Below are 71,724 nucleotides of genomic sequence, written 5' to 3'. Positions count from 1 at the left end.
CGTAATCAACATTGTTAGCCTCAAAACGTAATCGATAGCCTCATAGCGTGATAGATATTGTTAGCCTCATAGCCTAAAGGATATCGTTAGCCTTATAGCGTAATGGATATCATTAACCTCAAAGCCTAATGGATAGCATTATAGCCTAATGGATATTGTTAGCCTCATAGCGTAATCGATATCGTTAGCCTCAAAGCCTAATGGATAGCATTATAGCCTAATGGATATTGTTAGCCTCATAGCGTAATCGATATCGATAGCCTCATAGCATAATGGACATCATTAGCCTCATAGCCTAATGAATATCTTGTTAGCCTCATAGCCTAATTGATATCGTTAGCCTCATCAACATTGTTAGCCTCATAGCTTGAACGATATCGGTAGCCTAATAGCAAAATCGATATTGTTAGCCTAATCGCTTAATTGATATTGTTTGCCTCAAAGCATAAAGGATATCGTTAGCCTCATAACCTAATAGATATCGCTAGCCTCATTGAAATCGTTAGCCTCATAGCTTAAACGATATTGGTAGCCTAATAGCGTAATCGATATCGTTATCCTCATCAACATCGGTAGCCTAATAGCTAAATTGATATCGTAAGCCTTATAGCCTAAAGGATATCCTAAGTATTATAACCTAATGGATATTGTTAGCCTTTAGCAAAATGGAAATCATAAGCCTTTTAGCATAATGGATATCGATAACCTCATAGCGTCATCGATATTGTTAGACTCAAAGCGTAATCGATATTGTTTGCCTAATAGCATAATCGATATCATTATTCTTTTAGCATAATGGATATCGGTAGCCTCATAGCCTAATGTATATCGGCAGCCTTTTAGCGTAATCAATATCATTAGACTCATCTCGTAATCGATATCCAATAGCCTTTTAGCATAGTGGATATCATTAGCCTTAAAGCATTATTGATATTGTTAGCCTCATAGCGTAAATTATATCGTTAGCCTAATAGCGTAATCATATCGCAATGGATATCAGCCTCATAGCGTAATCAATACCGTAAGCCTAAAAGTGTAATCGATATCGTTAGCCTCATAGAGTGATGGATATCGTTAGCCTCATCGACATCGTTAGCCTAATAGCATAATGGTTATCGTTAGCCTCATAGCCTAATCGATATTGGTAGCCTCATAGCCTAATTTACATCGGTAGCATCATAGCATAAGGTATATCATTAGCGTCACAGCGTAATGGATATCGTTAGCTTCATAGCGTGATCTATATCGTTAGCCTCAAAGCATAATGGATATCGTTAGCCTCATAGTCTAACGGATATCGGGAGCCTCATTGATATCCATAGCCTCAGAGCCTTGTTGATATCGTTAGCCTCCTAGCCAAATCGATATCATTAGCCTCATTAACATCGTTACCCTAATAGCATAATTGATATCGTAAGCCTCAAAGCCTAATGGTTATCGGTAGCCTTAGCCTAATCACCATCGGTGGCCTCCTAGCTTAATCGATATCCTCATAGCGTAAACGATATCCTCATAAAGTAATCATTTGCCTCATAGCGTAATGGATTTCGTTGGCCTCATAGCGTAATCGATATTGTTAGCCTAATACCGTGATGGATATCAATATTCTCATAGCCTAATAGATATCGTTAGCCTCATAGCCTAATGGACATCGGTAGCCTAATAGCATATTTGATATCGTTAGCTTCATAGCCTAATTGATATCCTTAGCCTCATAGTCTAATCGATATCGTTAGCCTCAAAGCATAATTGATATAGGCCTTTTAGCATAATGGATATCGTTGGCCTCATAGCCTAATCGATATCATTAGCCGCATAGTCGAATGGATATCGTTAGCCTCATAGCTTAATCGATATTGTTAACCTGATAGTGTAATCGATATCGTTAGCCTCATAGTGTAATCGATATCGTTAACCTGATAGCATAATGGATATCGTTAGCCTGATAGCTTAATTGCCATCGGTATCCTCATAGCCTAATAGATATCGTCAGCCTCATCGCCTTATTGACATCGGTAGCCTCATAGCCTAATGGATATCGTTAGCCTAATAGCATAATTGATATCGTTAGCCTCAAAGCATAATTGATATCCTTAGCCTCATAGCATAATGGATATCTTTAGCATCATTGCCGAATAGATATCGTTAGCCTTATTGACATTGTGAGCCTAATAGCATAAATTATATTGTTAGCCGCAAAGCATAATGGATATAGGCCTTTTATCCCAATGGATATCGTAAGCCTTATGTAATGAGACTGCAACTGACTCCATTGATTGCTAAACCGTAATGCTTTAATGAAATGAATACATCTTCTTCCAGCTACTAGTGTGATCATTCATTATACAACAGCGCCCCCTTGTGTCCCGGGGGCCTTATGATATCATTACATCTCCCCTTTTTCTAGGGTGACTTAACTTGAATAAAAAGCAACAGTATTGTGTAAAGTTTAACTTAAACATAGCAGCATTTAAACAATCAAGATGTTCTCTGTAACTTAGGGAATAACATTCATTACAAATGTAACATTCAGTAAGGCAGTATTTAAGTAAGAACGTTCCCGGGTAACCTGTAAAGGAATAACAAAAGTTAAACTGTTCTCAGGTATCTGTAATAAGTTCAGTCTCTCTGTTACAAATGGTGCTTCCACCATTTGCTTCCACTAGGTATGGCCGTGGTTGGGGAGCTGGTTTTGTTACTTTAGCTGGTCTCCACTGCTTGCCCTCCCTTAACCTCCCTGTGTCTCCTGGGCTGAGGGCTAGCAGCATGTGTGATCCTCGTCGTAGTAGTGTTTCCCTCTGTCTTGGTTGACCCTCATTCTATCCTGCTACCCTTCCATAGTTCCCAGTTGGAGAAGTTTTTTTGTTGTGGGCAGTCTTGTCTTTGTTCTGCGGCCCATAAGCAGCTGTGCAGGTGAGGGTAGTCCATCCAGGGGTGTATTTCGATAGTCCAGGAGGGCGAGGTGAGGGTGTTGTTTGTCAGCTTTGGCTTTCTTGAGGAGGTTTTTTGCTATCTGTACTCCCTTTTCAGCTTTCCCTTTGGATTGGGGGTATGCGGGAGATGATGTTGTATGTTTGAATCCGTACTGAATGTCCTGAATTCAGCAGAGGAATACTGTGTGCCATTGTCAGAGCGGACTTCATCGGGTAAGCCATGTCGGGTGAATTGCTGTTTGCAGATGTTGATGACTGCCTGGCTTGTTGTGGTGTTTAGTTTGCTTACCTCGATGAAGTTCGAATAGTAGTCAACCAGGACGAGGTAGTGTTCTCCATCGAGTTCGAAAATATCGGTAGCTACCTTTTGCCATGGCCTTTCCGGTAGGTCATGTCCAATCATGGGCTCCTTTCTATTCTGCCTTCTGCATGTGTTGCATATGGCACATCTTGAGACTGTGTCAGCTATCTGGGCTTGCATCCCCGGCCAGAATATGACATCTCTTGCTAGCCTCTTCGTTTTTTCGATCCCTTGATGGCTGGAGTGCACTTTTTTCAGCATCATTCTTCTCAAGCTGTTTGGTATCACTAGTTTGTTGCAGTCCATCTTCCACTGTCATTTCATTATTGTAGTCCCAGTACACTTTGGCCTCGTCCGGTGTTTCTGAACTTTTACCTGGCCATCCCTGGAGGATGAATTTTTTTACTGCTGTGAGGGTTGGATCCTTCTCGGTTTCTGTGAGTATCTCCTGGAGTCTGGCGGTGCTATGGGTAAGCACATTACTGCACACACTTGTATATCGTCCTTATTTTCATTTTCATCTGTATCCTTTAAATAGTTCCTGCTCAGGGCATCAGCCACGTAAAGTTCCTTTCCTCTTTTGTGTTTCACAGTCATGTTGTATTTCTGGATCCTGAGGAGCATTTTCTGAAGTCTTAGTGGGGTCTCGGCCAAGGGTTTTTTTCATTATGGTTTCCAAAGGTTTGTGATCTGCTTCAACTTCGAACGCCTGTCCAAACAGATACTGGTAGAACTTGTCACAGCCAAACATGATGGCGGCCAACTCCTTTTCTATTTGTGCATATCTTTTTTTTGTTGGTAAAGGCTTTTGATGCGTAAGCTATGGGACACTCATCTTGAAAAAGCACAGCTCCTATCCCACAACTAGAGGCGTCCACGCTCAGTTTGACTGGCTTTGATGCATCATAATATTTATGTACTGGAGCTTCTGTGACCATCTCTTTCAGCTTCTCAAAGCTCTTGTCTTGTTCCTCCATCCAGCTCCATTCTGTGGTCTTCTCTAACAGGATCCGGAGTGGGGCAGTTACAGTGGATAGATGCGGTATGAACTTTGCTAAATATGTTATCATCCCTAAATATGTTTGTAGCTCGGTCTTGTTAGTGGGTTTTTGCATTTTCCTCACTGCCTCCACTTTCTTGGGGTCTGGTTTAATTCCGTCTGCTGTTAGGATGTGCCCCATGCATGTGACTTCTTCGAGTTTTATGTTCTTTTCTCTCACTCGCTCCAACACCCTTTCCAGCCTCTGGTTGTGCTGCTCTTCATTTTCCCCCAATACAAAGATGTCATCAACGATTGCCTCTACTCCCTCCATGTCCTCGAACATCTCAGTCATGGGTCTTTGAAATATTTCTCCAGCTGTGTTTATTCCAAAGGGTAGCCTTTTGTATGCGTAGCGACCGAAAGGGGTGTTAAAAGTGCACAGTGCTGAACTTTATTTGTCCAACTTGACCTGCCAGTACCCACATTGAGCATCTACTGCGCTGAACACTTTTGCTCCAGCCATTGGAGCCATCACTTCCTGATCGTCCTCATGGGGTAGTGTTCCTTTTCAATAGCGGCATTCAAGTCCTTGGGGTCCATGCATATCCGGATTTTCTGGTTTTCTGGTTTCCATACTGTGACCATGCTGCTTACCCACTGCCTGGGTTCTGTTACTTTTTCAATGACGTCCAGGTTTTCCATTCTTCTCAGTTCTGCCTTTACTTTGTCTCTCAAGGCCACGGGGACCTTCCTTGGTGCATGGACGATGGGTTGTGCGTCTGCGCTGATCTTGATGTGCTGCTCTCCTTCCAAACAGCCCAGTCCACCAAACACGTCTGCATACTTCTCCTGTATATCTTGACTTGGCCGTGTATTCACCTCACTGATGCGTTTTATGAGGCCAAGGCGTACGCAGGTTGTTAGTCCTAGTAGTGGTGTTGCACTTTGATTTAACACTTCGACGTGATGGAATCTTCTTTTGTATTCTGTCAACAACAGGCATTTTCCTATTGGCTTTAAGCATTGTCCTCCATACGTCACTAACTTTGCTTTAGACTTCCCAAGTTGTGCACAAATCTCTTTGTGGATTGATTCCGGTAAGATATTGCATTGAGCTCCTGTGTCTATTTTAAATCTTATTTTCCTGTCATTTATTATAAGGTCTACTTCCCAGTCTTCACCATCATTTGCTTTTACCATGTCCAGAAACACTTCTTCTGAATCTGAGTCAGACTGTTCTTCTACGATGTGCACTGGCTTTTTTGTTGCATACGCTTTGGACGTGCACTGACTTTTTTGTTGCATACGCTTTGGACATGCACTTGCTTGAAAAGTGATTCAGCTTTCCACATTTTTTGCATTTTTCTCCATAGGTGGGACATTTTCCTTTCTGGTGGTGTCTGCCACAGTATTTACAGTCCTGTATCATGTTTTGCCTGCGTGACGTGACAGATGACGTTTGGGACTTTCCCGCGCGCTCCCGTTTGACTTCATTGATAGTGCACTCTGCTTGTGCAGTTTGCAATTTGTCCATTTGCGTGCGGCTTGCCTCCGCAGCGCGAAATATAGACACAGCCTTTGGTAGATCTAATTCCATTGTTCTCAACAACTTGGCTCTTAGTTGATCATCCCTTATCATCCCTTAGCGGCCGTATTCACAAAGCATTTTATCTTACCGCTAGGAGTGCTCCTAACTCGCGCTAAAACATTTTACGTAGGAGTTTTTTCTTAAAAGTTATTCACAAAGCCGCTGAGACCTACTCTTACTAAGGATGAATCACTAAGAGTGAACTTAGAGTGACGCGCCGTTGCTATGGATTACGTCGATTCTCGTACACGAGTTTAGAAGCGGTCAGTGCGGTGATTGATTGTTCAGACGAGCCCACTAAATCACCGAAAAACAAGGAAATAGCCTAGGCTAGAAATGAATTCCTATTAAGTAGTTATGGACAGTGCAGTTAGCAGAATACACGCATGATGACAAGTTTTTGCAGACCACGATAATGACGTTGTAGCCTGCACGTTCAAGAGAGAGAGAAAGCAAACAATAAAAATACGTAAATTGCATTAAATCAAGGAGGCAATTAAAAGCACCCTGCAAACTATTATCCAATTAGCATATTTCAGCACTTAAACACTTTAAATAACAGCCCATACCGCCGTTCAAGTCCCCCTATCATGATGGATGATGAAAACGTGAAACGCAAGCGAAAGGCCAATTGGTCCCAGGACCAATTGTTACTACTTGCCCAGTTTGTGCTGGAGCGGAGGGGGGTAATAAAGGGTAGATTCGGGGCTGGAGTGACCAGTAAGAAGAAGCGGGAGGCATGGGAAGAAATATGCGTGAACCTAAATGCTTCCTTCCCTGCTGTGTGTCGCTCTACCGAAGATTGCGAAAAACGTTGGTATGCCCTGCAATCACGGTTGGAGATTGCCGACTATAAAAGAGCTGTCGCGGCTACAGGTAAGTCCATTATTAACTTGCATTCCTTTGGGAAATGCATTTGCATGTCTTAAATTTACAATTAACAAAGGCTACAGTGATATGAAACATGAATGAAACTGAAATTTGATTTGTTGGAGGAGGATCTGCACCAAAGCCGTTGTCCCCGGTCGCATCGATGGCGTACGCCGTCCTAGGCTCGGACACAAGCATAACTGGCCTTGAGGGTGCAGCTGATCCTGCAGTCGAGTTGCTAAAGGAGATTGAGGGGTATGCATGCAATGATTGCAATAGGCTACATGAAAAACCTTTCTGTTTAATATTAACAGAAGAATTACAATGTGCAACTGGTCAACCCACTTCCCAAAAAATTATATATATATATTCCCCACAGGAGAAATGAAGATCAAAGTCCAGCTGCAGCTGCAGCCTCACATCACACAGCTCTACCTCTTCTCCCCCTCCTAGCCCTTCCTCTGCCAGCTCTTCCTCTTCCAGCTGCACCTCCTCTCACAGCTCTTCCTCTTCCAGCTGCACCTCCTCTCACAGCTCTTCCTCTTCCAGCTGCACCTCCTCTCACAGCTCTTCCTCTCCCTGCTCTTCCTCTTCCAACTCTCCCTCTTGGTGCACCCACTGCCTCTCCTCTCCCTCCTGCTGCTGGTGCCAGTTCACTGTTGGAGAAGAAATTGAGGATGGAAATGAGGGTTTTAAAAAGGCAAAGAAAGGTCCTCAAAGCGAAAGAGTAGCTAATAAAAATGAAGACAGAATATTACAGTCTTAAGATAGAAAAATTGAAAGAAAATAAATGTTATGAACTACACAAATGTGTGTTGACTGATTTGTGCCAAGGTGTTTACCTAAAATGTGTATTCACAAAGTGATCCCTAAACGCCAGTCCACTCGGTTCCACACGGCCAAATTCATTGTCATGTTGATCGCCATCATCATCATCGTGGTCATCGTCCTCTTTATCGTCGTCATCATCATCATCATCATCATCATCATCATCATCATCGTCGTCTGGCTGTGGAATGTTCCTCCGCTTGCAGGGGTTGTGTAGAATGGCACATACAGTGATGAAGTGATGATGATGTGCTTGCCCTCTCTGGGGTGAGGCGTATTTCGCCGTGGAGGACATGAAACCGACGTTTCATCTGCCCAATTCCTCTCTCCACAACATTTCGTGTATGTTTGTGTGCTCTAACATATATGGAGGAAAACAGTAAACAATAACAAATATGGATTCAACAAATAAAAGGTGTCAAAGAGCCAATACGATGTGTTTTACGCATAGGACTGAGCGTAATCTGCGTAATCACTTACATGTTATACTTTAACTGTGCTCCCGGTTGTGGATTGAGGTAGGGTGTCAAGAGCCACGTCTTGCAGGGATAGCCACTGTCACCCAGCAAGTGACACCCAACTGGTACATGGTGCCTCTCAAAAAGCTGCCTCAGACCGCTCTCCATTAAAATGCGCGAATCATGGGTAGCTCCAGGCCACTTTCCAACAACATCCAGTCCGTTAAAATTTGCATCAAAAACAACCTGTGTTGATGGAATGCACTTTCTTCCTATTGACGAACACGTCCTCATCTTTTGATGGTGCAATTATTTTTATGTGCGTCCCGTCAATAGCACCGACCACACCGGGCATACCTGCAATTGCCATGAAGTTGGCTTTGATCCTGTGTAATTGTTGAATGTCCAAAGGAAACTGGATAAACTGTTGGATGATATGTGGTCTAGAGAGCGCGTTGATAGTTTGGTTTATGGCACGGCTGACTGATGATTGCGATATTCCTAAATCGTCGGCATTGCAAAGTTGCATTTTCCCTGTTGCTAAATAACAGTGTTGCCAAACATTTTATTTCGGGACTAATCAGATTATTCCTGTTAGTCGGGGATGTTATTGCATCCCGCAGTAACTCCACAACAAGTTTAATACCCTCACGATTTAGCCTATATCTCTTCATTAACTCACAGTCTTCCATTGTCTCCAAAACATTTTGTCTCGCAGTCATTTTACGATTCTTTGTGAATAGGTCTTTGTGAGTTAGGACTCTTGAGGACTTTTAAGCTCTCCTAGACTTAGGTGCTACTTTTAGGCCTAAAATACTTTGTGAATTGCTCTTAGTGAAAAAAGTAAGGAGTCCTAAATATAAGAGTGACACGCCCATTATTTTTAGGAGTTACTCCTAAATTCGCCAGTTAGGACCTACTTTTAGCCCTAAGATCCTTTGTGAATACGGCCCCAGATCTCTGGGCTCTGTAATTACATCACACAGCTTTTTCTATCACTGCTATGCTGACGACAGTCTATTTCTCTCTTTCCCCTCACCTGACAAAGTCCTGATTGCAACACGTATATCTGAATGTCTGGCAGACGTCAGCACTTGGACGACTGCCCATCACCTGAGGCTTAACCTCAACAAGACTGAGTTCCTCCTAATGCCAGGGAAAGATTACCCACACATGGACTTACTGGTCACTGTTGAGAACATCAATGTATCTCCTTCTCCCACTGCCAGAAACCTTGGTGTGGTACTGGGCAATCAGTTATGCTGCACCGCAAACATCACTGCGGTGGCCCGATCCTGCAGATTTGCACTTTACAACATCCGCAGGATCCGGCCCTTCCTTACAAGGGAATTAGCTCAGCTTCTAGTCCAATCATTTGGCACCGCAGTGGTGGAACGAGCTCCATGTCGATGTCAGGACCGCAGAGTCACTCACCAGCTTCCGCAAAAGACTCAAAACTCACCTGTTCAGAGTTCACCTCGACTCTGCATAGCTACCCAGCCCCTTCCGGCCACCATTGTATGTTGTACGTCCTGGCACTTAATGTATGCACTTATTGTACGCACTTAATCTACATTGCACTTATTCATAGTAATTAATTGTGTAGCATCTGCAGTAGCTGCTATCATTGCTGTACACGGGGAATGGGTTAGCCTAGCGATTGTTAGTACTTGCACTTGGTTCTATGAACATGTAACTGTACTGACAGTGATATATTGTTTCACTTCTTATGACAGATGTACTTATTGTAAGTCGCTTTGGATAAAAGCGTCTGCTAAATGCTCTAAATGTAAATGTAATCGATATCGGTAGCCTCATAACGTAATCTATATCGGTAGCATCATAGCATAATCAATATCGTTAGCCTCATAGCGTATTTGGCATCGTTAGCCACATAGCGTAATGGATATCGTCAACCTCTTTGCTTAATGGATATTGTTAGCCTCATAGCCTAACGGATATTGTTAGCCTTTTAGCATAATGGAGATCGTAAGCCTCAAAGCCTAATGGTTATCGGTAGCTTTAGCCTATTCGAGATCGGTAGCCTCATAGAATAATCAAAATCCTCATAGCGTAATTGATATCCTCATAAAGTAATTGTTAGCCTCATAGCGTAATCGATATATGTCTAATAGCTTAATCGATAACTTTAGCCTTATAGCCTAATCGATATCGTTAGCCTCACAGCCAAATGGATATCGTTAGCCTCAAAGCATAATGGATATCATTAGCCTCATAGCTTAATCGCCATTGGTAGCCTCATAGCCGAATAGATATCGTTAGCCTCATTGCCTTATGAACATCGGTAGCCTCATAGCCTCATTGGCATCGTGAGCCTAATAGCATAAATTATATTGTTAGCCTCAAAGCATAATGGATATAGGCCTTTTAGCATAATGGCTATCGTAAGCCATATAGCCTAATGAATATTGTTAGCCTCATAGCGTAATCAATATCCAGAAGGCTTTGTAATATCGAGGTTTCCTGTTCCACGGTCCACCGCTGAGCAAGGTGAAGAGAGAGGCGGAGCCCGGTGAGGAGCCGCCTCCTGTGGCCACGCCCCCCCCAGACAGGGGCCCCGCCTACAGCCACAGGTACACAACAACTCTCTGTTTTAGTCTCTCTCACTCACGGTTTCCTTGGTTCCTTAATTCCTTCCCGGGCACCTTGGTTTCAGCAGCCTTTGCTGGAGGACACCTCATCTGTGGATGAGGACCTAAGAGAGAGCTGCACAACTACTCCCCTTGTCCACATTTTTTGTGTACCAGTCGCGACTCAAACCGGCCAACCTCCGGTTACCGGTCCAACTCCTTAACCAGCAGGCCACTATGTTCCCTCAAGGTTTTCTTCGTGGGTTCCTTGATTCCTTGGCGGGTTCTTGGTTCCTTGTCCTTGGAGGTCTGGAGGTTCAGTGTTACGGTCACATGGTTTCACGATGAACCCTTGGTTTTTGAGTCACATCCCAGGATTGTTTCACTGTGCGCACAGATGATGAAATGTATACTGTTATGTTTTATGATATAAATTCATTTAAACCTACCTGGTTGTGTCATTTTACCAGCACGTGCGGTAAGTTTAATACACATTCATGTTACCCTTATAAGGTAACATCCCCCCTCCCCTATACCCTAACCTTCCCCTCCTCCCTATACCCTAACCTCTCTTATACCCTAACCTCCCCCCTCCTCCCTATACCCTAACCTCTCTTATACCCTAACCTCCCCCCTCCTCCCTATACCCTAACCTCTCTTATACCCTAACCTTCCCCTCCTCCCTATACCCTAACCTCTCTTATACCCTAACCTCCCCCTCCTCCCTATACCCTAACCTCTCTTATACCCTAACCTCCCCCCTCCTCCCTATACCCTAACCTCTTTTATACCCTAACCTCCCCCTCTCTATACCCTAACCTCTCTTATACCCTAACCTCCCCCCTCCTCCCTATACCCTAACCTCTCTTATACCCTAACCTCCCCCCTCCTCCCTATACCCTAACCTCTCTTATACCCTAACCTCCCCCTCCTCCCTATACCCTAACCTCTCTTATACCCTAACCTCCCCCCTCCTCCCTATACCCTAACCTCTCTTATACCCTAACCTCCCCCCTCCTCCCTATACCCTAACCTCTCTCATACCCTAACCTCCCCCCTCCTCCCTATACCCTAACCTCTCTTATACCCTAACCTCCCCCCTCCTCCCTATACCCTAACCTCTCTTATACCCTAACCTCCCCCCTCCTCCCTATAACCTAACCTCTCTTATACCCTAACCTCCCCCCTCCTCCCTATACCCTAACCTCTCTTATACCTTAACCTCCCCCCTCCCCGATACCTTAACCCCCCCCCTCCCTTACATCCTCACTCCTCTATACCCTAACTCCCCCCTCCCTTATACCCTAACCTCCTCCCTCCCCTATACCCTAACCTCCCTTAAACCCTAAACCCTAACTTCCCCCTCCCCTATACCCTAACCTCCCCCCACCACTATACCCTAACCGCCCTTATACCCTATACCCTAACCATCCTTATACCCTATACCCTAACCGCCCTTAAACCCTATACCCTAACCTCCCCCATCTAGCCAGGACAGATCTAGACACTGGACACGCCCACTAGTGATGTCATATGGGGACGACTTTCGAAATGGCTTGTAAGGCTAATCACACTCACACCTGGTGGCATAATAAGTCCCCTTTAAGCCATTGTTTTGCTTCAGCAGAAGACATTGTTATTCAAACAATCACAAAATGCTGTTTATGTCGGCTACACACTGCAGCTTGTGACGTCAGTAGATGGCAATTAGCAGGTTAAGCCAATCATGATGCACCAATTAATACCACAAGAGCAAAGTAACTTAATCAAGATCATATAATAATGTACCGTATTGATTTAAAATATTTCAAACATGTACAGAAGATATCTAGACAAATAATAATATAATATATAATAACATAAAATTTATTCACTTAGCGCATACTCCAAACTCTGTTTGAATTAAGTTTATTGTATACAGAAAAAATTGCAGAAATCACAGAAGGCACAAATATTATCGTATTAAACATCTCTGTTCCCATGTCGTTTCGTGCTACGTCATCCCACAGCGGGAATCGAATGGTACACACCGTCAACATATTAAGACTAAATACGCACCACCACCACCATCCAGTGCAGTCCGCGCTCTGATTTTAGACATAAAACCATGGAATTAAAACCTTGCAGCTGCTCAAATTGCAGAACATTTCCCGTCTTTCCCCCTGCACCTCCAAAAAAATATATTTGGCTATATTTGGATTTCATTCTCCATACATCGAAGCTCATAACAACCTATACAAAAAATATATATATATATTTGGGTACAATGCCATTGCAGGGTTATTTGTAATAAAGTCAGTCGGAATTATACAGAAGGACAGTTTGTAGTAAAGTCACGAGAAAAATACCTTTTTTGATTTTAGTGCCATAGATGCTTTTTAAGCCGAAGGGGGAAACAAACAAAAAGTGTTTCAACAAAAAGTGTTTCAATATACAACCCTGTAGAAAGACGACAGAATCCACAAACTGATCCCTTATTAGTATTTTTTTCGCTTTTTTTTTTTCCAACTGCGTTGCAAAAATAGAATTCAATCATTTTGAATTGACGACATGAAGGCTATCGTGGTCTGGGTCGGGGGGGGGGGGGGGACGATATATCTCTCAGGGTTCAGATCCCAAAGCTTGTGGATGGGGGGTGATGAAGTCTACTAATATCATGGGTTAATAATACGACCGCTGCCCAAAGCATGTGTATTCAACTTGCTATCCAACGATTAACACGTGAGTTAATCGGCGGGTGAATGCCTGAATATTTGTATGAATGGGTGAACGTCTGTATGAATGGTTGAACGTGTGTGTGAACCGTTGTAGGTCTGAAATTAAACGAAGGCGAGGGAGCGTATGGGAGGGGCGTCTGCGTTGACATCGTGGAGAACGTGATAAGAGGGGCGTAAGCGAGGGAGGCGGAGTCCGAGCCTCGTGTGAGCGCCTTCCGTCTCCATAGCGACCCCAAGTCCTGAGTTTAGATTACAAAACAACGACGAGCCCTCTCCGGTACGGATCACCCACGGATCAGAGGCCCCGCCCATTGACATCACGTTATTCCGATCTCCCCTTTTTCCGATAAAAGTGGACTCCGACATCGTACGCTAACCCTAAGTAGCGAGGCCGGCTACACTTCTTAGGCTGCTTCCAGGGGTCCCAGTGTCGGGGGGGTCCGAGGACACTGGGGTACAGTTTGTGTACAGCCTGCCTCCCCCCCCCATCTCCCCCTCAGTGCTGGGGGTGAGGGGGAGAGAAGGAGGGGCTAATAGGGGTAGCTCTCAGGGAACGCCAGCCCCCCCTGGTCCCCTCCGTCTGGGTAGGGCGTGGCCTCGTCGTAGCGGCCCCCACCTGCGAGGCAGGGGTCTTCGTCCCCGGCGGGGGGCGGGGGACGGTGGAGAGGGCCGTCGGCCTCACCCTTGAGGCTGGGCCGCTGGTTGTCGGGGAATGCCATGGAGAAGAGCGCCTCGGGGTTACACACAAACTTGTATACGTACCTCTCGCCCGCCACCTGCCGGGAGCCAATCGGGAGAGAGAGAGAGGGGGTTAGCGGGGGCGGGGCCAAGGTTGTTGATGGTCCAATAGCGTCTCAAGATGGCCGATTGGGAAGTGATAACCTCCTGACCTTTGACCTGCCGCTGATTTGGAGGTTGATGTCATCAGAGTAAGCTCGCACGATATCGGAAAAAAAAAATATCGGATTGCGATATATGTAGTCTATGCGATCCGACAAAAAAATAGAAAATATATATATCCGATATTCGTACCAGCTGTACGAAGATCGCGATTCAGATACGAAAACGATATACATCGTACAGCCGTACTGCGAGTGTATGTTGACGACATTATGCTACATCGGTTAACCCTCGGTTAACTTTTAACCCTGTCAGGCGGTGCTGACGGCGTCGGTTCAGGTCAGAGCGCTGAGGTGGAGCGGGGAGGAGCCAGGAGGATGAAGGGTTGGAACGCGACGTGCCTTTACCTTCTGCATGATGCCCTTCTCGTAGTAGTAGCGCAGCGAGCGGCTCAGCTTGTCGTAGTTCATGGCGGGACGGTTCTTCTGCATGCCCCAGCGGCGCGCCACCTGGGGAGATGAATCACAACGACCGCTGGGGGTAAGGACGGAGGTTTGAGAACGGGGGAATACTGGTGTTCCTGGGGGTGGAGTTACTGTAAGCCTTTAAAACACTCCCTCTAAAATTCCCTTAAATTACCGCAAATTGTAAGGGATGTATGTTTGTACGTCCTGGCACTTGTGCACAAGTGAATACACAATGCTAAGTTTAAGGGATCCCCTATCCAGGTATGGTGATGATTTCACCATTTGATTTCAGCTAACTATGGGATCGATAGCTAACTATGGGTAAACAGCTAACTATGGGATCGCTGGTTAACTATTGTTTAACCAGCTAACTAGGGGAGGATCGGTCATGTTTTTGGCGCTCACCTCCTCAGGCTCGATGAGCTTGAACTCCATGTTCCTTCCGGTCCAGGCGATGAAGTGGGCGTTTCCCGGATTGTCCAATAGGGTGACCAGGAACTGCCAGAGCTGCAGGGAGCCCCGCCTCTGGAAGGGCGGGCCCTCCCCAAAGGCCATCACTTCCTGTTTCACCTTGCCTGGTTTGGGGAGGAGGGACTTTAGAGTAAGAGGGGGCGGGTGCACAGACCCTGGGCAGGACTACGAACTTCAGAAAGGGGCGGAGCTATTGTGTGCTTCCTGTTTTGTCACTGAGGTATTCCACCGAAGTGAGTGGAGGAAGTTTTCATAAAAGGATTTTAAGCGTTTAAACAGTTATTCTTAAGTGTATTTCCACAGTTGTCGTTCTATACTGTGCCTTGAGATATTTGATATTAATCTAAAGTCTGATTTGTGAATGTACATTCAAACACATTCACAAATCTCTCTCTCTCTCTCGCTCGCTCTTGTCAACATTGATTCGTTTACCTTCCAGTCGGTCGGGGACCACACAGGTGTCGTCGTAGCCATACAGGTTGGCCTCTCCGTCGTAGGCAAAGCGGGAAGCTACGGGAGTTAAACACAACATTTTAACGGGGGTTAGGAAGGGTTACAGTGAACGATGATGTCGAGTCGTTTCCCGGTTCGATGCCGGAGCAGAGCGACTCACAGGCGCTTTTACTTTGGTAGAACGACGCCCGCGACTTTCCGAAGGACGAGTGGCAGTTCTGGACGTCTAGGAACACAGAATTAAGAGAGGGTTTAAAAGCTGTAAGTCACTTGTAAGTCCCTAACCCGAGTCACACCCAAAGTGTCAGTCAATTGCAGACTTTAATTGGTTAAAAGGCTGTGTAAGTCTCTTGAAAGTCACTTGTAAATGTCTTGTAAGTGTCTTGTAAGTCACTCACCCAAGTCGAACCCAAAGTCCCTTACAGCCTTTAACTGTTTAAAAGGCTGGAGGTGTCTTGTAAGTCACTTGTAAGTCTCTTATGTAAGTCAGTTGTAATTCACTTGTAAATCCCTTGTAAGCCACTCACCCGAGTCAAACACAAAGTCGCGCGGCTCCTGCTTGATGGAGCGGGGGTGAAAGTGGGGGCCCATGGCGGGGGCCCCCGGCCCCTGCTGCTGTTCGTTGCCGGGGTAACGGGGGTCCATCCTCTCCTGCTTGAACCCCTGCTGGGGGGGTGGGGCCACAGGCTCGGAGAGGTGGCGCTGGTAGAGGGGCCGTCCGTCGCAGGGGGGCGGGCCCCGCTGCTGACCGGGGGCGGGGGGGTACGGCGTCCGGGGGGCGTGGCCCGCCCGGTGGGGGGCGTAGGGGAGGGGCTCCGAGTGCTGCCGCTGGAACCTGTAGGAGGAAGGGGAGGAGTTAAAACGGGAGGAGGAAGGGAACGCTGAGGCCGGTTCGGGAGCTCGAGGACGGACTTTAAGGGACTTGATGTTGAGTGAAATTATTGCTAGCCTGCTGCGACGTCTTGAACAGAAATGCTAACCCAGCAACCTGTCGTCGTTGTTGTTGTTGTTGTGTTATTATAAATGGCTGCAAGATGGCGGCCACCGAGGGAACATAAACAAACAGCGGGAGTTCACCTCTCAGCAGCGTTTAACCGCATCGCGTCGAACCCCGGGGTCAGCCCACCCCGACTCACCTCTGGTCCGACTGGAAGGCGTCGTCGGGGCCGCAGAGAAGTGGGCGGGGCATGGCAAAGCGCTGGCTCTGATTGGCCGACTGAAGCGCGGGGTGGTGTTGCTGCGGGTGGTGCGGGTGGAGGTGCTGGTGGCTGCTGCTGTGTGGCTGACGCTGGTGGGAGGGGCCAGGGGAAGGGGCGTGGCCCGGGGCACAGCCCCGATTGGATGGCGGGCCCTGCCGCTGTAAGGGGCGTGGCGAGGCGGTGGAGTGGGCGGAGCCACACGGCAAGGCAGAGTCCGGAGGGTGTGCGGGTTCGAGTCCCGCTGGTTTGCTTTCGTAGGCACTGAGCAAAAAGGTGGGGAGGTGAGTGAGTGAGTGAGTGAGAGAGTGAGTGAGTGAGTGAGTGAGTGAGTGAGAGAGTGAGTGAGTGAGTGAGTGAGTGAGTGAGAGAGTGAGTGAGTGAGTGAGTGAGAGAGTGAGTGAGTGAGTGAGTGAGTGAGTGAGTGAGTGAGAGAGTGAGTGAGTGAGTGAGTGAGGGAGAGAGACTAAAACAGAGAGTTGTTGTGTACCTGTGGCTGTAGGCGGGGCCCCTGTCTGGGGGGGCGTGGCCACAGGGGGGCGGCTCCTCACCAGGCTCCGCCTCTCTCTTCACCTTGCTCAGCGGTGGACCGTGGAACATCACTGAGGACACAACGAGGCATCGTCATTGGCTGAGGGGGGAGAGGGGGTCACGTGACACTGAACGGCCAATAGGGAGCCGTTTCGATTGAAATGTGTTTCTTCAAGTAAATGTACACTTCTTAGCAATGTATATGTACTTAACATTGCGTAGCATCTTATCCTAGCATGGCGTAGCGTCTTATCCTAGCTATCTGTGCTGTGTACGGGATATGGGTTAATCTAGTGATTGTTAGCGCGTTCTATGAACATCGTTACTGTACCCACAGGGATACATTGTTGTTTCTCTTTCTAAAGACTAATGGACTTATTGTAAGTCGCTGTCCATCAGCCAATGAAAAAACACCAACAGATGAGTCTTTGTCAACCTGACTGGTCAGTGAATGGGGGGATGGGGTGGAAACATACAGCGATATATTCTACCACATTTCAGATACCCCCCCCCCCCCCCCACACTACAGGGGCAAGCAAGAGACCGGCACCACGATGGAGAGAGAGAGACACACACTGGGGGTCAATCACCAATGGCGGTCTTACCATAGAGGCATAGGGGGGCACCGCTTGGAGCACCCCATAGTAGGGGGCCCCCAACCATCCTCAAAGAAATACACAAACGAGTCTACACGCGAAAATGAAATTAAGGGTTAGGAAAAGGGTTTAGGAAATAAAGTTACCCAAGCGGCTCAAATAAAAGAAAAAAGCTAAAAGACGCTGGTAAGTATTTGGCAACGCTGCCAAAGATGACACACTTTTTACGGCTACTGTTGGGGATACAGGCAGGAACAACAACGTCCAAGGCGTTGAACACGCCGCTACAGCAGCCAGCTGAAGACCTCTGAGAAGACGTCAATAAGTAGGACTCTGTGTCAGAAGCGTGTGATGTGGACAACAATCTATCTTTTCTCTCTCATAGACTCTCTCTCACTCTCGTTCTCTCTCTCTCTCATACATAGGTTTGCTTGTAGAATGTTTGAAATGTTCAATCTTAACTGTAATGTCAATTCACTTATAATATCCTGTATCTTGTACATGGGTTTGTTTGCAGAATGATTGAAATGTCAATCTCAAGTGCAATGCAAATTGCCACCTCACTCACACATACAAAGTAAATTATTCATCTTGGCAATTTTTGTGTATATGGCTGTTTGTGATGTTTTGCTAAGTATATCACTGTTGGTGGGGGTTAACCCTAACTACTTGTCTTGCTGGTTATATCGATATTGATTTGATCTTAAAAAAAAAGAATAAACAGTGCTAATTTTCCTGGCATTTTGGCAAAGACAGGTGTTATCTGAAACCTTATTCTCTTTTGGGTTCCGTTGTGACTATCAGTTTGTGTATTGCTACACTTTGTGTGTTCTCTGCTTTCCATATTCATTTTGGATTAAAGAAGTGTATGCAAGGTTTAAAGGGGAAGGTATTTTTTCCTTTACTTCCGCGTAGATTAGCTTTACCTGCCTATCCACCATTCAGTCAGTATTTGTTTTTTCTCCGTTCTCTTTTAAAGATCGGACAGGGTGGGCCCCATACATATCTTTGCCTTGGGCCCCAAATTTGCTAAACCGCCACTGTCAATCACATCCTCGTTCTATAGACAATTTTCTTTCTCACTCCATTGCTACAGGAGAGGGGGGGTGGGCGGGGGGCGTTCACTAGCGTTAAAAACACGACGGTTCGGTCCGAAAACTGCAATTAACGAGGGCTGGCAGCAGCTGGTTATTTATTTATGTGCGTCAGCATTGTTCAGCTGACGCACACTGCTCTCTCTCTCGCTCTCTCTCTCTCTTTCTCTCTCTCTATCTCTCTGTCTCTCTCTCCCCCTCTCTCTAGCTCTAACTCTCTCTAGCTTTAACTCTCTCTCTCTCTCTATCTGTTTCTCTCTCTCTGTCTCTCTCTCTAGCTCTCTTTTCTCTCTCTCTCTCTCTCTCTCTCTCTCTGTCTCTCTCCCTCTCTCGTTTACATTCTTATAACGACCTTCTCGACCAAGCAATGGCGACGAAGGAGGCCTGTAATTGGGTCTGACACTATATCCTGTCCGGTGATGGTGGAGCCAACCCGCTCTGGATCTGGGTTGGGTTTAAGGTCAGGGTTGAGTGTTAAGGGTTGAGTGTTAAGGGTTGAGGGTTAGGGGTAGGGTCAGGGTCAAGGTTAGGGGTTAAGGTTAAAGGGTTAAAGGTCCCATGGCGTGCTACTTCATGGATGCTTTAATATAGATATTAGTGGGCCCCTAACGCATTATTTGAAGACGTTCCCAAAATTCAGCCGTGGTGCAGAGTTACAGCCACTACGAGCCAGTCGCACATTGAGCTTTCCCCAAACGCGCCGTTTCGGTGTCTGTAGCTTTAATGCAAATGAGGAGGAGAGAGGCGGGTCAAGGAGGAGGGTGGGGGTGTGGCCCTGAGCAGCTTGCGACCACGGTACCATGCGCTCTGTTTACAGTGGATGTATCACAATGGTGAGGCGCACATAGCCTTTAGCCGTGTTCTGTAAATATTCTAGAACACTCCGGGTGCTCCGGAGTCCTGGAGCTGTATATCTAAATATCACATTATATGTAGATATCTATATCATATCATATATATTATCGCGGCCAAAAGCTGCTCATAGAACCAAACTTCAGACGATATCATGAATCTCAAACGATCTCTGGTTCTTCCACGTCCACATCAAGGCATGGAGGAGAAAGGGATTGTTGCCCGCGATTGTTGACCGCGATTGTCTCCCGCTGGAGCCTCGCTGCCGAGGGACCACCGCCTCGGCAGCGGGAAGCGGGGCTCAAGCAGGAGACATTCGTGGGCAACAATCCCTGTCTCCTCCATGTCTTGGTTCATGTACTTCAGGGAGTCAAAGCCAAAGTTCCTTTTCCCCCAATCCCTTCTCAACCATGGCTGAGATAACCCCCACTTACGAGCCTTGTTGTGGAAATACCAGAGACGACAGTCCGATGTGTTATGTGCCATAACACCAACAGCAGAACGGTTATCCAAATAACAAAGAAGTGTACAACACTTGCGTTACAGTCCACGAGCTCTATATCTAAATAATATCATATAATAGGCCTACATATCATTTAGTAGATATTATAACGGCCAAAAGATGTGTGCGCCTACAGACGATATTATGAATCACAAACGACTGCGTCGGGTTCTCCGACTGCGTCTGGTTCTTCATCTTCCACATCAATCTGAAGACTGAACCGCTCGCTGCCCGCTGTCGGCAGACGTCAGAGAACCGACGTGTTATGCGCCATAACACATCGGTTCTCTGACGGTTCTCTGACGTTCTCAGAAGTGTACAACATTTGCGTTACAGTACGTGTAATCACACACACACACACATGTGGCGCTCGCACGGTCGTAGCTCATTGGCGGGCCAAATTCTCTGGGCTGACAAGGCAGAGAAAGGGGAGGTGGCATCCCCCCTTATGACGCATACGGGGAAATTTCTAGCTACTTTGGGAGCATAGATATGACTAGGGAAACACATATAAAGGTTAGAAAACCTTAGAAAGTTACATTTTCATGCCATGGGATCTTTAAGTTAAGGGGTGGGGGTAGAGAGGGACTCACGGTTATCCGACTGGAAGTCTGGAACATACTGCTCATCTGGGACCTGGGCTGTGGACACAAGAACCAGTTAGTGTGTGTGTGTGTGTGTGTGTGTGTGTGTGTGTGTGTGTGTGTGTGACAGAGATTCTATGTGTGTGTGTGTCTCTGTGCATGTATACGTGATTCTGTGTGTGTGTGTTAATGTGCATTTAAGTGTGTGTATGGGTTGGGTGTTTCTGTGTGTGCGTACCTTCTGCGATCCACATTTCCTGCAGCTGGCTGAGGTCTTGGAAGAGATCTGATTGACACACACACACACACACACACACACACACACACAAGCCAATCAGTGACCCGCGCTCAGTGATTCATCCGTTCACCCATTCACCTTCTAAGAGGCCCTGGCTGTGAGTCACCCTCACACAAACTGCAGGGTTTGAAACCATGAACACACACTTATTACTTTATTGTGTGTTCCCGGTTTGATATGTAGTGTGTGTGTGTGTGTGTGTGTGTGTGTGTGTGTGTGTGTGTGTGTGTGTGTGTGTGTGATTCTGTGTGTGTGTGTGATTCTATGTGTGGGGGGGTGTGTGTGCGTGCGTGATTCTATGTGTGTGTGGTTCAATAAGTAGGACATCACTTAGCTCCATGCTAACACACAGCTATACTAGCAAAGCATTTTTTCCGTGGTTAACTTTCTTTAGTGACGGTGTCATAGCCCATTAGGTTAATGATTAATTAGAGAGCCATACCTTCCGTGTCCTGCGCCAGCTCCGTGTCCACGAAGCGTCGCTTCCTGTCGGTCGCCGAGCGGCCACTAGGGGGCTCCGAGGGGCACTTCTGAAACGCACAGATATTACATTACAAATGTACAAAATAATAAACCAAACAATAAAAGAATACGTGACAATATAGTACAAGAACGGGGGAGGGGGGTCAATGGGGGGTGTCCATTGTTCATTATGAACCCTAACCCTATTAATTATGACTATTAATATGTATTAACAGAGTATTAATATGCCAATAATATTGTGTGGTGTCACTCACGCTCCGGGGGTCCAGGAACGGAACCTGCTGGTCGTAGAAACCGTCCATCTTGTGGGAGGAGATTCACCTCCTTCTCTCCGATACGGCCCAGGTGGGAGAGAGGAGGAGGAGGAGAGGAGAAAGACCTCCTTCTGTGAACACATTAGGTGACTATTTGGGCTTCGCTTTGTAGATTTGTGTGTGTGTCGGTGTGTGTGTGTGTGTGTGTGTGTGTGTGTGTGTGTGTGTGTGTGTGTGCGTGATTTTGTGTGTGTGTGCGGCTGTGTGTGTGTATTTAGTATTTCCCTTATTACTTTGTAACACACTTCACAGTATGTCATTGTTTGCCTTTCCATATCTCATTCGGATCGTAGGGGCGGAATAACATTTTTAAAAGTTGCATTTCTGCAGCACAGTTAATTATTAAAGTCTCAATCAGATAAATGGGAGCAGTGATGGTTTTAATTCGTGGTTCTAAAACACGCAGGACGGGTTTTAAAACGCGCAGGACAGCCAACCTTCCAAGGTAAGGTTGGCAGTCACTCTGACACCGAATCAACTTAAACGCATCCCCGCAACACAACGGAGACCACATCTCGGTCGTCGTCCCCCCCAACACCCCCCCACACAAACACACACACACACACACACACACACACACAGACACACACACACACACACATTGCTCTGAGCTCCACCTCACTGGCATCAAACTCAACTCGGCTACTCACCCCTCGAATTGCGAAAAAACACTTTTTTTAAAGGCTGCAATCCACGCGTAAAAACAACCCAGAACGCGTAATGAGGCAGCCTGCGTCTGATTGGTCTACAGACAGGAATGCAGGCACCCGTCTTTAGTCGGGACGTCCCGGATTGAATAAACAACCCATCGAACTATCATCATCTTTTTATGTTAATGAAAAGTTGCCGAAACTCCACAACTCGACTCCCCCCCCCCCCCCCCCCCCCCCCCCACACACACACACACACACACACACCCTCTCTCCCTCATTCCCTCTCTCTAAACCTCCCCTCCCCCCCTCCCTCCCTCGGACCCGTGCCAAGTCCACCCTCGCTTTGTGAATGAACTGCAACCCGACACCCCCGCGGTGGGGGGGTGGGGGGCCGGTTCCTCACCCATTCATAAAATAAGACTCGGGACTCGAATACATCACCGTGCACGAGACGGGGAGGCGATCACAACAACAGCACAAAAACAACAGCAACGAACTGTTTTGGTCTCTGCGTGTAAAGGTCCGGTGGCTTTCATTAGCGTAAAATGGCGTTCGAGTTTGAAGTTTCGCCCATTGCGCGATAAATCAGCGCACGTCCACTCGTGCAAAAAAAACCGTTAAAATACACCATATTATACCTTACAACGCGGTAATAACGCACATCTGGAGTAGAAACGTCCGCAGGACTCACGGTTGCGAGTTTGGATCCACGTAGCACGTAATTCCCTCTCTGCGCTCCTCGGTCAGTACTCGGCTGTGGTTTTTTTTTCTCAATGGACCACTGCGTCATCGATCGTGGAGTGCGAGCCGCTGATTGGCTACGGTGCAACGCCAGTCAAACCCTGGGGCCAATCCCGTGGGCGGACGGGCCTTGTCGACCTCTGTCTATTTTTTGTGAATGGTCACGTTTCATTCATGTTATTTTGGACCGCGTTCCCTTAAAGGGGCCGATACAAACACGTCAACAGAGGATCTTTGTCAACAACAGCAACCACAAAACAACATTACAAGTTATCACGATAACAACAAATTAACTTGGTGTATGATTTAATCAAGATAATTCATACAAATTATTTTATTCTTGTCCGTCAACCATCATGCTTTTTTATTTAAATTATTTAATTAATAATAATAATAATAATTATAATGCATTCAAATTGTTATAACTGTGGAGAGAGAGTTAGGCTATTTTAATGAGTTACTTGAATATTTCTATTATAGGTGAAAGTGTTGCAATTCATGAATTAAATATTAAGTCAAACTCAAACTCAGCTTTATTATAAATTTCAAGGAATACAGATGAATCAAAATTGCGTTAATCTCCGACCCATCGTGCAATAAGAACAGAATGATAAAATAAGATAAGTCAGATTTACAAGAAATAAATTCTAAATAGTGCAAAGAAAGCAAAACTAAAATAAAAATAAAGTAAATAAATTGAAATGTGCAATATGAGGAACATTATTTGCAATATGTGCAAAAATAACTGTTTGGTATAGTGATAATATAACTAAGTAGTGGTGTTAAAACTGTTAGTATAGTAGTAATAAGTAAGAGTATAGCCTATACCATATAATACAAATTATTTTTTCGACCTGAACTATTGGTCTACCGATATCTTTCATACTTGATACATATTTGATTTGTAATGGTGTTAAAACTGTTAGCACAGAAGTAATAAGTAAGAGTATAGCGTATACCATATATTATTCAAAAAAAATTAGACCTGAGCTATTGGTGGACCAATATTGTTCATACTTGAGTTATATATTTGATTTGAGTGATGGCGTAAACATGTCTTTTGAGTAAAAGATTGTGCGTCTTTCATCTTTTGTAACACAACTCTCTCTCGCCTCACCTCGGTTCATACGACCGATGCATTATGTATGGTTTGTTTCATCTCTGTACCATTGAAGTCGAGGGGTGTGTGTGTGGGTGTGTGTGTGTGTGTGTGTGTGTGTGTGTGTGTGTGTGTGTGTGTATGTGTGTGTGCGTGTATTTCAGTGCAGTAGTGTGTGTATGCAGTAGTGTGTGCATTTGAGTGTGTGTGTCTGAGTGCAGTAGTGTGTGTATGTAAGTGCGGTTGTGTGTGTGTGCGTGTGTTTACTGTATGTGTGTGTGTGTGTATTTCAGTGCAGTAGTGTGTGTATGCAGTAGTGTGTATATTTGAGTGTGTCTGCGTGTGTGCAGTAGTGTGTTTATTTAAGTGCGGTTGTGTGTGTGTGTGTGTGTATATAGTGTGTGTGTGTGTGCAGAAGTCTGTGTATTTGAGTGTGTGTGTGCAGTATGTGTGTATTTAAGCGTGTATGTGTGTGTGTCTATATGCAGGAGTGTGTATGAATAAGTGTGTGTGTGTTTACTGTTTGTCTGTGTGTGTATGCAGGAGTGTGTGTTTGAGTATGTGTATGTGTGTTTGTGTATGCAGTAGTGTGTGTGGGATTCATTATTCATGCGGGGATCGGGGGGCTGTCTCTCAGCGTCCCTTTGAGGTCTTTGGTCCCTTCAGGGCGGAGGTTCTGTCGGGTCATGTGACTTCATGGCAATCATAAACACACCAACAATCAGACAACACACATCGTAAACGATGCAAAAAACTTTGACTGAAGTTGAGTCCTCCCTCCCTCCCTCTCTAAGTTCTACTTAACCTGACAATGTGTAGAAGAAATAAGATTTTAATTAATGGGATTCTTATTGGCTGTTGAACAATGGTCGACAGAGAGTAAACCAACTCTCTCACCACTGAACCACCAGGACAGTGAATAGAACATTCTTGAAGTTAAACTTCACATGACAGAAATAACAATACATCATTCAAGTCAGTCAGTTTTTACTTATCCTTATCTTGTACTGTTATTGCTATGTGGCTGTTGAGGTACCAAGCCTTAGAATTTTACTCTTGTGTATTTGTACAATAAGATGAATTAAAATAAAACTCTGATTCTGATTCGTCTTCTTTAAACGTTCTTCACTTTTTAAATAACATGCATTATTATTTAATTGAGTAATTGCATTCCCAAGTGCAATGAGTTCAGTTGTTTGGCACCGATGTGATTTTCTCCACCGCGGTAAAATGTTTACAAGCGCACTAAATCAAAACTAGGACACGATTGAAAGAGCGAATGAACGGTCGGGTCATAAATGGTAACGTTCAAGGGCCCTCGTTTACCGGAGATTAACCTGATGCGATCTCCGTTCGAAGCACTTTAACAGTGTCCTTGGTTCAGGGTGTGTGTGTGTGTGTGTGTGTGTGTGTGTGTGTGTGTGTGTGTGTGTGTGTGTGTGTGTGTGTGTGTGTGTGGGTGGGTGTGTTGGGGAGGACGACGACCGAGATGTGATTGGGTCTCCGTTGTGTTGCGGGGATGCGTTTAAGTTGATTCGGTGTCAGAGTGACTGCCAACCTTACCTTGGAAGGTTGGCTGTCCTGCGCGTTTTAAAACCAGTCCTGCGTGTTTTAGAACCACGAATTAAAACCATCACTGCTCCCATTTATCTGATTGAGACTTTAATAATTAACTGTGCTGCAGAAATGCAACTTTTTAAAATGTTTTTCCGCCCCTACGATCCGAATGAGATATGGAAAGGCAAACAATGACATACTGTGAAGTGTGTTACAAAGTAATAAGGGCAATACTAAATACACACACACAGCCGCACGCACACACAAAATCACGCACACACACACACACACACACACACACACACACACACACACACAATACCGCCCCCTGGTGGACGTACACACGATAGCAGGCACTAGTGTTACGTGTGTGGATTAGACTATTGTCTCCACGGCCCCTGTTGCCACTACACACACACACACACACACACACACACACACACACACACACACACACACACACACACACACACACACACACACACACAAAGACACACACACACACACACACACACACACACACACACACACACACAGGTTTCCCATAGCACTTTACAGTTTAGGCGGCCAGCTAAGCAACACACAAAACACACCAATTTTTTTATTGTAAATATTATACAATATTATACCTGTACACGGTTTCAAGAGGTCAAGAAAAAACTAAAGTCTGGTCAGCTTCATAAACAATTTATTTCAACTGAAAAGCTCTTCATATTTGCATAGCAACAAAAACAATTCTGAACACAATTATTTCAAATACCAATGATCAAACGATGAAGTAAAAGTAACAACATAATTTCTCATGTACTGTTGATGGATTGAAACAACAAAAACGCCCACAAGGACTAGACAGCCATTGTCCACGGTTAGATCTTTGACTTTGACTATGGTGGCAGAATCTCAAAGTTAGTTTCGAGCCATTTTATGTATTATATTATACATGTGATACGGTTCTTTACATTGGATGAATTTTATTGTCATGTGTGTCTGGTTACTGAAATGGTAAAACATTTCAGGATGTTATCCATTACAACTAAAACATTAATGGCAACTTGTAGGATAAAACAGTTTGAACATTTCACATAAAGGGCCAGTTATTCAACCAGTTATTCACAAAAACATTTATACACCATTTTCAAAATGTACCCCACAAATACCTACTTTGTTATAGCCATTCAGCTCTGGTAACTTCTGTTTGGATGTTAGATATGTGACATTTAAACAATTAAATGGATCCTAATGTTGATGTTCAGTGGATTATTCCTCTGCCTTCCTCTACGTCCTCCTACGTTTCTTACTTTTTACAACTTTTCTCTTCCTAGCCTCCTCCTCAGGATTACTCTCCGAGTCATTCTCAGAATCCTTCCCTGCAATATAATCAAGCATCGCTCTCTGGCCGGCTTTCCGTTTGCTCTCCCTCACACTCTTGCTCTCCTCCGTCTTGTCCTCTTCAGTCAGTTCAGAGGATGGTTCCCTGTCACTCCAATCACTATCAGTGTCAATGTCATCGGAAGAATCCCTCCTCAAACGGCCCTTCCCTGACGTCTCAGCTGCTGTGGTTGTGTCTGGGGCCATCCCTCGTACAGCACGAATAGAGTTTGTTGCGGTGTTTCTTTTTGTCACGCCGCGTCCTGCTACGCGGTCCAATACCTCCATCTAGTGGCTATTTGACGCCAGTGGTCCTTCTCCTGACACACTAGTCTATTATCACCAATCACCATTCCCTACTTCAGCCGGGGATCTCCTATCAGCCGGCGCCAGTTTGTCGTTACGTCTACCCAGTTAGTATCGATCCTACCAGCATTCATGAACATCTGTTTCGTAGCCTGTCCCCGTGGTAACCGTCTCTCCTCTTCTCTAGTTCTCCCCCTGCCACCGGACCCCTGCCTGTCTGACTACCCACCTGTCGTCGAGTCCTTGCCTGTCTGTCTGCCTGCCTGTCACCGGACCCCTGCCTGCCTGACTACCCGCCTGTTGTAGAGCCCTTGACTGTCTGACTGCCTGCCTGTTACCGGACCCCTGCCTGTCTGACAACCCGCCTGGCTTGTTACGTATTTTAAACACATAAGCTGCCCACACATAGCCACTAGGAAGTAGGATCGAACACATAAGCTGTAATTACCATACATAGCCACTAGGAAGTAGGATCGAACACATAAGCTGTAATTACCATACATAGCCACTAGGAAGTAGGATTGAACACATAAACTGTAATTACCACACATAGCCGCTAGGAAGTAGGATCGAACACATAAGCTGTAATTACCACACATAGCCACTAGGAAGTAGGATTTAACACATAAACTGTAATTACCATACATAGCCACTAGGAAGTAGGATCGAACACATAAGCTGTAATTACCACACATAGCCACTAGGAAGTAGGATCTAACACATATGCTGTAATTACCATACATAGCCACTAGGAAGTAGGATCGAACACATAAACTGTAATTACCACACATAGCCACTAAGAAGTATGATCGAACACATAAGATGTAATTACCATACATAGCCACTAGGAAGTAGGATCGAACACATAATCTGTAATTACCATACATAGCCACTAGGAAGCAGGACCCGACATTTTGAGCTGCAATAACTATTCCAGCCACAGAGGGCAGCACCTTTAGACAGGTGAGGAGGGCGAAACCAATACGTCATATAGGCCACGCCTACTCGGTATTAAAGCAGGGCCTGAAGCCAATGAGATCAGAAACATCCGGCAGTCCATACTAGGGAGTTAGGCAGAGAGGCCTGCTGTTTGTCGCTCACACGCGGGTTCATACAATTCCCCTCCTTTTGCTTCATAGTTACCATACCGAAATACAAATAAAGTGAGTTAAAAGCGATCCGGATTGGAATACTTTCTTCAAGAACGCAACAACCTCCCAATAAATCCCGTTTCCGCCTCCCTGTGTTCAGCACTTGGGACCCCACGTCCTGTTCCATAACACTTTAAGGTCTTCCGCTGGGTCTAACCATGGATCCCCGTATCGTCCCAAACATATTCGTTGCTCCATCGCCGGAGGCGAGCGCTGTACTTGATGTTCTTCAGTGATGGTAAAAAACCCGAAAGACGACAGTTCAAACCGTTCTTGGAGCGGCGTTTTTGGACAAGATCGGGTCGAAAATGATTAACCAGCTGATCAACTGTAAATTTCAGCTGATCGCGCAACTGTTATCTAAACATAGAGGCGTGGCGGAGTTACGTGACCATGACAAAAACTGTTTATGAAAATAATTTCAGGGTGGAACGTGGATGCAAAACATTCCGAAAACGATATGAAAACGATAGCATGAACGGAGATCATTTTCATTGCGGATGTGCGTTTTTACATTTACCCGGGTTAGTGTGGATGGGGCCTGAATTTCATTTGCTTGGTTGCAAAGGCTGTGGAACATCTGCCGAATACTACAGAAAATGCCAACTTTTCATCGGATTGCGCCGGACTCGCCATTTCTGCTGCTTCATTGAATCTGTTTGGTGTGTGCGTTTGTGTGTGTGGCGCGCGTGTCCTGGCTTGTGTGTAAAAACACTGGCTGCGATTGGCTACCATGAAACATGACTCTGCCTTAGCCAATCATAATCGCTTATGTCGTTGCTAACCCACCTGGTTTCCTCACTAGCAGTTTGTGTTTGGAGTCAGGGGTGCTTTCGGATTACGCAGTTTATTCAATCAATTAATAGTAATGCACCGCATTTATCGTACAGTAACGGTAACGGCGTTGTAACGACAGAAACAGTAATTAGTTAGATTACCCCGTTACTGAAAAAATAACGACGTTACCTAAGGCCGTTCTTTAAAACAGCGTTATTACCAACACTGGTAAGCACTAGTGAGCCTAAACAGGCTATAGACCAGAGGGTTTTTTAACTTGTGCCAAGTATACCAATGGTGGTAAACAAGGGTACTCCAGGTGGTATATGGAATTACATATTTGAAAGACACATTACAAATATAGATAAAAAGATAGATAGACAATAACTATATTCTAAATAAAAGTATCACAGGCGGTGGCTGTAATAGTGGAGAGTCAATATAGGGGGTAATCAAGGAGAGTCAATATAGGGGGGCCAGTGCCCCTGTAGAGCTTTATGTGTAGCAACGCCCCTGGTGGCAGTCACACATGTTTAGAATAGCCACCCTCCTCCATACGGCTAGATTGCCGTTAGCTCTTTATAGAACATATAGTATTGACCCTTTTGTAGTACCCTTACAGCGCCCAGTAATAAAGTATCCAGTTTTCGTACCAGCAGGATTGTACTTGATAACGTGTTTGATTTTTACTTTAGTTAGCTCGGCTAGTTTACCTGCACTGGGCTCTTGCTCTGGGGCCTGTACGATTCCCTCGGACTGTTAAAAGTCCATGGAAAGATTGACGGGATCGCATATTCTTTGAGTATGGTTTTGGATTTGGCGGACATCATTTTATGATGTGCTTTTCGAAGTCTTCAGTCTTAAAGCGTTTTGAACACACGCGTACGTTCTTCCATTGCTCCAGCGACGTGTTCTCGTCATAGTTTGGGTCTTTCATCGCAACCAACGTTTTTCCCCTCTCGATGTTCTTCACTGGCAAGCAGTGATGTACAGCTTTTCTTTCTGTACATCCTTGCACTGAACAGGGGAAAGGCATAGTTTCTAAAAGATCCCATGGCATGAAAAAATGTCACTTTCTGAAGTTTTCTAACATTAATATGAGTTCTCCTAGCCTACCCATGCACCCCCAGTAGCTAGAAATTTCGTTGGAGTAAAACGAGCACTACGCATTCTGCTCCGCCTTTGACAAAACAAAGCTCTGATGCGCCGTTTTGGAATTTTCCCCGTATGTCGTCATAAGGAGAGATGCCACCTCCCCTTTCTCTGCCTTGCCAGCCGAGAATTTGGCCCGCAAATGACATACGACCATGCGAGGGCCACATGTGTGTGTGTGTTTGTGTGTTTGTGTGTGAGTGTGTGTGTGTGTGTGTGATTACACACACTGTAACGCAAGTGTGTGTAATCACGCTACCCACTGCAAAAGGACCACCGCCTCGGCGCTGCCCGTTGCCCGCTGGCGAGGCAGTGGTCCCTGGGTAGCGAGGATCCGGCAGGAGACAATCGCGGTCAACAATCCCTTTCTCCTCCATGTCGTGGTTCAGTCTACTTCAGATTGATGTGGACGTGGAAGAACCAGAGACGTCGGAGAACCCGACGCGGTCGTTTGAGATTCATAATATCGTCTGGAGGCTCACACAGGTTTTGGCCGTAATAATATATATTATTTGATATAGATATATGTATAATATGATATTATTTAGATATAGAGCTCCAGGACTCCCTCCGGAGCACCCGGAGTGTTCTAGAATATTTACAGAACGCGGCCAAAGGCTGTGCACGCCTCGCCAGAGTGATAGATATAACAGAGTGGCGACACTTCCATTGGACTCCGTTGTAGCGTTTTTTGCCGCCTACTTCCGGGGTATGGCGCCTCGCATAGTTCCAAAACATCCATTTACGGCGTAGTAGAGCATTCATTTCCATTGCTGGCCGTCAAGTAACTTCCGAGGTAAGTGCATTAAATAGCTACCTCTTTTGAATTGTCAACTGTCTATATTGTATCAGAGGCCCTTTATGACGCATATACTGATATTTATTTGTATATGCACAGCGTAATTATGTATATTTTTATCTTTGTAGACAACTGATTGCCTGCTAGTTTGTTAGCTTGACTTCACCATCTGTGAAGGTATCTCCTGGGGTAAATTGATTAAATTGCTACCTCTTTTGAATTGTCAGCCCTCTATATTATATCATAGGGCCTTTATGATGCATATACTGATCTTTATTTGTGCACAGCGTAATTATATATATTTTTTATCTTGGTAGACGACCAATTTTCAGTCATTGCCTGCTAGTTAGTCAGCTCGATTTCGCCAGCTGTCAAGGTATCACTGCACCAGAAGTTAAGTAGTGAATCTCTGACAACTTTTATTTAGTTAGTTATTGATGTAGGATTACTAGGATCAATAAGGTTGATAAACGACGGGTTTAATCTTCTGAACCTGACGGTGTTAGCTACGGCGTTGGAGTACTGTGTGTCTGATGCTATAGCTAGTAGAAATAAGGTTGCTTTTGTTTAATTATACCCTTGAAAAGGCTGCTGGATTACATATATGAATAGAAATTATTCCACGCAAAAAATATAAGCCATAATGACAAGCTTCAGATGTTATTACACAGACAGTAGTCATTCTTTTTTTTCATAATGTAAGCTTCTGTCCACCCCTTCCCCAACTTGGCAGCAATTTGTTCATGTGTGGGGAAACTCGTTGACCTACAGGCTATTCAAGGTCTTGTCTAACCCTCACTCTCCAGCTCAAGCTGGTGTGTGGTGAGCGGCCTGGCGCAGATTGGCTGCCGTGCATCACCCCAGTGGGTGCTACACACTGGGGTGGTTAGTGAGGTCCCCCCTTCACTGTAAAGCGTCTTTGAGTGTCTAGCAGTGACCTGCTGCTGCAGGTCGCTGCTGCCTGAGGCGATGGCTGCTTGAGCTGGCTGGTGGTGGCGAAGGGTGGTGGTGTCGACTTCTGCTGCTAGTGGTGGCGGCTTGTGCTGGCGACGGCTGTTGGTGGTGGCGACTGCTGTTGGTGGTGGTGGTGGTGGTGGTGGTGGTGGTGGTGGTGGCGTCGGCGGCGACTGCTGCAATTGTTGTCCTTCCTTTCGACCTGATGCACTTTACTATCCTTAACCTCAGCCTGATGTATGTGGAGTATTTTCTTTGTATATTAATAACTTATAATATTCCTCCCTGTTCCTTAACTTTGTTCTTGTTTTACAAGTTAGATATACACGCATACCAGTTTACACATTTGTTATTCTTGTTCCACACGTGACTAACATTGTTCTATTTATTGATACCCCCTGGCTCTACTTTGCTGTTCTTGTTCACACTTACTGTATGTTTGCTTTGTTTCTCTTAGTCCTCGTTCCCACTTTTTTTTGGTTCCACAAACCTCGGCCTGATATATGTGGAGAGGATTTTTTTCTAAACACTCAGCATCTCAAACACTGGGTCCAGCTTTACATGGTGCATCATCCTTTGCAGCGTGCAGATGATAGGCAGTGGAATCAGCATTTGCTGGAGGGTTTTATAACCAGTGGTCCATTTGACTTGTATTGCCTTTTTAATTGTCTCCTTTCCTCACCGTATTTCTCTCTTGTTAACACTTATCTATACAATATTCATCCCTGTTCCTTCACTTTGTTCTTGATTTTCAAGTTGGATACACACACACACATTCTTGTTGTCTCACCCATTGTTTAATAAAAAAAATTATATTTCATTCATCCAAGCGTAATTATTTGTTATTCTTTATATGTGATACTTTGAACATCTTGAATCGTCTTTGATTTCAGAACAGATGTAGTAAGGTAAAAGTTAAGGTTAAGCCACTAAAGTCAGTATCCTAGTGCTACCCATGCTAACACGAACGTGAAGCTTTCCCTCAAATTTAAAAACGGATCTAAGTAGCTTTCAGTTGTCACCCTACCACTCCGAATGTAAAACTGACATTTACAAATATGCAACAATAGTCAGAAAAGTACTTGCATGTGTTTCTTAATTTGTATTTACCATTCAATATTGTAATCGCTGCTGTCAGTCCCATAGAAGAACACGGCAGCGCGGCGTGTTTTGGAACTATACAGGCTTACATGAACCACGTGACCACCTTGCCGGCGAGATCAGGGAGTGTCGCAACTCTTCTCTCTCTATGGCTCTGCCAGCAGCCATTGCGATACATCCACTGTAAACAGAGCGCATGGTACTGTGGCAGCAAGCTGCTCAGGGCCACACCCCCACCCTCCTCCTTGACCCGCCTCTCTCCTCCTCATTTGCATTAAAGCTACAGACACCGAAACGGCGCGTTTGGGGAAAGCTCAATGTGCGACTGGCTCGTAGTGGCTGTAATTCTGCACCACGGCTGAATTTTGGGAACGTCTTCAAATACTGTGTTTGGGGCCCACTAATATTTATATTAAAGCATCCATAAAGTAGCATGCCATGGGACCTTTAAAATGTCACAACACTACAAATGCAGCCTTCTACAACAGTTCAGATCACTGTTGTTGGAAAGCTCCGTCTGAAATGACGCACAGCCTTGTGCCACAGGCCGACCTGCTAATGATGTGTACATTGTTTCTCAAACTGTGGTAAGTGTACCTACGCGTGCTCTGTTTGTGCTTAAGCACAAAAGCATTGTTATAAACGTCTATAGTATGCAATGTTTAGTCACACACACAAAGAATGCAACACTGATTTTTTGCAGAATGAAGACTTTTACAAATATATCGCTAAATGATTTACACACTCAACATTAATAAGTAAAAGTACTTACGTTAGCAACACCACATGACAGCTCTTTCAATGTAGCCAAATCAATATTGTCAGCTGATCATGTCCTCTGCAGCTCAAGATTTTTTAAGAGTTTCTGTTGACAGTGAATAATGTATGTTGCAGGAAGACTGATAGCTCCTCATTGGATGTCTCAATGTCAACTGTTGATATCTGGAGTCTCCCTTATAGCATTGTCCATTCTGCACATACCTCAACTATAGTGTATTCATATGTATACCCCTGTTTATACTTTACATATCCTCTTGTCCATAGTGTTCTGAACTATATTACATTAATTTTCTGATTTGCATTCTGTTATTATATCATATCATATCTCTCCTCATTCCTTATCCTGTATATAACCTCTTGCCATTGGATATTGACACCACTGTCTAGAATAAATGCTAGTTAATATCCCGAATATGAGTCAATGCATCTGTAAGTGCGACTAAGAAGGAGAGGGGGAGAGAGAGTAGTATCAGAAAGGGAGGTAAGAGTTGGATACGGAGGAAGAATGAAAGGTTAGACATGGAGAGTGAGGAAGAATGAAAAGGCTAGAGGTGGAGTGAAGAAGGAAAGGTTGGAGGTGAACAAAGAAATAACTAAAGGTCAGAGGTGGAACAAGGAAAAGGGAAAGGAAATAATAATAATCTAAATAATATAAAACAATCAAAAATTCATACACTCTCTGTGGATAGATCAGACTGCAGGCTTACAGTCTGACAGACTGCATGAAAATAAGCATCAATGGTCCACATCTGCGACCACAACTTCCCTGAAGTTATGGTTGCATGTCAAACAGCGCATTAATATTGATACTTCGGACAAAAAAAGAATCAGAGGAAGCGCATGATTCAAGCCAATGGTTTTATTGTATCTAGCTAACGGCCGTACAGGCTAACAGGCTAGCAGGCTAACAGGAGTCGGTGATGCGCCTGAAGGAGTTGAAGCGAGTGGAGCCGCTCATGCCCATGTCCCTCATGCTGCGGTACTCCCCGGGCCTCATGTACATCATCCTGCCCCTGTAGTTAGGCTGCTCGTACATCAGCCAGTGGCCGTCCATCACGTTGCAGGACTGGCACTCGGACATGTGGTAGCGCTCCATCATGTTGTCGCAGTCGTCCATCATCTCGTGCATCTGGCCACCGAAGTTCTCCTTCTCGTAGATCCTCATCCTGAACTGGCCCCTGTGCTGTTGGGGGGAAAAGGGGGGGGGGGGGGGGGGTGGAGTCGTTTGGTTATCCCGCCAAAATAGATTTAGCTTAGCATTCGGATTTAACATTTAGCAGTAAGAAGAAAAAACAATTGTTATCGGTAAGCACGAACTTCCTAGCTTGTGTCATAGAATGTAGCGTATTAAGCTATTAAAGGCTCATTTGTGTAAATGATTTGGTTAACATGCTATCAGACGCCAGCTACAGATATTAGCCTGTTTGCTCCGTGTCGCGTGCATTCGGCGGTTACCATGGGGATGTTGCGGCAGGACCTGATGCAGTCGCTCATGCCCATGCGCTGGTAGTCGGAGTACTCGCCCCTCTTGACGAAGTACTGGTTGCCCATGAAGTTGGAGCGGTCGTAGACCATGAAGAAGCCGCTCTCCACCCTGCAGGAGTGGCACCTGCTCAGGTAGGAGGTCATGTCGGGGCAGTCACTGCCGGTCTCGTACGACCGGCCCTGGAAGTTCCTGTCCTCGTAGAAGATGATCTGGAGGAGGAGGAAAGGGCCGATGTCGGTCGTCAGGGGAACCGCCCATCGATTATGCTATGAGGCTAACGATATAAATTATACTGTGAGGCTAACGATATGAACGATGCTATGAGGCTAACTATATAAATTATGCTATGAGGCAAACACTATCAATTATGCTATGAGGCTAACAATAGAAATTATGCTGCGAGGCTAGCATTTTCAATCATGCTACGAGGCTAAATATATCAATTATGCTATGAGGCTAACTATATAGATTATGCTACAAGGCTAACGGTATCGATTACGCTATGAGCCTAACAATATCAATTACGCTATGAGGCTAACGATGTAAATTATGCTGCAAGGCTAACGATATCAATTATGCTAAGAGGCTAACTATATCGATTATTCTACAAGGCTAAAGGTATCGATTATGCAATGAGGGGGACCATACCTATGTTCCCCGGGTCCTATGTTCCCCGCTTTGTATGTGACCGGGGAACATAGGACCCTGTCAGCAAATCTTTTTTTCGTAGGATGGTAGGGGCTAGTACCGCCTTTTTCGGCTCTGATTCGCCTGTGATTCGTTCGAATGGCTCTCCTCCGATTGGTTATGGTTAGGGTTAGGTTAAGGGTTAACCCTAACCATAACCCTAACCCCAACCCCAAACCTGACCCTCACCCTTTGCACCTGGGGAACATAGGACCTTGGGAACATAGGGATGACCCCCAATGAGGCTAGCAATATCAATTACACTATGAAGCCAACAATATAAATTATGCTCTGCGGTTAACAACATAAACTATTCAGCGATGCTAGCATTTTCAATCATGCTACGAGGCTAAATATATTAATTATGCTATGAGGATAACAATATAGATTATGCTACAAGGCTAACGTTATTGATCATGCTACGAGGCTAACGCTATGATAGTCCACGTTGTATTCTATTTCTGGTCGTCTCGCATTACGTTGTACAGGAGTGAGTTCCACCCACCTTGCCCATGGTCATGATGGCGGCTTGCTGATCTCAGATGTGATGCCTGCCTGATCGACACTTCGGCCTATTTATACCCGGTGGCCACGCAGGGCCGTCGCCACGCGCATTGTGTCCAGGAAACCTTTGAGTCATCACTCTTTTCAGGGCAGCACTATGGGGATGGCATGCCCTACTGTACCTGTCAATATGAGTGGTTATTATTCCCGTGGCGCGAGTTGACGTTGCACCAGGTCATCAGATTTGAGAGTTGTTTTTGACTCCGCTCCCTAAGGACAGAATAAGTTATTTTACATTTTCATTCAGGGCGTTTATCAGACGCTTTTACCCAAAGTGACTTACAATAAGTCCATTTGTCAGAAGACAGAGAAACAACAATATATCTCTGTTGGTACAGTAAGGATGTTCATAGAACCAAGTGCCAAGCACTAACAATCACTAGGTTAACCCATTCCCCGTAGACAACACAGATAGCTGTCACATAGGATAAGACGCTACACCATGCTAGTACTGTTTTTAAGTGCCAGGACATACAACATAGAATAAGTGTGTACATAAAGTGCAAGGACGTACAAACATACAATAAGTGCTTAAGAGGGGTGTGTTGGGGGCGTAAGGGGTCGGCTATGCAGAGTCCAGGTGAACTCTGAACAGGTGATACTTGGCCAGAGCCGACACCGTGATGATCGTGCTGAAGGCACCCAGTGGTCAAACCAACCACAGGGGAACGACTCAAAGCAAATACACAAAGACGCCTGAAAAGACACGCGGTGGACACGCATCCTGGGACGTGTGTCCTGGCGTTGGGCATCCATGATTCCCACCATGGAGTGATTCTGGACGTCACCTGCCGGATCGGGGGGGCGGGGGGGAACTGACACTGCATGGGGTCAGTTGTCCTGAAATACACAACATGCTCCACAACATACTACACAATGTACAATAGCTATTGAGCTCTGCTGTGGGAGAGAAAGGGGGTTGGGTGAGGGGTGAGTGGGTGAGGGGCGAGGGGTAGGTGGGTAAGGGGTGAGGGATGGGGGGGGGGGGGGGGGGGGGGGGGGGTGATGAGTCAGGGGTTTCAAGGCACAATGCTGGGGAACGTTCTCAGAGGGGGGTGGTCCGTATAAATAGGCGGCATGTGCGACCGTGGAACATCATCATCTGCGTCTGCAGCCACCTCCAGCGTCACCATGGGCAGGGTAAGGCCTTCAGTCACCAGCCTCCTGGCTGTTGAGACACCAGCCTCCTGGCTGTTGAGTCACCAGCCTCCTGGCTGTTGAGTCACCAGCCTCCTGGCTGTTCAGTGACCAGCCTCCTGGCTGTTGAGTCACCAGCCTCCTGGCTGTTCAGTCACCAGCCTCCTGGCTGTTCAGTCACCAGCCTCCTGGCTGTTCAGTCACCAGCCTCCTGGCTGTTCAGTCACCAGCCTCCTGGCTGTTCAGTGACCAGCCTCCTGGCTGTTCAGTGACCAGCCTCCTGGCTGTTCAGTGACCAGCCTCCTGGCTGTTCAGTGACCAGCCTCCTGGCTGTTCAGTGACCAGCCTCCTGGCTGTCCACCAGGGTCAGACACAGGCTCATAGGGTTCTAATGTAAAGGTCACCATGAGCAGGGTAAGGCCTTCAGGCCTGCAGATGTCACGGTGTGTGGCCTGTAGCAATACTTAGCATTGTTGTACTTAGCATCGTTACACTTAGCATTGAAACATCGAGCATTGTAGCATCGTAACACTTAGCATTGAAACACTTAGCATTGTGGCACTTTGCATTGTAACGCTTAGCATCGAAACTCTTACCTTACTCTAAATTAAGCAAATTTAGCTCATTTAGAAACCTCCCTCCCTCCCCCCCATCCTAGATCACCTTCTACGAGGACAAGAACTTCCAGGGCCGCAGCTACGACTGCAGCTCTGACTGCTCCGACTTCTCCAGCCACCTGAGCCGCTGCGGCTCCTGCCGCGTGGAGAGCGGCTGCTTCATGGTGTACGAGCGCCCGGGCTACGCTGGCTCCCAGGTCTTCCTGCGCCGCGGCGAGTACCCCGACTTCCAGCGCATGAGTAGCATGAGCGGCATGATGGGCATGACCAACATGGACAACGTGCGCTCCTGCCGCTTCATCCCCATGGTAACGAGACCGGCTGCACCGACTAATAACTATTGTATTAACACGCTTAAGTTTACTGCTTAATATTCAATGCTAAGCTAAAGCTATTTTAGGCGGGATATTGAAGTGATGTCACCTCTACCCCCCCAACAGCACAGGGGCCAGTTCAGGATGAGGATCTACGAGAAGGAGAACTTCGGCGGGCAGATGCACGAGATGATGGACGACTGCGACAACATGATGGAGCGCTACCGCATGTCCGAGTGCCAGTCCTGCAACGTGATGGACGGCCACTGGCTGATGTACGAGCAGCCTAACTACAGGGGCAGGATGATGTACATGAGGCCCGGGGAGTACCGCAGCATGAGGGACATGGGCATGAGCGGCTCCACTCGCTTCAACTCCTTCAGGCGCATCATGGACATGTGTTAACTGACACTCAAATAAAACATACTTTGAAGTATCTTTGTCTTCAGATTCGATTTGGTGATTGAGAGTGACTTGGTGTGAAGTTTGCGAAGGAAGCTGCTGACATTTATCATCCGTTTATTCTAAGTCTCCTTATAGCTACATTTGGATAATTATTATGATTAAAATAAGTTGCATAGTATGTAGTATGCATTCTGTGCGTTAAATCGACTTTCAGAAAGCAAAAGCTACTAGAAAAGGCGAGTCGAGTATTTTTTTACATTTTACATTCAGGGCGTTAAGCAGAAGATTTTATCCAAAGCGACTTACAGTATGTCCATTTGTCAGTAGAAAGGGAAACAGCAATTTGTTGCAGTCGTGCCTAGCACTTACAATCGCTAGGTTAACCCATCGAAAGGCTTTATAGTAACTAAACAACCTTCGATAGGGTTAGGGTTGTTAGATTAAAGAATATTCTTCCATCCCCATGTGTACTATTCTTCCATCCCCCTAATTAACAAGTCATCACCCTTAACCCTATAGAATCAGGCAGAAAAATGTCTAATTGATACACAATTTTTTAATTGAAATGCAAATTCTATATTAAGAAACATGCTTTTATTAAATATATGTTTGAATTAAAATATATTTATTTATTAAATTGCAATTTAAAAAAAAACAATTTAATTAACAATAGGATCAGAGTGGTTGGGAAAATAGACTTATTTAAAGGGTGCACCTTGGTTCAAGGGAAACACAACTCCTTATGAATCTGTTCTGCTGGTTGAATAAGGGTCACCTATTGCTATTGCTATTTATATCAAACACCTTCGTGGAACGTAAGATATACAGTAGTATTTATTCTTGAAAGCACAGCTAGGGTTTTGCTTGTCTGAGGGTGCTCTATGAAATGGTGAATACTCATATCACAGTGGTGTCGCACGACATGAAAAGCAATCGGTGCATTTAGTTCTGATATGGACCTGAACAGATTGTTGTGTTTCGACTTTACAGATGAATCGATAATTATGAAGAACAAATTGAAATAAAGAAAAATGTAAAAATACATTCCTTCTGCAGATTTGTTTGTGAGTTTTTTTTTTTGATCAATACACCTGTTAATACAAGCTGCTCCAAACTGGTATGAAATAGCTTAATATGCTACATTATATGATAAATATGCTCACTAGAAGCTATTCAGGACTGGTGTTAGCACTACAAATGCCTGGTCCAATGAGCTCCTGATGTTAGCTTTAAACATGTGGTCTACATGAAGCATAGACTAACTCCTTCTGCTCCTACCCGTTGTAGCCTATCAATCTTATGCTGCTCATACCACGTCACTTTACTTTTTTTTGTATTCACTACTCCTGCACCATCCCACCCTATTAACCAAACTATACTGTTCTTACATTGCACTATAGGACAATCATGTTCTAACTGCACCTTAACTGCTATTTTGCACTACTGTTTAGATCTCCAACCACATTTTTTTGTCTCTGTACTTGTACTCAGCACAATGACAATAAAGTTGAATCTGAATCTGAATCTGCAGGTAAAGTCCCTCATGTTGACGAGGGGACCGTCGGAATGCAAAGTCACTGGGACCTGCAGCAGAGTTGCCCTGCACGATCTTATCTGTTGAAGAGACTTCCGATAGATCTGGAAGGAATGAGTCACGCGTGTTTCATCAAACCCCATGACTCATCCGTCAGACCTCACTAAAGGGCCTCACTCAAGCATGTGGATGTAAACCACGATAGGACCTTAGGAGACTTGGTGTGCTTCACACACTGGGGGGCTCTTCTGTGATGCATTGTCACACTTTACATTGTTATACTTAGAAATATAGATAGAAACAAGTGCCAAGCACTAACAATAGCTAGGGTAACCCATACCCTGTATGCAACAAAGAAAGTTTACATTAAGTGCCAGGACGTACATTAAGTGCCAGGACATACAACATTCAATAAGATGAAGAGGGGTGAGGGGGGTAAGGTGGGGGGCCATGCAGAGTCCAGGTGAACTCTGAACAGGTGGGCCTTGAGTCTCTTGTTCAGAGCCAGGGAGCGACACTGCGGTTCTGACGTCGGCAGGGATCTCGCTCCACCACCGCGGGTTCAGAACAGAGCCTTTGATGATGGAAGTCAACACGCGCCGCTGACTCTCTGCCGTACTGTACAGAACCTTCTTGCTCTTCCCGCCATTGAGACCACACAAAGGACCCGGCGGGCCGTCACACTGTACACAATGGTCGATTACCCGATGGCCGCTGGGGATGCGGGAGGCCCTGTTTGATACTGGCCAGTCAGGCCTTTTTAGACAATGGCGACCCAGGTATAAAAGTGACCGGGCCGGGCATGAACGGTACACAGCGCCCCGATATCTTCATCCATCCATCCATCCCTCCAGCCGAGGACACCAACGCAAACATGACCATGGGCAAGGTAAGCTAGCAGCATCTCGTGTACGATGTCCCACGTCAACGTCTGAATGTTTACGGGGGATTATACATCTGGGTGGTAATGGTAGCCACCTAGCATCATTGCTATCATTACCCTCATAGCATAATTGATAGCGTTAGCCTCATAGTGTAATTGATATCGTTAGCCTCACGGCATAATTTATATTGTTAGCCTCAGAATAATGAGGCTATGAGGTTGTGTTGTTCTGACATTGAACTAATGATAATTCGGCGGTTCCCCTGACGACCGACATCGGCCCTTTCCTCCTCCTCCAGATCATCTTCTACGAGGACAGGAACTTCCAGGGCCGGTCGTACGAGACCGGCAGTGACTGCCCCGACATGACCTCCTACCTGAGCAGGTGCCACTCCTGCAGGGTGGAGAGCGGCTTCTTCATGGTCTACGACCGCTCCAACTTCATGGGCAACCAGTACTTCGTCAAGAGGGGCGAGTACTCCGACTACCAGCGCATGGGCATGAGCGACTGCATCAGGTCCTGCCGCAACATCCCCATGGTAACCGCCGAATGCACGCGACACGGAGCAAACAGACTAATATCTGTAGCTGGCGTCTGATAGCATGTTAACCAAATCATTTATACAAATGAGCCTTTAATAGCTTAATACGCTACATTCTATGACACAAGCTAGGAAGTTCGTGCTTACCGATAACAATTGTTTTTTCTTTTTACTGCTAAATGTTAAATCCGAATGCTAAGCTAAATCTATTTTGGCGGGATAATCAAACGACTCCACCCCCCCCTTTTCCCCCCCAACAGCACAGGGGCCAGTTCAGGATGAGGATCTACGAGAAGGAGAACTTCGGTGGCCAGATGCACGAGATGATGGACGACTGCGACAACATGATGGAGCGCTACCGCATGTCCGAGTGCCAGTCCTGCAACGTGATGGACGGCCACTGGCTGATGTACGAGCAGCCTAACTACAGGGGCAGGATGATGTACATGAGGCCCGGGGAGTACCGCAGCATGAGGGACATGGGCATGAGCGGCTCCACTCGCTTCAACTCCTTCAGGCGCATCACCGACTCCTGTTAGCCTGCTAGCCTGTTAGCCTGTACGGCCGTTAGCTAGATACAATAAAACCATTGGCTTGAATCACACGCTTCCTCTGATTATTTTGTCTGAGATATCGATACTAATGCAATGTTTGACAAGGGATCACAACTTTGACATGCGATCACTAGGAAACACAGAGTTCAATCATCATCTCATTGATCAAACCACTGTTTGGCGAATGCTTGTTGGAATAGACGTTAAAATAAAATTATGCTATGAAGCTAACGATACTGATTATGCTATGAGGCTAACGATATTGATTATGCAATGTTTAGAGGTTTAGTCCTGGTGTTTTTTTTTAGTGGATGGCCATGGGGCAAAGTCCTGAATTTCAAATTCGAAATTCAAGAAATTAAATAAAAATGTACCACAATTTAGCCATTCAATGAAATTATCACTGCTACAAATGTACAAGCATTGACCCTACTTCAAACATAGTCTATTTGGTCAATACCATTAAAAGCTTTTCCTAAAAACGAACTGACAAAAACAAATGTTTATTAATAATATATCTATTTTCTATCTAGCTATGTACAGCACTTTGAGCAGTGCAAGTGCTGTGTTTTAAATGTGCTCTATAAATAAGCGTAACTACTTACTGACTTTTACTAAACTTCATGTTGTCCTTGTGTTCTAATGGTGGAGTGAAGTAAATGAATGGGTGAATAAAGGTTGTGATGTTTGTGAGGGTTAAGAGGGTTAATACGGCCTTAAAAACAGGACCCGCCATCGATACTAGATACTTAATCGCAGACTTAAGTGCAAGGATCTTGTTTGGAGTGATGGACTGTTTATTATATTAATATTTATTACATTATATATACATTTAGATATTGTATATTATTTATACAAGGGTTAGTATAACGCAAATTATTATAACGATTATAATGGTTTATAGAATAGAATAGAATAGAAAGCTTTATTGTCATTATACAAAGTACAACGAAATGCAATGAGCAGCTCCTTAAAAGTGCATAGATAGTTATCGAATATATAATATATAATAATATACAAAAGCAACATATAATAAAAATAAATAAATAAAAATAATATGTTCCTGAGTCTATTTGTTCTGGCGCCTGCCAGAGAGCAGCAGGTTGAAGAGATGGTAGCCGGGGTGGGTGGCGTCCTTCAGGATCCCTCCGGCCCTGCTGAGACAGCGGGAGCCCTAGATGGTGCTTAACCCATTTGTGCCGGCTGCTGTGCGGCGCAACATTGTATCTACTAGATACAATGTTGCAACATTGTATCTAGTAGATACAATGTTGCGCCACGCAGCAGCCGGCACAAATGGGTTAAGGAAGGCAGAGGGCAGCCAATGATTTTTTGCGCGACGTTTGCCACCCTCTGCAGTCTCTTCCTGTCGGCCTCCGTGCAGCTGGAGTGTCACACTGACACAGCGCAGGTCAGCAGGCTCTCGATGGTGGAGCGGAAGAAGGTCACCAGCAGCTGTGTGTTTAGATGCTCCCTCCTGAGCACTCTCAGAAAGTGTAGCCGCTGCTGGGCCTTCTTGACCAGCGCTGAGGTGTTGACCGACCAGGAGAGATCAGCAGAGATGTGGACTCCGAGGAATTTGATGGACTGCACTCGCTCCACACCTTCACCGTTGACGTACAGGGGGGCAGGGGCGGCTCTGTTCCGTCGGAAGTCCAGGATGAGTTCCTTGGTCTTGGTGATGTTCAGCGCCAGGTTGTTAGATACACACCACTCACCAAGTTTCAGGACCTCATCTCTGTAGGCCGCCTCGTTTCCCCCTGTTATAAGGCCCACCACCGTTGTGTCATCAGCGAATTTGACAATGATGTTCTCTGGGTGGGTGGGACTGCAGTCGGATGTGTAGAGGGAGTAGAGTAGTGGGCTCAGCACACAGCCCTGGGGAGAGCCAGTGCTGAGAGTGCGGGAGGAGGAGAGGTGAGGACCCAGTTTCACCTGCTGGGGTCGGTTGACCAGAAAGTCTTTTATCCAGGAGCAGGTGGGTGGTGGGAGCCCCAGGTTGATTAACTTGGGAATCAGAATGCCTGGTATTATTGTGTTAAAAGCTGAGCTGAAGTCAATGAAGAGCATCCTGACGTAGCTCCCCCTTTTCTCCAGGAGACTCAGCGCTGAGTGGAGAGCGATGGCTATTGCGTCGTCGGTGGATCTGTTAGTCCGGTATGCAAACTGGTGTGTGTCCAGGGTGGGGGGGAGACAGGCTATGATGTGTCTCAAAACCAGTTTCTCAAAGCACTTGGTGATGACTGGGGTGAGTGCTATGGGGCGGAAGTCATTGAGGCTGGTAGTGGGTGACTTTTTAGGGATTGGGATGATTGTGGCAGATTTCAAGCAGGATGGGATAACGGCTTGTTCCAGAGACTGGTTGAAAATGTCAGTGAAGACCTGTGATAGCTGCTTGGCACATGCCTTGAGCACCTTCCCTGGTACTCCATCTGGCCCTGCAGCCTTCCTGGGGTTAACTGCGCTGAGCACCCGCCTCACGTCCTGTACCTCAAGAGTGAGTGGGGGGGTGGTGGAGGCTGATGGGGGTTGTAGTGGTGGTTGGAGTGATGTGGCTGAGTGCTGTGTTTCAGACTCAAAGCGGGCAAAGAAGCTGTTCAGCTCCTCTGCCAATGCCGCATCTGAGTCCCCGGGTGTCACAGCACAGCCTCTGTAATTGGTGATGGTCTGTATGCTCTGCCACACCTGCCGGGGGTTGTTGAGCTGTTCCTCTATCCTCCTCTTGTATTCTACTTTGGCCCACCTAATGCCTCTCCTCAGGTGGGCGCGAGCGGCGCTGTACAAGGCTCTGTCACCTGATCTGAAGGATGAGCCACGGGCCCGGAGGAGCGTGAGGACCTGGCTTGTCATCCATGGTTTCTGGTTTGGGAACACCCGGATGCACTTTTCCACAGTGACATTCCCAATGCAGTACTTGATGTAAGACAGTACTGTGTCTACGAATGTAGCCAGGTCTTCATGGTAGAAGGCAATGATTATAATCATTGCCTTAATGATCATTGATGATCACCATTATAATCATTGTAATTAATGATTATAATTCAACAATATATTTTCAAAACAGAACCCTGAATCCCGATTCAACATCAATAAACACTAGAAAGACTCAACGGACACAAAACAGTCAACAAGGAACCAAGGAGTGTTTGACAAGGCGTTTTATTCACATAACTCCAGAGCGGAAATGGCAAGCCAACTCGGCTAATAGCGAGCTAACTCGGGCAATAGCTAGCTAACTCGGCTAATAGCGAGCTTATTCAAATAATAAAAATCTAAGTTGGTTAAAATAGTGTGTTAACTCAGCTAATAGCGAGCAAACTCCTCTAATAGCGAGCTAACTCAGCTAATAGTGTGCTAACAGCACGCCAGCTCTGCCTGAAAGCGAGCCAACTCCGCTAAAATCGAACTAACTCGGCCTAAAGGCAAGCCAACTCCGCTAAAGTCGCGAGCTAACTCTGCTAAAAGCGAGCTAACTCGGCTAATCCCTTTAGAAGTCGGTGACCCTGCGGAGGGAGCCGGCAGTGTTGCAGACGGCGCCCCAGTCGCTGGCTTTGCGGTACTCCCCAGGCCGCAGGAAGTACTGGCGGCCGCGGTAGCTGGAGTGCTCGTAGAGCGTCCAGTAGCCCTCCAACACGTGGCAGGACGCCACCTCGCGGCGCGGGAACCGCTCCTGCACCGAGTCCACGTCCTCGCTGAGCTCCAGGGCCTGGCCCTGAAAGTCGGGCCTGTCGTAGATCTTCATCAGGTAGGGCCCCCCGCTGGTCTGCAGGTGGGGGAGGAGGGTGGAGGTGAGGGCGGACACAGGGGGCAGGAGAAACACAATTCGAGACCCACACTTGGATGACACACACAACATTTCGTTCTCAGTTGGGGTGGAGTGTTTGTGGTGTGTGTGGGAGGGGATGTTTTCGAAGCGTGGAAACAGCACCACCTAACAGCACCATCTAAATGAAACAGCACCACCGAACAGCACCATCTAAATGAAACAGCACCACCTAACAGCACCATCTAAATGAAACAGCACCACCGAACAGCACCACCTAAAAGAAACAGCACCACCTAACAGCACCCCCTAAAAGAAATAGCACCACCTAAATGAAACAGCACCACCTAAATGAGTGAGGCTTTAGTGAAGCCAATCATTTAGGTGGTGCTATGAGCTCAGTTAGCTCGCTATAAGCCAGGTACCTCGCTATTAGCCAGGTATGCTCGCTAATAGCAGTTAGCTCGCTTTAAACCAGTGATCTCACTATTAGCCCGGTTAGCTCTCTATCAGCCCAGTTAGCTCTCCATTAGCCCAGTTAGCTCTCTATCAGCCCAGTTAGCTCTCTATTAGCCCAGTTAGCGCTCTATCAGCCCAGTTAGCGCTCTATCAGCCCAGTTAGATCTCTATTAGCCCAGTTAGCTCTCTATTAGCCCAGTTAGCTCACCATTAGCCCAGTTAGCTCTCTATTAGCCCAGTTAGCGCTCTATCAGCCCAGTTAGCTCTCTATTAGCCCAGTTAGCTCTCTATTAGCCCAGTTAGCTCACCATTAGCCCAGTTAGCTCTCTATTAGCCCAGTTAGCTCTCTATCAGCCCAGTTAGCTCTCTATTAGCCCAGTTAGCTCTCTATCAGCCCAGTTAGCTCACCATTAGCCCAGTTAGCTCTCTATCAGCCCAGTTAGCTCTCTATTAGCCCAGTTAGCTCTCTATCAGCCCAGTTAGCTCTCTATCAGCCCAGTTAGCTCTCTATTAGCCCAGTTAGCTCTCTATCAGCCCAGTTAGCTCTCTATCAGCCCAGTTAGCTCTCTATCAGCCCAGTTAGCTCACCATTAGCCCAGTTAGCTCTCTATCAGCCCAGTTAGCTCACCATTAGCCCAGTTAGCTCTCTATCAGCCCAGTTAGCTCACCATTAGCCCAGTTAGCTCTCTATCAGCCCAGTTAGCTCACCATTAGCCCAGTTAGCTCTCTATTAGCCCAGTTAGCTCTCTATCAGCCCAGTTAGCTCTCTATCAGCCCAGTTAGCTCACCATTAGCCCCTTTAGCTTGCTGCTAGCCCGGAGCCCCCGGCCCCCCGCTCCTCCGCCCACCACACTCACATAGGAGAAGGTCCTGCAGGAGCGCACGGTGTCGTTGTAGCCCATCCAGTGCTGGTAGTCGGGGTAGTCGCCGCGGGTCAGCACGTACTGGTAGCCCTGGTAGCTGGGCCTCTCGTACAGCACCCAGCAACCGCTCTCCACCCGCACAGAGCTGCAGCGGCTGAAGTGGGGGTGCACGTCCGCACAGTCCGCCTCGCACTCATAGGAGCGGCCCTGGAAGTTCGGCTCCTCGAAGAACGTGATCTGGGGGGGAGGAGGGGGGGGGCGTGAGGAAGATAACGGGGGGAGGGGGGGGGGGGGGGGGGGGGGGGGGAGAGTACGGTTCCACCCCCATCCCCCCAAGCTAGAGGTTTTTTCCTTGCCGATGCCGATTTCTGAACTTGAGTATCGGTACCGATACCGAGCATATCCTGCACTAAGTCTAGAAAGATAGGTTTTTCATTTAAAAAAAATATTTCAACTTTTTTTTTATCACTTTTAAAATGAGAAAAACACCAGAATCCAGAGTTATACAATGCATTAAAAGACTCTCTCAAGTCTCATCTTACTCATCCTGCACCCAGAGCTAAACAGTAAAAAAAAAAAAAGGGTACAAAGATAAATAAATGTAAACTTTTTTTTATCGCTTTCAAATGAGATAAACAGCTAAATCGAATGTAAAGAAACACAGTCTCCCTCATCTTACTCATCCTGCAATCAGAGCGGAAGAAAAAAAACGTTTTACCTAAAAAATAGTTTACAACTTTATTTTAATCGCTTTTAAAATAAGAAAAACAGCAAAATCCAGTGTAAACAAACACATTAAAGTCTCTCACCTTACTCATCCTGCCCTCCGATGTTCAACAGTGGTATCCTCTACAGCAGAGAGACCACGGTCATTTTATAAACCTCGATTAAACCCCCTGGATTAACGGCACTTTTGTCATTGTGATGAACGCAGCTTTGTTGTTAGCTTTGCTGTTATCACCGTGCCAACTATTCTGATCCCGTCCACGGCGAATAAATAAAAACCCTGATTCATCATTCACGCAGAGTGGCCTGATCTGGCACCGATTAATGCTGCCTCCGACAATATCACAGCGAACACACAAAACACAACAAACCAAACCTGTTGGAATGGCTCTTTGATCAGACGTGATATAGATTATTGCAACTCTATGCAAGGTGTTTTGCAGGAGGAAGGATTCATGGATTTGTGGAATGGATTAAGGCGTGAATTGTGGTGCACTGGTGACATTCATGTTTGTTGCAGACGGAACACTATTTCAAAGCAATTCAATTCAATTGTATTTGTACAGACACACACACACACACACACACACACACACACACACACACACACACACACACACATCAATTGTAATAACAAGTAATTAACTAGAAAATGCATTTCCTGCAGAAAATGCGGTGAGTGCTGTAGTACAAAGTGAGGTTGAACATATTTTTTAATAAAGCCACATAAATTAAGCCATAAGGAAACGTTAAATGGCTTAAATCAAGTGAAGGGACTTTTGAACAAAAGTTCAAAAGTCTAAATGGAGTAAACAATGTAAACATGCACACCATTTAGGAAAAGTAAATGGTTGGAAACAAATAAAGTGACAGCTGAATGAAAAGCGGAAAGCATTGCAGAAAATGCAGAAATGTAAAATGAATTGAACTGAAGAATCTGAAATGTAAAATGTATTGCCCTGCACTGTGTGTGTGTGTGTGTGTGTGTGTGTGTGTGTGTGTGTGTTGTGTGTTTAAGAGAATAGCGAGCCAGTGTGTGATTAAAAGTAGCTCAATAGAGTGGGAAAAACCGCCCAATCTGGCAACACTGCCTGAAAGTCCTCCAAAAGTAGCCCAATCTGGCGGGGCAAACCACCCAATCTGGCAACATTGCTGAACGTCGTCACGCTCCAGCGTAAACGTAAATCAATAAGACCAACTGAAAACGAAGCCGGTGTGGCTACCAGATCGACTCGGCTGCCAGATCAACTCGGGGTCCTGCGCTTACAGATGACGTATCGACACTTGACGTATCGACACAAGCCAACGGACAAAACCCGGAAGGGTTGTTTATAAACGGTGCTCAATCATGGACATAAAAAGAAGGCTCGATCCGTTTTGGTTTTGATTTCATTGAACGCAGCCCGGTCTTTCGCACAAACAAAGCCATTGGAAACACGTCTAAAAGCACTGATGAATGCATATGTAACCCAGTTCCTGTTAGGGACTCTTATTCTGAAGGAGCAGAACGGAAGTGTCTGCGTTCTGGGTCCCTGTGTTGGGGTCCCTGTGTTGGGAGCGCTGGAAATAAAGTGGATCGCCACGTTCAGTGAATGGAGTTCACCCATTCTTCTTTTATATATTACCCAAGTATAGGCAACAATAAAACGCTCGGTTACACATATATTTTTATTTTCACATACGTTAAAGTAATTATCACCTACAAAACTAATCCTATATTGATGAACCCCCCCCCCCCCCCCCAAACCCCTAACGTTTATTAGCTCACGTTAGCCATCAATCTAAAGCCACAAATATTATCTGATCAATCTTTGTGCATTAGATTATTATTCATAGATTAGAAAACAAAAGGAGATCGTTAATACTTGGGGATAACATGGGAATGAATGAAACGCGCATTTAAAAGACAGCGTCTACAGGAAGTGCGTCATTATTGCATCTGGGACCCCGAGTCGATCTGGCAGCCGAGTCGATCTGGTACCCACGCCGGTATGAAACTAAAACTGTGATTCTGAATAAAGTTTAAATGATATCGAAATTCCGTTTGGATATTATTGAAGATACAAGTGTTTAGATTTGTTAAATGGTTTGAACGAAGATAAACGGTTGAAAATTGATTTAGTTACCTCCTGACTCCCATGTTAAAAAAAGATAATATTTTAAAAGTAATATGTCTTAAAAAGTATTAAATATTTAAAAAATCTGAAAAGAAGCGCGCAATTCTGAATATTTTAAAATGTGAATGGAGTCTCTAGGTGAAAAATTAATGAAGGAGATTGGTCCCAATCTCCGGTTTTATCACATAACCGAGTAATTTAACCCAGGGTTTGCGATCCCGTTTTTATCTCCGTATTTACATTGGGGTCGCAGAAATCGACTGACCGCTGTCATTTATTGCGACCCGTCGTGGATTGCGACCTGCGCTGCTTGTGGACTCTGTGATGAACGCGGACAGAGGCGAAGCTAGACCTCTTTTGGGTGGGCTCAAGCCCACCCAAAGCCTGCCTTAGCCCGTCCTATCGTTTCGTCCTCAAATCGAATATTCTACCGTTTCTTTTTTACACAAGCAACGAGAGGATGGATGCTGTACAGTACACTAATGAACAGGCTCAAATGGGCTAGTGAAATCGAGCGCAACATTCCTGCAGCAAACTCTCACCTCTGATTGGTGGGTGGGCGTCTCCTGTTTGACAAATCCGAAATGCAGCTCGAGCGCACATAACATAGTGTGGCGACTACGGGTGTGGGCGTCATGTTCCGGAGCCGCGGGGATTCTGGGAATTGGGTTTGTCAGTTGACAGAAGGGTTTTGTTAATTTATTCTGTTGTTAGGTTAAGTGGGGTTAACGGGTTTGGGGTCTTCATTGGTTGTGTGTTAATTATGTGTAGTTCCATTGTTGTGTAATCGCGACCATTAGTGAGAGTGTTGTGTGTCTTGATCAGGTGTGCCGTGTTCTGTACCGTTCGGTGGTTGTTAATAAAGGCAGTCCGTTGTCGTGTGGTCTATGGGGCACGGAGCTGCATAATTGTTTCAACCTGGGCTCCCGTCTCGTCCTTCCCGTGCTGCTCGCCACAATAGTTTCTGCTGTTTCCTCCATCATAACATGACCAGGTAATAATTCATTTTAAAACCTTGACATAATCTGTTAGATATCTATTAAATGACAGTTGACCGCAAGGCGATTCTATCTATGCCTCTTCTTGAATTGCTTCATGCTGTAGTCGGGCTTGTAATGGTCCGTACTCTGTAGCATGATAAGCTAAAGCATGATAAGCTAACACACCGGCGCCGAAGCGCTGCGGTGCGCAGTTTGCACGTCAAATGCCGCCCCTAGCGCCAATAGGAAGCGTCGCGCTCCAGCACCGTTGGGATTATGTTTTGAAAGAAGCAGATCACATAGTCGGTATAGGCTACCATAACGTTGTACCAGTTGTTTTATGACTACATATATGGCCCTGATGCCCATGATCATCTGTTTGTGCTTACAATGTTAGTCATTTTAATTCATAGTTTCTTTATGCAAATTTCTGCTTTCCATAGATGGACATACGTTCTTTTTTTAAAAGAAGTCAGCCAGCTGAGATAAAATAAATCTAGCAACAAATAATGTGTTAGCCTTTATTTCTTTGTTGTTAGTTGTTATACTGCATTACTTTGTATTTTTTGCTGACAGCATGAAGGGGAGATGAGGAGAGGGAGAAAAAGAGAGGGCAAGATGAAACAGGTGATAACATGATCAGGTAGTCAAGAAGACCATAATAAGCATATTTGTGACCACATTTATTGCATTTGCCCATATTTATCTACTCAATCTTTACAAACTGCTCTGTCCCACTGCACACGGACAGGTTATAGTGTAGGCCTACTTTATTTACCTCAGAGATTTGCCCCTCGGCTTGTTTGCTTTATTTATTTTTTTGAAAGTTTATAACTACTTCCTTACTAAACGTTTGAATGTATGTAAAGAGCGAGATAGGAGCATGGAGAGAGTGTGAATGCAAAGAGGGCAAGAGCAGGATGGAGAGATGGGGGACACACTGAGGGTGGGAGACCTGGAAGAAGCAGGTGAGAAAAAGGCATTGATTGTTATAGGGGCAAACAACCTCACTAACTATATAAAGAAAGCACATTATATCTAAACTTCATTTCATGGATGACTGTCTTTAAATGTTTATGTTACTAAGGAGAAAGAGAAGAGCAGGGAGAGTGTTTGGAAGGTGAGCAGCAGACCAGAGAGGTGCATGAAAAAGCACAGATAGAGGAGCAAGTGGAAGCAACAGTGTCTGCAGATATGGCTTGTAATCTAGGTGATAAGGACACTGGTCCTAAACAACTGAAGCTGCCTCAGTACCCACGAGATCAGTTTGGAATACAAAAGAGAGCCTTTCAGTCTAACTGGTTCCAGAGTTTTACTTGGCTAGAATATTAATTGAGAAGAAATGCTGCATTCTGTTTTGCTTGTAGGGTGTTCGGCAAGAGATTAAAACAGGAGGAATTTGTGAATGGTGGGATCAAAAATTGGAAACATGCACTGAGCATGTTTCAGAAACATGAAACCACACAATGCCACAAAGACAGTGTACTCTGCTGGCATAGCTATAAAGCAAGTAAATCAACAGGCAGTGTTCTACAGCAAATAGAGTCTGCAAGTTCCAGTGAGATAACTGAGAGAAGGGAATACTTGAAACGTATTGTGGAAGTGACACGTATGCTGGGGAAACAGGGTATTCCATTTAGGGGTCACAATGAATCACCTGAGAGCAATAAGAGAGGGAGTTTCTTGGAGTGCATTGGACCTCCTGAAAAAGTTAGACTCTTTCTTGCAAAGCTACATGCCTCCAGCAAACACAACCTATCTTTCATCTGACACTCAGAATCAAATGATACAGTGTTGTTCACAAGAGGTTACAGCAACTATTGTTCGAGAGATGAGGAAATCAAAGATGTATGCCATCATGGCCGATGAGGCCAGGGACGGAAAAACAGAACAGCTGTCACTCTGTGTGAGATATGTTGCAGATGGTGCTCTAAGGGAAAGGCTCCTACCCCTTACAGACTAAAAATATTTTGATGCTGCGTCAATATGCATTGCAATTGAGAATCAATTATTAGTGAATAATATTGATGACTTGAGATGTGTGGCACAGACTTATGATGGAGCAGCTGTCATGGGTGGGGCACTGGGGGGCGTACAAGCCCATTTTCGAAAGAAGCACCCTGAAGCCATGTATGTGCATTGTTATGCACATGAATTAAATCTCGTCTTATGTCACACGTGCAGAGCAGTTTCTGAGGCCAAAGATTTTTTTGACATGCTGGAAAATGTCTACACTTTTTTCAATTCTTCTCTTGTGAACCACCACATTTTTGAAGAAACTCAAAAAAATCTAGGGTTGCAGCAAACTGAACTTGTCCAGTTATCCAACACACGCTGGGCATGTCAACTGCGTTCCGTGATCGCAGTACTTGCCAACTTCCCTGCCATCATTGACTGCCTCTCCACTATTAACACACCCCTTGCTGTGGGAGTGAAGGCAAAACTCTGTAAATTCTCTTCAATCTATTTGCTGTTTGTTTTCCAGTCTCTCCTCTCAGTTACAGAAGGTTTGCATAGATACCTGCAGAAGGAGACCATTGATCTTGCCCAAGCAGTGGCCTACAAAAATGCAGTGACTGATTCTCTTAAGGAGAAACGCAGCGATGCCACTGCTGCTGATCTGCATGCTCAGGCTATGGCCCTATGTGAGGCCAATGACATATCAGTGCCAGAGCCTTCCTCTTTCCAGAAGAGGAAGGCAAAACGGATGGAAGACTTTGTTGTCGAGTCTTCTCGTGGGGCAGGTAGTGAGGTTAGTCATTCCTCAAGGTTAGAAGACCTAAAACAAAAATTATTCTTTCCTTGTTTAGATACAATGTTTTCAGAAATTGATAAAAGGTTTTCTGATGTGAATGAAGAATTGCTGGAAGGAATTATGGCGTGCTGTCCAACGTCTAACAAATTCCTTTCTGAGCCAGATTTGACAGCACTGGCACTTCACTATCGCATTGACCTTAAGTCAGAAGAGGTGGTGATAGCCAGAAATTTTTTGAGGCGCAGAAGAGAGGGTGGTGGTGATGTTGGGAACATGCTTGCAGTATATAACCTGCTAGATGCAGAAATGTTCCCCTCTCAAGGCAACTATTCAGGCTGCAATAACCATACCAGTCAGCAGCTGCAGTTGTGAAAGGTCCTTCAGTGCTTTAAGACGTCTCCATACCTGGCTCAGAAGGACCATGGAGCAAAAGAGACTCCATCACCTAGCAGTGATGTCTGTTGAGAGTGATGTTCTGGAGAAAATAGATCCTGAACGAGTGATTGATAGATTTGCCTCCTTGAAAGTGAGGCGACATAGTTTAGTGCTCCCAAAATAGTGGTCTGTCTCCAATAGTATTAGTCTAGTACAGGTTGTACTTGTTTTTTTTTGTTGTATTTTTGTATGTTGATACAATATTCCAATGTTAATTAAACAATATTTTTTTGAAATTCGCATTTTACTTTGTCTTCAATTTTTTTTATCCATTTTCCATATATACCATATATAGTGTACTTTGAAAACCAATGTGTTTCAGTAACTGTGTAAATACAAAGAAAATGGGCAAATATGGTCATTTCTGAGATTCTGTCGACCAATCAACGGACGTCGTTTTAGCTCGTTTTAGAAAGAAATTGAATATACCTCAAATTTGTTATTACAGTATTACCCTCCCTTCATCCAAACAGTCTTTTTTTCTTTCATCACTTTAGTGGCTCGGAACTGCATTATTTAGCTCACACTGCCATATATTGGCTTAGACATGCAACAGCATAATAACTAAGAAAATAATCGTCACAGAATCTTGGACAGGACAAAAGAAAAATCATGGATAATATAATACTACATTTACAACAGTGTTGTCTATAACTCAGATAAAAAGATTAAGTTATAAACAAGTTATTTAGAGACTAGCCAACATGTGTTTGATCCTTTCCTCTGGGATGAACGATGAACGGCAGTAAAAAAATAAATAACGGTGGGCATAAAAATAAAAACGCTGGGCAAGGCATTATAACAAAAACATAACCCCCACACCGTATTAAATGTGCTTAATAAATACATTTGATTTCATTAGCATTTTAAAGACCCATAGTATGGATAGGGCGTTTAGAAGGCTCCATTACCGTTGCTTCTTTCCCCATAAGACGCTACAGGCAGTAAGACGCTATTAAGAAAGAAAGTATTGCCCGGTGTCAACAAACGAATGCACCCATTCCGAGTGATCGATGACGACACGCTTTAAGCTCGTGCATGCTTCCACACGTGAACGACTTCATGCCTGTCTACGCTTCAAACTCGTGCATGTTGCAGAAAATGTGCAACATTGCCCCCTGGGGTCACACTTTTCGGTGGGTCGCAGAATGTACAACAGGCCGTTGCTCTGAGTAAAAGGCCGTTTCTAGGGACGCAGTTCATACCGCAGAATCGAAAGAATTCCGGGTTTTATATATTTTTATACATATATTTTTGTAATATAAAGATTTTAAATTAATTATTTTCATTACTAAGTATCAAAGTTATTAGTTAGTATTAAATTAGGCGATTTTATTTGTGCAATAACGCGGAGTGCAACGGGGGGGGGGTGGGGGCGTAAGCGAACGCCTCAGTCTCGCGTGACTATTTAGATCTCGCGAGTTCACAGCGTGGAATTCTTCCCAGCTGAGCTCCAGTCTCGCGAGATTACCTCGGGACTGGAGACATGGTCATGGCGGAGCTAACCGCAGTCCTGAGGAGGAACCGACCGGGGACCAAAGCCACGGTAAGGGGAACGTACCCCCGCTAGAGGGACACTCTAGACCCGGTACAATCCGTTGTTTAAACCCCGTGGCGGCCGGGGGTAAACGGGGTTCTGAGGCGTGGATACTGTTGACTTAGCTCTGATGCTAACTGTGATAGCCTGAAGTTACACACGACCTCCCCTTGAGACCCGTTTTTCGAAATGACAACCTATTATTTATCGCGCAAAACTACTCCAAAACGTACTATTGAATCAATAAAACCGTACATGGTCAGTTCTCCTCAGATAAACACGTTAGCTCCAGCTAGCTCTTTAGCCGTGCTGCTGTCATCGGGTGACAGCTGATTCCCCAGACTAGCACAACGCTAGCCTCTGAGGGAAACCGGCTAACTATGGGATCACTAGCTGACTATGGAATCACTAGCTAACTATGGGATCACTAGCTAACTATGGGATCACTAACTAACTATGGGATCACTAGCTGACTATGGGATCACTAACTATGGGATCACTAGCTGACTATGGGATCACTAGCTAACTATGGGATCACTAGCTGACTATGGGATCACTAACTATGGGATCACTAGCTGACTATGGGATCACTTGCTAACTATGGGATCACTAACTGGGATCACTAGCTAACTATGGGATCACTAACTAACTATGGGATCACTAGCTGACTATGGGATCACTAGCTGACCATGGGATCACTAACTAACTATGGGATCACTAGCTGACTATGGGATCACTAACTAACTATGGGATCACTAGCTGACTATGGGATCACTAACTATGGGATCACTAACTAACTATGGGATCACTAACTGACTATGGGATCACTAGCTGACTATGGGATCACTAACTAACTATGAGATCGCTATCTAACTATGGAATCACTAATTAACTATGGGATAACTAACTAACTATGGGATCACTAGCTGACTTTGGGATCACTAGCTGACTATGGGATCATTATCTGACTATGGGATCACTAGTTGTTTAATTAACTAGGTGACCCCCTGGTTGTGGGTTGGGAGGATGCATTCGCTCACTGCTCTGTTGTCCCTGGTTTCAGGACTTCTACAACTGGCCGGAGGAGTCCTTTGAAGACATGGACAGCACCCTGGCTGTGCAGCAGGTAACCAGCACACTAACACCACCCTTAACACCACCCTAACCAGCACCCTAAACTCCACACCCATGCATCCAATAGTGCATGACATGCAACATACATTAACGTTTACATTTAGACTGTTTATCAGATGCTTTTATCCAGAGCGACTTACAATAAGTCCATTGGTCAGGAGAAAAAGAAACAACAATATATCTCTGTCGGTGCAGTAAGGATGTTCATAGAACCAAGTGCCAAGCACTAACCATCACTAGGTTAACCCATTCCCTGTAGACAACACAGATAGCTAGGGTAAGATGCTACTCCATGCTAAGTACTGTTTTTAAGTGACCGGACGTACAAACATACATAAGTGCGTATATTAACTGCCAGGACGTCCAAACACACAATATTAGCTTAAGGCATAACATGCAACATAAAGGGCTGCATTCCAACACCTCTCCCACTATGCTAGCTTCAGTCTCCGTTTGCCTCCCAGTACATACAGCAGAACATTCGGTCGGACTGTGCCAACATCGACAAGATCCTGGAGCCGCCTGAGGGCCAGGACGAGGGGGTCTGGAAGTACGAACATCTCAGGTACGGAAGTACAGCACGAGTACATTGATTGTTGCCAAATATTAAAATTAGTGCTGCCAAGCGATTAAAATATTTAATCCCAAATAATCGCATTAATGTCATAGTTAACTTGCGATTAATCGCACATTTTTTTCTATTCTAAATATCCCTTGATTTCGTACTGCTAGCCTTTTAGTGAGATCAGAGTGTTGAGAAGGACAGTAATAAAATATATTTGGTAAGATGGATATAAGAAGAGAGACCCGTAGTGAATTTAACCCGGTCCACTTGACATCGGGTAGGTGCATGACAGTGGTAGGCCTACCGTTAAACTTCAATAGCCCTGGCTTTTATTTGTTTCAATCACTGAACTTTCAAACAAAACTCTAGCTCAGCAAAGATGGAAAATACTATAACCTTTATTATTTAAACCAGTATGAATATTCCTACCGTACGTAGGCCTATGCACATTACTAGGCTATCGAATAACACATGCACGCACGCATGCGCGTTCGTGCGTGCGTGAACTCTCGTGCAGGCTCGAACAGAGTGACACATAAACACACACACACTTTTAAGGAGGTTTTCACCCGCTCCGTTTCCTTGCTTGCCCCAACAAGTTTGTGCAGCGTGCTTGTTTTGTTTCTGGTGTAGCTAGATCCGGTATGGTGTTGTAGTTTTTCTAACGTGACTTAAAATCTGTTTGCGTTAACGCCGTTAATAACGCGTTAAACTGACAGCACTAATAAAAATTATAATTGTATTGTTTATTTTCGGTCCACATCGGGCTACTGAAGTAATTAAACGGTAGGTAACCCCCACTTGATCTGAGAAAGCTTATTTTTATTCCGTACGTTAATTCATCGATCTATTTATTGATTGTATAAAAGGGCAAAAAGTTGCACTGTTATGAGTGAATGGCCATTTGATTAACTCAAATATATGCAATGCTTTACCAAACAAAACCCCATTCACAAAACTGGTCTATAACCCGTTAACTGATCAATTGACTAGTCCACAACTTACGACACATTAGTATTTACCTTCCGATTCATAAAAGCCTGTATTAATTTGTGATTGTTCCTCATGATTTGGTATTTATTTCACTGTATGAAAATTCCTGAATACTTGCTTGTGCAAATCTGTCCCTGAATCCCAGTAGAAATGCCAAGAGAAGTGCTTCAAATATCTGTGGACTCCTTTGTGAAAACCTGAGGCTTTATCGTAACAAAAGGACAACAAACTGTAACTATGAAACGTTTGTGTTTTCAGGCAGTTCTGCTTGGAGCTTAACGGACTGGCGGTCAAACTACAGGTACACTTCAGTTTGATGTTTGTATGTTGTACCTATGGGCGGCCCGACCATCTAAGATCACCACAGACTGCGGATTATTTAAATTATTGATTATTATTATTGATTATTTATCTTTTTAGGAAAGCCTTTGGCTAAACTGCTATTTTAAACCTTATACTCGTTTATATAGCCTCTCTGTGCCTTAGTTTTAGTTGTTTTCATGTTGTTTCTGCCCTTTGCCCTTCTGCAATGTAGCACTTTGAGATCATTTGTTTGCTGTAATGTGCTTTATAAATAACATTTATTATTATTATGACTAGAGTTTTCGCACGCACTCAACCTGTAGTTGTGATTAAACCCATAGCAATAATGTGGAAAACCCAGTCTATAATGTAACAAATTTCTGAGCGCATAATATATAATATTATGCCTATCATTTTACAACGTATAACATTCGTTCACAACAAATGACTCTTAAAAGCAGTGCCAACATTTAAATATTTTTTAACCATTCAGCGAACAAAAGGCAACAGGCTGATTATCATTTAGGGGGCCACTCAATGACATGCAGAACCGTCATCAGCACGCCCACTGAAGTGGTGTGGGACTTACTACTCATTCACATATAAAGTATATTACATTTCCTACAGAGAAAATACAACCTCGGGGTAGTATATTCAGGAGATTTTCAGATCGTAAGGGCGCACTCACACTAGGCCATCTGTACCGTGCCCAAGTCCGTTTCACACCTGTACTGTGCTCAAGTACGATTGCCCCCCCCACCCCCCGCTGTGCGCTGGCCTTTGCTCACACTAGGCAATCTCAACTGGGCCTGAGTACGGTTCCCTCTTGTTCATACGTCATCACGTCGTTATACGTCACCACCAAGCGTCCGCTGCTTAGTAGAACAACACAGAGAACACAGTTGAGACTTGACTGACTTTGTTGCTAATTTGGAGCCGTTCTACTCAGATACAGCCCTCTCTCACTGAGCGTTTTTACGCTGCCAAATAGGCCGTTTTATGCACGCCTTTTTCGCGGCACGGTCCGCGCGTTTACACTGCCCGAGGTAAATTGCCTGCTTGAGCTAGAACCCCAATTTACCCTCCCGGACCCTGCACACATTGGTGGTTTATTGGGTTTCATTCTGTTGTAAATGTGACGGCTCAGTGGTTCCAGGGTGGGGGCGGTCTTGGGTAGTGGTGTTGCTGCGCTGTCTCCACAGAGACAACGCAGAGACAGCGATAAGACCATGAGCAGTTCTAACTGGAGAGAAAGTGAAATCCGCGAGCTGCTGATCATGTGAGAGAAGGTGATGCAGTCGTATTAAACAAAGTCGTTGAAAGGTGGTGCGATCTACGAGAGAGACGCAGAGGAACTGTCCTCAAAGGCTTTTGTCAGGATAAAAAACAAGTGGTCAGCAAAATAAAAAATATGTTGGGTGTTTTTGCACGTCGCGTTTGTAGCCTGCACTCAGACGTGAACTCATTCTTGCATGCGGGTGTCGTCATTCATAAAAAAATAAAAACATTCGAGAGTATGCAAATTATTCTAAGAGGTCTACACTCGCGCCGGAAGCCCGCGCCGTGACGAGCGGGGGATTTTTGATCAAAAACTCAACTTCCCTATCGCAACAACGTGAACCGCTTGCCGTCATGTTTATTGTTTAATGGGAAAGAAGGGTCGCATGGACTATACGTCATCCAGCTCAGGTTGCGTAGCCGCGCGTGTCGGCTCATTAGCATCTGTACCGTGGCTTGAGCACACCTCTCCGAAGTGTGCTCAGGCCACGGATTTGAACTGTACTCGAGTACGGTTGGCGTGCTCACACTAGCCAAACGATCTAGACTTGAGCACGGTACAGGTGTGAAACAGACTTTGGCACGGTACAGATGGCCTAGTGTGAGTGCGCCCTAATATTACATTTGAGCAACAAAGTGTAAAGACATTTCGGGAGGCTCAAGGAAGAGAGTAAGATTACATTCGAGCAACAAAGTGCAGTCTTGTGGTGGACTCTATAGACATAATTCACCATACTGTGTTATTGACTTGTTTTCGTTCTGCGGTATAGGGAAACTGTCTCTTTAAGAATCACGTGACTTCTGTGTTGATATGGCGGTCGGTGCGTTGTTTGAATTTATTTTTTATATGACAAAATGAACGACCCGCCGTTGCTTGTCGAGGTGAGAAAATGTCTCTTCCCTTATTTTATCGCAATTTCTACAGTCTATACGACAGTACGTCTTACCTGGGCGAGTGTGCCGCTGCGGTGTGTGCGTGTGTTCTTACCTGGGCGTGTGTGTCGATGGCGGAGCAGTTGTGTTTTAAAACATAGCGTCTTACCTGGGCGAGTGTCGCTGCGGTGTGTGCACGTGCGTGTGTGTTCAGACCTGCGCGTGTGTCGATGGCGGAGCCGTTATGTTTAAGGCTGTGTGTCGCTGCGGTGTGTGCGTGTGTGTTCAGACCTGCGCGTGTGTCGATGGCGGAGCCGTTATGTTTAAGGCTGTGTGTCGCTGCGGTGTGTGCGTGTGTGTTCAGACCTGCGCGTGTGGTGATGGCGGAGCCGTTATGTTTAAAAACATGACGTCTTCGCTCGGCGAGTTTGTCGCCGCCTTTGTCTTTCATACGCTGCGTGCGTGTGCGTGCCTTTGTCTTGTCGTACGGTGTCTGTGTGTGTTCGTGCGTGTGTATGCGGTGTGTATGTGCGTGCTTGCGGTGTATGTATGCTTTCGAGTAAGCGAAAGCATACACGAGTAACGTGAGTAACTTGAGTAACTGGTGCGACAGGCCTGCCACTATAGTAGTAAGATGAAAGTCTGTTTCCACAATTCCGACCTTATGATTCTAATCAATGTCCTACCCGATTACACCATGGGTAGAGTTGTTTCGCGACCGATACAGCATCGGAATTTCCTCTGATACTGTATTATAAAACAGCATCGGGTATGGGCGAGCAAGTCTATGCAGTGCTCTGATACGATCACATTACTAGCTCATTTAATACGTTATGCTGCGTTCGTTAACGGTCGGAGGTGGATAGTCGGAATGGGAAACATCTCCGACCAAACATTGATGCTCACGCTTCACTAAAAGAATACAAAATTATTATTCAAATTATAGATTTTAAATGGAAATGATCTAGTTCGGGAAAGAAAATGGTTGATTCTGTAGCGGTAAATAAAATACTCGGTATCGGCAGAGTATTGAAGTTCAGCAATCGGTATCGGGAAGGAAATGAAGGTATTGAAACGTCTCCAGGTGGAATAGAATAACATGGAGGTAGTCATTTTGACCTGCTGTCCTCTGGCCACCAGGGGGAGTGCCACCCAGACACATGCACCCAGATGACCGCCACGGAGCAGTGGATCTTTCTCTGCGCGGCGCACAAGACCCCCAAAGAGGTACCCCTTAGAACCCCTAAAAAAGCCTCACAAATCACACTTTAGATTAATAATGTGTGTGTCTGTGTGAGAGTTTGTGTGTCTGTGTGAGTGTGTGTGTGTATTAGTGCGAGAGGGGGGGTGGTGTCCCTGGGGGCTCAGGTGTGTGTGTTTCTCTGTGTGTTTGCGGTTTTGTTTGTTTGTGTGTGTGTTTCTCCCGCAAAAGAGATACCCCATAGAATCTAATTCACAGTCATCTTGAGTCATTTAAAGTAATTTATCTAAACATTTGCGTAACATTGTACCCCCCCCCTCACCCAGTGTCCAGCCATCGACTACACGAGACATACTCTGGACGGGGCAGCATGCCTCCTGAACAGCAACAAGTACTTTCCTAGCAGGTAATCACAGCCCCGGCTCCTCCTAGCTGAGTGTTGAGTCTCCCCGGCTCCTCCTGACCAGCTGGCTGTCGCCCTGGGGGGCTGACTCCGCCGTCGGGGTGGGAATGGGTGTCTGAATGGGTAAATGTGTGAATGAATGAGTGAATGTGGTCTAAATGTGTGTCTGAATGTGGTCTAAATGCGTGTCTGAATGGGTGAATGCACCCCATTGGCGTTGTGAGTAGGGCTGCAACAACGAATCAAAAAAATCGATTACTAAAAGCGTTGGCAACGAATTTGGTCATCGATTTGTTTAGTCGCTCGATTAATACGTTACTCGTAGGCACGGCACTGTTTACAGCCAGCCGCCGACAGATTGGTTCATGGTTCATGCACGCCCACAGCGAGCTTTAGTGTTTGCGACCACAGCTTGTATTTTGGTCATATCTTAACACTGGACTGTAGGCCTAGATAAAAGTGTTGTACCTCCACTGTCTTTGGGTTAAAAAACTCCTTCAAATCAGTATCCGTCTAGTCCAACCAAAAGCTCTGTCAGCTGCTGCTGCTGCAGACGGTGTGCAGACGGGCTCGGAGTCTGCACCGCGTACATCAACCATTATCGTCATTCAAAGCAGCGGTAGTAATGACACAACCGGACGGTGTAGAAAGTCCCGTCAGTTAAAAATAGTAATCCAGTTTATAAATCCATGTTAAAATCAGCAGCTAGTTATCTTAAAAAAAAAAGAGTCGCAACCAAATGTGTCAAATGTGATGTGTTCAGGTCGGCTCAGTAATATGATTGATGTGCTCAAATGCAACACAAAAAAAAAGAAATTTGAGAGATTTTGGCGAAAACTTGTTTTCCCAGCAATATAAAATAGATAGTAAAGATGGAATTATGACCTGTTTAACGTCCTATCTTGAGCTAACACAGATTGTGCCATCCGTCAACAACACGCAAGCTCTGTGTTCGCCAATCTACCTATCAAGTCTTAAAAACAAAATGGCGTCGACAGGTGAACTACTGATGGTATTGTGTGTATAAAATGTCCTTTTTAATAAACAATCTGCACACTTACAAAGTTCTCAATGCCTCATTTTATATGTTAAGACCCTTGTTATACTACCAAAGTAGTGTCGGGCTACTTCTAGCCTTTTAAGTGGTTTAAAATAGCGATTTAGTTTTTACCATAACCAGTGCCCCCATCGTTCCAAGTTTATAGCGCTTCGATAGAATCGGCTAAAAACAGCCAACGGAAGAATGCGTCTATACGTGCTTTTTTGCTCCCAAACAAACATTTCAACTTGCTATTATCCCACACGTATCCCAGATCCATTCTACACCGGATTTCTCCTTTAACAGTAGTAAAATGATCAGTTCTTCCTCACCAGCGTCTCCATTTTGTTTATTTACATGAGCAAGCGATCCTCGTGCTTTTGCAGGATTTCCGTATCTGATGTGACTGGTGGTCTGCCCCAAGTTGAGACCTCCACTGTCATGTGTTTTGGCCTCGTGATGCTGCAGCAACGCTTGGTGCTACGGCAGGTCTAATGCAGCCCTAAAACCCAACGCTCATTCTTTCGCAGGGTGAGCATCAAGGAGTCTTCAGTGGCCAAGCTGGGCTCTGTGTGTCGGAGAATCTACCGGATATTCTCCCATGCTTACTTCCACCACCGGGAGATCTTCGACACCTACGAGGTACAGATGGGGACCCTAAACTGAATATAGTGTGTGTGTCTGTTTGTACCTTTTGTGTGCACTTATTGCATGTTGTATGTCTTGGCACTTGAATACAGTACTTAGCAATGTGTAGCATCTTGTCCTAGCTATCTTTAGTACTTTGCATTGTGTAGCACCTTGTCCTAGCTATCTTTAGTACTTAGCATGGTGTAGCATCTTATCCTAGCTATCATTAGTACTTAGCATGGTGTAGCATCTTATCCTAACTATCTTTAGTACTTAGCATGGTGTAGCATCTTATCCTAGCTGTCTTTGTTGTGTACGGAATGGGTTAACCTAGTGATGGTTAGTGCTTGGCACTAGAGTTGGCTCAGTCGCTAACGTTTAATGCATTTTTCACAATTAACCAGCTCTCGTTTTGAAGGCAGTGTTAATTTTGGCAGCTAGATTTAGTCTTTGGCTGCACGGGGTTCTGTTTATGGGAACCTAAAACACCCGGGACACCCACCATCATTGCTAAATCAAGTCTATTATTTTGCTGATATGTTAAACATCCAATAATCAAATAAACACCCCATGAGAATGAGAACGAGGGAGGCGCTGAGTCTGAGCCGTTCATTCCATGATTCGATTCACCGCTACCGGAACGAACGAACGAACGATTCGCGAACGACTCCTCTTGGCGAACTGAATGACGCGAACTGAATCGCGGCAACGAATCACTAAATCCAACACTACTTGGCACTTGGTTCTATGAACAACCTCACTGTGCCCAAAGAGATAGTTTGTTTCTTCTAACACATGGACTGATTGTAAGTCGCTCTGGATCAAAGCGTCTGCTAAACCTCCTCAATGTAAATGTACATGTAAAATAACCAGATAACCATGGGATCACTAACTTTACTGAAACGTTCCTCCTTAGAACGAGACGTTCCTGTGCCACCGCTTCACGCGCTTCGTCATGAAGTACAACCTGATGTCCAAGGACAACCTCATCGTGCCCATCATGGAGGAGGAGTCCCAGGCCAACGAGGAAGAGGAGGAGGAGGAGGGGGCCATGCAGGAGGACCCCATTGCCGCCGATGACTGAGACATCGTCGCCCAAGATGACGACACTTCGCCGACACGCACTTGAAATCTGAAACCTCGAAATCGTCGGCGAACGGCGTCGTAACTCATGGGTTCTGTTTATGTCAGGTTGTGGTGCTTACGTCGCCCTTGGAGATTATCGTGGGAATGCCAAAATGATCGACCATCGGGAGAAACGTCGGCCAAAACTAAACGACAATCCTTACGTTGGCACCGACACTACCCTAAACGTAAAAGTTGTTTTGTAACGAACCTTTTGTGCCAGGTCGTCCTCCGATATAAACTAAATACATCTTGGGTATGAAAGGATGACGCTGCTACCGGGAGTTTAGTGGAGGGAATAAATATGAGTTGAGTTTTTCGGTAAAGGTTGAAAAACATTGATAAAGAAATAAATTAGCAGTTTAAATGGCCCACTCAATTAGAATATCCCGATTAATTCATCGATAGTCAGGAAAATATTTTCCGGTAATCTGGGTTGAAACTGGTGTACATTTGTTCTGTCTGCGTGGAACCCGTTAATAAGCATGATGTATGGAGTGGTTATTTTCTATCTGGAGGTACACTGTTGGTGCGTTGCGTTTTGTAATAACTTTATTTTTCTTCGGTTTCATTTCGCATTTGTCGGATCAAATGGATTTCCGCATACTTTTATCTTACATTTGTGTCGAGTTCGGTATTTAAAACCGATCTATTTTGTAACACATACGGTATTTGGGTGTGTCAGGTGTAGGATGAAGCTAGTACCAAGCTAGCTCGACTGTCCGCTAGCAGAGTGTAAATAGGCTACCTTTTAAACCGGCTAATGAAAAGCAGCGCCATGCTAACTTATTGTGCTAGGATTCGTGCAACAGTCCAGAAGCGGCCTTAGGTTTTTAATAACGCAAACATCTCATCAAAGGTCTTTTAATTAGGTGTGATGAATAAATGTACCCGAAATGACACAGAACTATATATTTGATGTTATCGTCATCCCTGGTGGATCTGCATTCACGTTTTTTCTTATTAAAAATATATACTGTTTAACGTATGTCTCGTTCAGTCGTGTGTGATACCCAAGTACAGTATTTAAGTGCCAGGACGTCCAAACACACAGCGTGTACATTAGGTGCCAAGATGTACAACATAATTTGTGCGTGCATTAAAAGCTGTACCGTCAAGACATAAAAGATGGACTCGATGCCAAGTGAAAAACTACAATCAGATAATCTTACTCCTTACACTTTCTTATAAACTGTTTTAATTAGTGGAACGAAACACAGGAACACATGATATATTGTGCATTGGTTACCATCGCCAACTGGCTGTCAGTAACAAACAAGGTGTCGCTCAAAAACACACACACAGCCAATACAGGCTCTTTGGCGCTCTCTTTCGCGTCGCCGTGGAGACGGTTCTTTCGCCAATTGGACGAGCAGATCTCAGGTCCGCTAACACTCGGGGTGATTCTTTGGGAGGAGGGGGTCGAGGACGGCTCACTGTTGGTGGTCTTCGGGGTCCTCCCTCTTGAGACGCCGTCGTTCGGCTCGTTCAAGGTTCGGCCCGTCGTTCGGGCCGAACCTTGTATGATTTAAACCCGGTCAGATCTGGGGAGAGGAGTAACCCGGTCAGATCTGAGGAGAGGAGTCTGTCGGCACATCGGATGGTTGGATCAGAATCAAGAGTCGTTTTTATTCGCCAAATGCTTCAATGGACACACAGGAATTTACCTTGGCATCCAGCTCTTAAAGGAGAAATCCGGTGTAAAATGGATTTGGGATATGTTTTGTATGATAACAAGTTGAAACGTTCGTTTTGGAGCACAAAAACCGCATAAAGACGCTTTCTTCAGTTGGCTGTTTTTAGACGATTCTATCAAAACGCTATAAACTTGGAAAGATGGGGGCACTGGTTATGGTAAAAACTAAATCGCTATTTTAAACCTCTTAAAAGGCTAAAAGTAGCCCGTACACTACTTTGGTAGTATAATAAGGTCTTAACATATAAAACGAGGCATTGATAACTATGAAGTGTACAGATTGTTTATTAAAAAGGACATTTTATACACACACACCGTCGACGCCGTCTTGTTTTTAAAACTCGATAGGTAGATTGACGAAGACAGAGATTGTGACATCCGTCAGCAACACGCAAGCTCTGTGTTCGTCAATCTACTTATCGAGTCTTAAAAACAAGACGGCGTCGACGGGTGAACTACTGATGGTATTGTGTGTATATAAAATACAGGGATGCAAACACATGTACGACAAAAAAAGAGAGCGCTACCCAAAGTCTGAAAAAATATGACGGCGTAATATCCTATTAACATGAGAAGGCCTATGCTATATGACCCTGTCGGAGACCCTCTCCGTAGCTCTCTCTATCCAATATTTAACTATCCGTCGATGCAACGGCAAGGGCTGTGATTGGTCCCCTAACAAAATCATTTCCGGAATCACTTTTCTTTACTTCGAAGGCTCGAGGGGTCTCAGTCAGATTACGTATTATTGACACCTGCACGCGCGCACCGATCGACGAGCACACGGACCACAACCCCAAAAAAAAACTCTTCGGATCTGCACGAACCACACAGGTACCCAAAATCTATGATAAAAAAGCGACTCGCGCCAAAAAGCGCGCCGTTTGCATCTCTGAAAATAGCGGAAACTCTAGGATGTTGTTCTCTACCATTGACAGGCTGCTATATCAAATACCTTTTGACACACTCAGTCAGGCATCTTCTATAAGATGCGAGGAATTTGCAGACTTCTTCAAAAACAAAGTAACCTTCATAAGGGTGGCCATTGGTAAAGTAGTAGCCCCCCAGAATTAAGATTTTTCAGTACTATTACTCAATCTGAGTTTAGCAAAATTATAACTCAGACCGGCTCCTCAACATGTACATTGGACCCAGTCCCTACTAGATTCCTCAAAAAAGTGTATGATAGCTTGGCTCCCTTTATTCTCAAGATAGTAAATACCTCATTAGAAACAGGTATATTTCCGACTGCTTTTAAAACCGCTATTGTGAAGCCTTTACTTAAAAAGTCAAATCTTGACCATACCGTCCTGAGTAATTACAGGCCTATATCAAACCTAGCTTTCCTGAGCATAGTACTTGAAAAAGTTGTCTGTAATCAGCTAAAAACCTTCCTCAGCGAAAATAGTATCAGGTTTTAGATCAAATCACAGCACAGAAACGGCCCTTGTAAAAATAGGCAATGATCTCAGACTTGCCAATGACTTAAACAAAGTCTCAATCCTTATTCTCTTAGATTTGAGTGCGGCGTTCGACACCATTGATCATGACATTCTTATTCACCGCCTAGCAAAGTGGGTTGGTCTCTCTGGAAATGTTTTAAATTGGTTTCAAACCTACATTACTGGCAGAGATTTTTATGTTAGTCTAGGAGATCATGTATCTGTAAAACATGACTTGCCTTTTGGTGTGGCCCAGGGGAGCTGTCTTGGTCCTCTCCTCTTTTCTCTATATATGCTTCCGTTAGGAAAGATTATAAGTCAGCATAATGTAAACTTCCACAGCTATGCAGATGACACCCAACTATGTATCTCTGTGGAACCAACCAACCTAGATGGCCTTTCCTCCCTTACGGCATGCCTAACCTCCATTAATCAGTGGATGAGCAAAAACTTCTTAAAACTAAATGATGAAAAAACAGAGGTACTTTTGGTTGGACCGAAATCAAAGTGAGACACCGTTCTAAGTAAGCTTGGGAACCTGGCACACCAGGTCAAACAAAAAGTAACAAGCCTAGGCGTCATCTTAGATACAGAGCTAAGCTTTAAGCCCCACATTAGTAAAGTTACCCAGACAGCTTATTTTCACCTGAGCAACATTGCCAAAGTGCGCCCCTTTGTAACTCAACAAGACGCAGAAAAATTAATCCATGCATTTATCACCAGTAGGTTAGACTGCTGCAATGCACTATTTACTGGTCTTCCAAAAAAACATATTAAGAAGTTAGAACTCATACAGAACACTGCTGCTAGACTTTTAACAAAGACCAAGAAGAGAGTACATCACCCCTGTGTTGGCTGAACTGCCCTGGCTCCCCTTCTCCTATAGAATTGATTTTAAGGTTATGTTGATTACGTATAAAGCTCTAAATGGCATAGCACCTTCATATATCTCTGAGCTTTTTAAATCCTATAAACCGGAAAGGAACCTTAGATCTTCAAACGCCATTCTTTTAACTGTACCCAAAGTGCTCCACAAGCAAGGCGGAGAAGCTGCCTTTCTCCATTATGCACCAAAGCTATGGAACACCCTACCTCTGTGCATCAAGCAGGCGAGCTCAGTGGATATCTTTAAAAAAGATCTAAAAACATACCTATATATGAGAGCTTTCAGCAACAGAGGACGGGTTGGGTAATTCTTTTTTTTTTTTTCCTTTTAATTTTTCTTTTAGTGTTGTGTTAAATGTTGCTGATTGTGTTGAATCTTTTAAAATGTAAAGCACTTTGAGCTGCATTCTGTGTATGAAAGGTGCTATACAAATCAAGTTTATTATTATTATTATTAAATGTCCTTTTTAATAAACAATCTGTACACTTACAAAGTTATCAATGCCTCTTTTTATATGTTAAGACCCTTATTATACTGACAAAGAAGTGCCTGGCTACCTCTAGCCTTTTAAGTGGTTTAAAATAGCGATTTAGTTTTTACCATAACCAGTGCCCCCATCGTTCCAAGTTTATAGCGTTTTGGTAGAGTCGGCTAAAAACAGCCAACTGAAGAATGCGTCTATACGCGCTTTTTTTCTCCCAAACGAACATTCCAACTCGTTATCATATTAAACATATCCCAGATCCATTTTACACCGGATTTGTCCTTTAACACACAACTAGACAGACGGACAGTGAAACCCACGTAGCTCTAGTAACACATAACTAGACTCATGGTGGGCACACATCCGACAGGACTGGGAGTACATATGATGGTAGTAGTGTAGTATGGACTCTACTTCTCTGTACTCATGGTGGGCAGGCACTCCGATGGGACTCAGTGAGTAGATCTGGTGGAAGGTCTGTTGGACCGGCTGCTCCACAAACTGATACTGCCACCAGAAATACAAAACAACAATGTGTTAACACCTTGTAAGTAACGCACAATATCACTACACAATAACTACGTTCTCCGTCTTTATGGGCGATTTAGAATGTTGAACACACAGTGCAGCATTTCGTTTTTCTTTGATGTATAATACAAATTATATGAGTAATTTAAATTAGTAATTTAAATAAGTTTATTTCAAGCCGATGGTGAATTTAGCAGAACTTTAAACCTCAACGTTACTTTGGTTTGGATAAGATGTACTTAACGTTAACTTTGATGGGGTGTTAGCCACACAGCTAATGGCTAGCATGTTGTTTTCACCTCAGCACTTAGCTTAGCATTAGCATCAAGGACACTGTCGAGCGTATTTTCGTTATCGTTATCATTTAAGCGACTTCATGCCCAAAAACAACCTAATAAA

The 71,724-nt window shown here is 45.0% G+C and overlaps 5 protein-coding genes across 9 annotated transcripts; 2 read left to right on the top strand and 3 right to left on the bottom strand.

Moving 5' to 3' along the window:
- Window positions 1–12,487: 12,487 nt before the first annotated feature.
- On the bottom strand, window positions 12,488–23,364 carry LOC307077357 (ETS translocation variant 5-like). 5 transcript variants are annotated; one of them, XM_079738754.1, is made up of 13 exons: window positions 23,241–23,364; window positions 21,890–22,020; window positions 21,595–21,682; window positions 21,093–21,140; window positions 20,864–20,911; window positions 17,186–17,297; window positions 16,636–16,959; window positions 16,027–16,334; window positions 15,660–15,725; window positions 15,479–15,556; window positions 14,981–15,150; window positions 14,516–14,617; window positions 12,488–14,044 (listed from the first exon to the last, which is right to left on the bottom strand). In XM_079738754.1, exons 2-13 carry the CDS (start codon window positions 21,935–21,937, stop codon window positions 13,799–13,801), a joined length of 1,638 nt encoding a protein of 545 aa, XP_079594880.1. In that variant the 5' UTR covers window positions 21,938–22,020; window positions 23,241–23,364; the 3' UTR covers window positions 12,488–13,798. The 5 variants fall into 5 exon arrangements, with proteins under 5 accessions (XP_079594880.1, XP_079594884.1, XP_079594882.1 ...); XM_079738758.1 differs by having other exon boundaries at window positions 21,595–21,679; XM_079738756.1 differs by having other exon boundaries at window positions 23,294–23,357.
- An 11,927-nt stretch (window positions 23,365–35,291) lies between these two features.
- Window positions 35,292–37,080, bottom strand: LOC307077123 (gamma-crystallin M3-like; the record flags this gene model as incomplete). The annotated part of the gene is made up of 3 exons (XM_079738413.1): window positions 35,292–35,570; window positions 35,843–36,082; window positions 37,066–37,080. 3 exons carry the CDS (start codon window positions 37,078–37,080, stop codon window positions 35,292–35,294), a joined length of 534 nt encoding a protein of 177 aa, XP_079594539.1.
- Window positions 37,081–38,255: 1,175 nt separating this feature from the next.
- LOC307076975 (uncharacterized protein) lies at window positions 38,256–43,095 on the top strand (the record flags this gene model as incomplete). The annotated part of the gene is made up of 6 exons (XM_079738207.1): window positions 38,256–38,264; window positions 38,920–39,186; window positions 39,319–39,592; window positions 41,986–42,020; window positions 42,314–42,553; window positions 42,817–43,095. 6 exons carry the CDS (start codon window positions 38,256–38,258, stop codon window positions 43,093–43,095), a joined length of 1,104 nt encoding a protein of 367 aa, XP_079594333.1.
- A 3,502-nt stretch (window positions 43,096–46,597) lies between these two features.
- Window positions 46,598–49,013, bottom strand: LOC307076974 (gamma-crystallin M2-like; the record flags this gene model as incomplete). Its single annotated transcript, XM_079738206.1, has 3 exons — window positions 46,598–46,873; window positions 48,190–48,432; window positions 49,005–49,013. 3 exons carry the CDS (start codon window positions 49,011–49,013, stop codon window positions 46,598–46,600), a joined length of 528 nt encoding a protein of 175 aa, XP_079594332.1.
- Window positions 49,014–56,680: 7,667 nt separating this feature from the next.
- Window positions 56,681–67,277, top strand: LOC307077096 (MOB-like protein phocein). The gene is made up of 8 exons (XM_079738379.1): window positions 56,681–56,754; window positions 57,809–57,871; window positions 58,344–58,444; window positions 59,696–59,738; window positions 63,032–63,118; window positions 63,419–63,498; window positions 65,065–65,176; window positions 66,081–67,277. The coding sequence occupies exons 1-8, from the start codon at window positions 56,695–56,697 to the stop codon at window positions 66,246–66,248; spliced, it is 714 nt and encodes a 237-aa protein (XP_079594505.1). The 5' UTR covers window positions 56,681–56,694; the 3' UTR covers window positions 66,249–67,277.
- The last annotated feature ends 4,447 nt before the right edge of the window (window positions 67,278–71,724 follow it).

The sequence above is a fragment of the Pollachius pollachius genome, assembly GCF_949987615.1.
Source record: "Pollachius pollachius genome assembly, chromosome: 6".
In the NCBI taxonomy this organism is placed as follows: domain Eukaryota; kingdom Metazoa; phylum Chordata; class Actinopteri; order Gadiformes; family Gadidae; genus Pollachius; species Pollachius pollachius.
Note: the sequence above shows the minus strand (reverse complement) of the source record. Positions and strands in the feature narration are given on the sequence as shown.

Coding starts and splice junctions, on each gene's coding strand:
- LOC307077357 (XM_079738754.1), bottom strand. CDS start 21,937: ATGGACGGTTTCTACGACCAGCAGGTTCCGTTCCTGGACCCCCGGAGC. Junction 21,141..21,594: donor GCTGGCGCAGGACACGGAAG/GTATGGCTCTCT, acceptor TGTGTCAATCAG/ATCTCTTCCAAGACCTCAGC. Junction 16,960..17,185: donor GGCCCCGCCTACAGCCACAG/GTACACAACAAC, acceptor CTTTTTGCTCAG/TGCCTACGAAAGCAAACCAG.
- LOC307077096 (XM_079738379.1), top strand. CDS start 56,695: ATGGTCATGGCGGAGCTAACCGCAGTCCTGAGGAGGAACCGACCGGGG. Junction 59,739..63,031: donor GACTGGCGGTCAAACTACAG/GTACACTTCAGT, acceptor TCTGGCCACCAG/GGGGAGTGCCACCCAGACAC. Junction 65,177..66,080: donor AGATCTTCGACACCTACGAG/GTACAGATGGGG, acceptor GTTCCTCCTTAG/AACGAGACGTTCCTGTGCCA.